General features: G+C 34.0%; 10 protein-coding genes and 1 pseudogene across 10 annotated transcripts; 4 read left to right on the forward strand and 7 right to left on the reverse strand.

Moving 5' to 3' along the window:
* Positions 1-282: 282 nt before the first annotated feature.
* LOC130498078 (homeobox-leucine zipper protein ATHB-16-like) lies at positions 283-1,582 on the reverse strand (annotated as a pseudogene).
* A 14,147-nt stretch (positions 1,583-15,729) lies between these two features.
* Positions 15,730-17,193, forward strand: LOC130508321 (putative clathrin assembly protein At4g40080). Its single transcript, XM_057003760.1, has 2 exons — positions 15,730-16,320; positions 16,430-17,193. The coding sequence occupies exons 1-2, from the start codon at positions 15,887-15,889 to the stop codon at positions 17,091-17,093; spliced, it is 1,098 nt and encodes a 365-aa protein (XP_056859740.1). The 5' UTR covers positions 15,730-15,886; the 3' UTR covers positions 17,094-17,193.
* A 368-nt stretch (positions 17,194-17,561) lies between these two features.
* On the reverse strand, positions 17,562-18,485 carry LOC108840773 (classical arabinogalactan protein 3). Its single transcript, XM_018613592.2, has one exon. The coding sequence runs from the start codon at positions 18,250-18,252 to the stop codon at positions 17,821-17,823; it is 432 nt and encodes a 143-aa protein (XP_018469094.1). The 5' UTR covers positions 18,253-18,485; the 3' UTR covers positions 17,562-17,820.
* Positions 18,486-22,018: 3,533 nt separating this feature from the next.
* Positions 22,019-23,741, forward strand: LOC108842886 (uncharacterized). Its single transcript, XM_057003763.1, has 3 exons — positions 22,019-22,731; positions 22,929-22,982; positions 23,203-23,741. The coding sequence occupies exons 1-2, from the start codon at positions 22,386-22,388 to the stop codon at positions 22,976-22,978; spliced, it is 396 nt and encodes a 131-aa protein (XP_056859743.1). The 5' UTR covers positions 22,019-22,385; the 3' UTR covers positions 22,979-22,982; positions 23,203-23,741.
* Positions 23,742-24,170: 429 nt separating this feature from the next.
* LOC108842882 (nucleobase-ascorbate transporter 11) lies at positions 24,171-27,309 on the forward strand. The gene is made up of 10 exons (XM_018615928.2): positions 24,171-24,871; positions 24,949-25,046; positions 25,129-25,299; positions 25,383-25,483; positions 25,582-25,717; positions 25,792-25,842; positions 25,941-26,228; positions 26,312-26,546; positions 26,621-26,901; positions 26,988-27,309. Exons 1-10 carry the CDS (start codon positions 24,304-24,306, stop codon positions 27,198-27,200), a joined length of 2,142 nt encoding a protein of 713 aa, XP_018471430.1. The 5' UTR covers positions 24,171-24,303; the 3' UTR covers positions 27,201-27,309.
* A 34-nt stretch (positions 27,310-27,343) lies between these two features.
* LOC108836138 (probable glycosyltransferase At5g03795) lies at positions 27,344-29,099 on the reverse strand. The gene is made up of 5 exons (XM_057003762.1): positions 28,588-29,099; positions 28,229-28,515; positions 27,920-28,152; positions 27,685-27,836; positions 27,344-27,597 (listed from the first exon to the last, which is right to left on the reverse strand). Exons 1-5 carry the CDS (start codon positions 29,038-29,040, stop codon positions 27,496-27,498), a joined length of 1,227 nt encoding a protein of 408 aa, XP_056859742.1. The 5' UTR covers positions 29,041-29,099; the 3' UTR covers positions 27,344-27,495.
* Positions 29,100-32,475: 3,376 nt separating this feature from the next.
* LOC108839595 (uncharacterized) lies at positions 32,476-36,127 on the forward strand. Its single transcript, XM_057003764.1, has 13 exons — positions 32,476-32,576; positions 32,955-33,018; positions 33,086-33,201; positions 33,297-33,344; positions 33,529-33,762; positions 33,867-34,014; positions 34,186-34,356; positions 34,460-34,618; positions 34,720-34,826; positions 34,897-34,975; positions 35,068-35,366; positions 35,446-35,562; positions 35,637-36,127. The coding sequence occupies exons 1-13, from the start codon at positions 32,491-32,493 to the stop codon at positions 35,998-36,000; spliced, it is 1,992 nt and encodes a 663-aa protein (XP_056859744.1). The 5' UTR covers positions 32,476-32,490; the 3' UTR covers positions 36,001-36,127.
* A 43-nt stretch (positions 36,128-36,170) lies between these two features.
* LOC130508322 (uncharacterized) lies at positions 36,171-37,516 on the reverse strand. Its single transcript, XM_057003765.1, has 4 exons — positions 37,158-37,516; positions 36,773-37,082; positions 36,655-36,705; positions 36,171-36,570 (listed from the first exon to the last, which is right to left on the reverse strand). Exons 1-4 carry the CDS (start codon positions 37,448-37,450, stop codon positions 36,190-36,192), a joined length of 1,035 nt encoding a protein of 344 aa, XP_056859745.1. The 5' UTR covers positions 37,451-37,516; the 3' UTR covers positions 36,171-36,189.
* A 596-nt stretch (positions 37,517-38,112) lies between these two features.
* Positions 38,113-38,985, reverse strand: LOC130499192 (dof zinc finger protein DOF4.7-like). The gene has a single exon (XM_056993188.1). It carries the CDS (start codon positions 38,935-38,937, stop codon positions 38,215-38,217), a length of 723 nt encoding a protein of 240 aa, XP_056849168.1. The 5' UTR covers positions 38,938-38,985; the 3' UTR covers positions 38,113-38,214.
* A 3,609-nt stretch (positions 38,986-42,594) lies between these two features.
* On the reverse strand, positions 42,595-49,045 carry LOC108826456 (cinnamyl alcohol dehydrogenase 7-like). Its single transcript, XM_057003766.1, has 6 exons — positions 48,957-49,045; positions 48,640-48,822; positions 48,422-48,535; positions 47,356-48,023; positions 47,063-47,275; positions 42,595-42,753 (listed from the first exon to the last, which is right to left on the reverse strand). The coding sequence occupies exons 2-5, from the start codon at positions 48,723-48,725 to the stop codon at positions 47,070-47,072; spliced, it is 1,074 nt and encodes a 357-aa protein (XP_056859746.1). The 5' UTR covers positions 48,726-48,822; positions 48,957-49,045; the 3' UTR covers positions 42,595-42,753; positions 47,063-47,069.
* Positions 49,046-50,624: 1,579 nt separating this feature from the next.
* On the reverse strand, positions 50,625-53,623 carry LOC108830312 (probable cinnamyl alcohol dehydrogenase 6). Its single transcript, XM_018603916.2, has 6 exons — positions 53,473-53,623; positions 53,265-53,378; positions 51,730-52,019; positions 51,251-51,474; positions 51,023-51,176; positions 50,625-50,932 (listed from the first exon to the last, which is right to left on the reverse strand). Exons 1-6 carry the CDS (start codon positions 53,568-53,570, stop codon positions 50,724-50,726), a joined length of 1,089 nt encoding a protein of 362 aa, XP_018459418.1. The 5' UTR covers positions 53,571-53,623; the 3' UTR covers positions 50,625-50,723.
* Between the last annotated feature and the right edge of the window lie 1,635 nt (positions 53,624-55,258).

Below are 55,258 nucleotides of genomic sequence, written 5' to 3' on the forward strand. Positions count from 1 at the left end.
TAATCTTCTCATCTACTACCATCTAATTCTTGTTTGGAGGTTAAATTATACGAAGTGAAATCTTTTAAGGGTAAACTTTGGAATACAATTGGACAAGAGGAGTAAACTTTTATCTGAATTTTCTCCGATGACTTTCATATTCGTGAAAAACCCCTCCCCGACATCGTTAATTAACATTTAAGTCCCTTATTTTTTTCATTATTTCCATTTTATCCCTCATCCAAAGAGTGATAACAGAGCACAGTAAACCCATCGTTCTTTCTCCTCCGATCAACGAATTTTTCATGTCCAGTGATCCGACGGCGGAAGTACCAATTAAGAGACGGCGGCTGTTCGTCGGAGAGAAACCACACGCTCTTCGCCGCTGAAAAACTCGTCGTGATCTCTGTTTGCTCTGTTTTCACGAACTGCAAGAAACTCCCGCCGGTAACCGCGGCCGCCGGCGGCGTCAATCTTCCGTTCTCCGAGCTGGTCTCTTCGTTATAGGACAGCGCTTGAGTCGCAGCTGTCGGAAGATCCAGCTTCGACGACGGGGTTCGGTAGAAGATCACGGAGATCGGTGAAGCTTCGCCGGTAGTTAAAACCGGTTGAGTGTTCGAGAAACTGAGGAGGAGACGAAGGAATCTGATCTTCTTCTTCCTTCACGGCGGAGATATCACTCTCCGTCGTAGGCTTGTTATCTTCTTCTCCGTTGATCTTTCCTTTCATTTTACTAATCTGCAATTAAAAAAAAAATTCAAATTAAAAAAAGTTTCGATTTTTATTATTTGATTAATTAATAATCTCTGAATTTGAATTGTCACTCTTGGAGAAGAGAATCGTTGTCGCAGGCGGAGTGAATCGAAGTTGTGGCGGAGAGAGTCGTATTGGCTCTTGAGAAGTCCGTAGTCTTTTTCGAGCTGTTTTGTCTTCCACCGTGCGCGGCGGTTTTGGAACCAGACCGCTACTTGACGAGGTTGGAGACCAAGCTCTTGTGCTAGTTTGTTTTCCCTCTCGGGTTCGAGTTTGTTCTCGAGCTCGAAATTCTTCTCGAGAGCTTTGACTTGGTCCACACGTAGCCTCTCTTCTTCTCCGACAGACCCATGTGTTGGTTGCCGAATATTCCTCTACTATTGTTGCCGTCTTCTTCGTATCCATCAAGCATAGACTGGAAATTACCTCCGTACCCTCGTGGACTCTGCTCATCTGTGGGCAAAAGTAACCAATGAGTTTGTCAGTTTAAAAGCAAAAGGTAAAACATCTAAACTAAGTTGTCTTAAAAAAAAAGGAGAAAGAGCACACACAAAAATGGTAAGCACCTGGAGAATTGGAGACGAGACCACACATTGAATCTGAGCTGCTTAGTCTTTTCATCATGACACCAAAAAGGGTTTTAATGTCTTCTAGAGTTTTCTAATTTTTATGCTTCTAAATTTTCATTACAATAATGTTCTAGAACATAGCTCAGCTTCTTCACTTAGACACACAATCAAAAGAAAAGACTTTAGAGGAACAGAATTTATAAAATGGTAGAGAAGCTCTTGAATTGGGCTATTTAGAAGCAGAGGAGGAGGGGGAGAGAGAGAGAGAGCGAGTGTTCTTCGTTTTTTCAGTATGAACAAGTTGGTTTCACACTTTCTTTTCTTTAAATAAACCAAGCTTGGGTTAAAATGTAACTAGGGTTGAGTTTGTAATGAAACGGCAGCGGAGTTACATAGCTCGGCTCGGCTTAAATGGAATCTGTGATACGTCACGCTATGGGTTTTATAATTTGATAACACAGCTTAATCCTACGACTGTTTTTAGGTGTTTCTAATTTCTAAACTTATCAATTCAGATAGATATATTAAACAGCGAAAACTAGATACGTAAGATTCATTTAATAGGTTTAATATACCAAACAATCCTCTGAAAAACGTCAGAAGGTACGTCAGAAGATTTGATGACAAAATGATAAAATGAAATTTGTATTTATTTTTTTCTCATTCCTGAACAAAGTTTAAACTGGATAGGTAGTATATAAATTAAAAGGATTAGTATATTTAGTCCCCTATATTATTCGATCTGAGTTCTAAATATTAAAACATTGGTATTAATTTTGTTGGATGTATGTTAATATTGGCAACGCAAAAGTGTGGGAAAAGGCTGTGGGCAGGGAACAAAGACTGACAACATGGGTTTGGTTCTTTGAATCTGTCCAAACCTATGGACTCAAACGATGCCACCGTCAAAAAGACAAGTGAATTACAGATATATACATTAACCCACTTTCTTATTTTATGATTACGACTAAAATAAAACATAGTTTTGGCCAAGCCAGATGAAACTTCTCTAGAATAAATTCTGTTTTTGTTTAATGTTTACTGAAAACTATACCATTTGCTGACTAAAGGAAGGGTTAAGTCGCAAAGAAGGTCGAATTTACATTTTACATAAGATTTTCAAGTCGTCCTCCTCCGGAGAATCATGTTCAACGTGAGAGATGAGACCTTTTACTTGTTTGTACTTTGTAGTTTGTACCAAGCAAACAATGTCCTAACTTTTACTCCCTCTGTTTCTTAAAGAGTGTCGTTGTGACATTTTTCACACAGATTAAGAAAGTTGTTGAAATATATGTAAGTTGTAATTATTATACCTCTTTGACCAATACTCCCTTTGTTTCTTAAAGAGTGTCATTTTAGTTTTTTTTTATTTTGTTTTAAAATAAGTGTCACTTTGTATTTCCAATGCACATTTTATCATTAAATCTCTTTCTTACCCTTTTTATAACCAATAGATATTTAGTTAAATCATTTTCATTTAATTAATTGTACAATAAATAAGGGTAGATTAGTATATTTTCCAATTTTATTAATCCGTGTGAAATATGTCTGAGTGACACTCTTTATGAAACGGAGGGAGTAGTATTTTAGATAAATAAAATTATTTATAAAATTAATGCAGTTTGCAATTAATTTTCAGCTGAAAGTTAGTATAATTTACTTTGAAATTGTAAAGTGACACTCTTTGTGTAACAAGAAAATGAGCTTAGAGTGATACTTATTATGAAACAGAGGGAGTAGTTAACTTAGAATTGCGTGCTTAGCTATGGGCTTGGAGCATTATCTTTTTCATTGAAGCCCAATTCTGTTGCACATTATACTCCCTCTGTTTTATAATAAGTGTCATTCTAAGCTCATTTTCTTGTTACACAAAGAATGTCACTTTACAATTCCAATGTAATTATACTAACTTTCAGCTGAAAATTAGTTGTAAACTGCATTGATTTTATAAATAATTTTATTTATCTAAAATACTATTGGTTAAAGATGTATAGTTAATTACAACTTACATATATTTCAACAACTTTCTTAATCTGTATGAAAATGTCACAACGACACTCTTTAAGAAACGGAGGGAGTATTTTATACTACTACTAATTCTCCATTTCCTACAATGATTGAAGGAGAATAAAAATTTCCTGGGAATACGAGATTGGTTTTGTAGGCTATAGGTCCAACAGATATTCAGTTTCAACTTTCAAGGAAGCTTAATTAGATTTAGACGTAACTGTGCGTATTCTTGTCGACCCACGTTTAGATGGGAGACAACGAAACATGTTAAGAGTTTTTAAATCACGAGATAACAGGCCTGTACATTTATAACCCAGACTAATATAATGGACCTATAGAAAACTATACTCATTTGTTACTATAGGCCTAATCCGTATATTGTATTTTCTAGAAATATAAGAAATGAAAAATGAAAATGATTTCTAAATCCCGTCAGATTCTGCAATCATCTTTGATCCTTATTAACTGTGTGTATATCTTACTTGTAATCCATTAATGTATAACAAGAGTATAACTGATCCAACACTGTAAATTATTTTCTTTTGATAGTTCTTCTTCTAACTGCATACAATTAATTGAACCATTTGATTACCACGGTAAACTATAGTAGCAATAGCTCCACTAACCGAACTTATGTGCCTCCTATTCTATTGTTACGGTAACTAGGATTGTTGGTGAGGACATTAATATCAAACTTCTTTTCGTTTTGGTTAAGTCTATACACACCACTTATCAACTTGTGTTGGTTTTGTGTGTTTGTTTGTAATTATTGTCTGAAATCAAGGAAAAAGCGATTTGTACGATGATACATTCTGATCTTAAACATTCGTTAATTCGAAATTTCGAACCCTATCTAAGAGACAAACAATTCGTGTATAAGCATTGAACATGTGGACTGATATAGGCGAAGCGCAAATCTAGTGGATTAAACTATTTTAAAATGGAAATTAGGCAAATAGTTGAAATATGCCTTGAATCTGCGAGCTGAATTATATCGGACGATCCAGACGTCATGGATCGGGCGATATATGAAAGGGGAGTATCGATCGATAGACGTGTTGTTGTAACGGTCGATAGTACCCAAATCCGAGAAATATGGAAAATTTCATTAAAGACTTTCTTATATATACATCTAGGGTTTTACCCTATTGTGTAGCACGAACAGTACTCTAAAAATCTAGCCTCCATCAATAAAGTACTATCTTTGCCCGTGGACTAAACCTAAGGGTTAACCACGTTAAATCTCTGTGTCAATCCTTCTTATTCATTCATCTGTTAATCTATATCTTCTCACATCCGTCACAACAGACTGGTATCAGAGCTTCAGGTTGAATTGGTGAGAAGATGTCAGAGATGAACTTAAAGATTGACAAGTTTACTGGAAGAAACAGTTTCAGTCTCTGGCAAATCAAGATGAAGGCGTTGCTGAAGCAACAAGGTCTTTGGGCACTGTTGTCAGGGAAGAAGGTTGAATCTGTTACAGCTGAGATGGAGAATATTGAAGAAAAGACGTTTTCAACTATTTTGTTGTGTCTGGCAGATGAGATCATCATCGAAGTTTCTGGTGTTGATGCTGCAGCTGGTTTGTGGTCGAAGTTAGAGAGTCTATATATGACAAAGTCTCTGACTAAGAAGTTACTTCTGAAACAACGTCTCTTCGCTTTGAGGATGCATGAAGGTACACAGCTTCAGGATCACCTTGACAGTCTAAATTCCATTATGTTGGATCTGAGGAATATTGATGTTAAGGTGGAGGATGAGGATGCGACGCTGATTTTGTTGGTTTCACTACCAAACTCCTATGAGAATTTTGTTCAGTCATTCATAGGGAGTAAGGATACAGTGAGTTTGGAGGAAGTCAGGTCGGCACTTCACAATAGGGAGTTGCGTCACAAGGCATCTGGTTCTGGTACAGACGATCAAGCTTCTGGGTTGTTTGTAGGTGGTGGAAAGGACTATGGGAAAGACAGGAGGTCGAAAGATAAAATGTCATTCTCAAAGGGTCCTAAACCAACTGATATTTGCAATTATTGCAATGAAAAAGGACATTGGAAATCTGATTGTCCTAAGAAGAAACAAGCTGATTCCGCTGCTGTAGCAGAGAATGAAGCTAAGTCTGATGATGATATTGCTCTAGTTGCTCATGGAAATACACATTCTAGGGATGTGTGGGTTCTAGACACATGAGCATCTTATCATATGTGTCCAAGGAGAGAATGGTTCTCAGAGTATGAGGCAGTGACTGATGGCAAGATCAAGATGGCAAATGACTTTGCTTGCGATGTTGCAGGAATCGGTTCTATAAAGCTCAGAGCACATGGTGGTAAAGTTTGCACATTAACCAGAGTTAGACATGTTCCAGCTATGTCCAAGAACTTGATCTCAGTTAGTCTTTTGGATAGCAGAGGTTTCAAGTATTCAGGTGGAGATGGGGTTCTGAGTGTCTACAGGGTTCAGATGTGATTCTGAGAGGTTTCATTCATGGTACTCTGTATTTGTTGGAAGGTTCTACAGTTTCAGCAAATGGTCTGGAATTCTGTTCATCAGAGTTCAGTCAGTTTTGTAAGGATGCAAGAGCTACTAAGCATCTTACAATCAGGGATACACCAAAGAAGAATGGTGTAGCAAAGAGAATTAACCAAACTTTGTATGAGAGAGTGAGGTGCACACTTTCAAATAATGGTTCGGAGAAGATGTTATGGGCTACAGAGGGTTTTGACAAGCAGGTGGAGCTGCAGGAAGTGCAGTCGGATCAACAATGTCGGTCGACGACAAATTATCTGTGTCTATCGACTTCAGATGATCAGTGTCGATCGACGACAGATCAACAATGTCGATCGATGTCGGATGGTCAGTGTCGATCGACGTCAGACGAACAGTATCGATCGATGTCCGACAGCACAAGATCAATCAATCTGCAAGAAGAGATCGAGCGATCGTTGACTGATGAGGAGCAAAAGTCTTCTTATTCTGGAAATCAACATGTTGGGTCTGAAAAACGCAGTATTGCTAAAGACAGACCAAAGAGAGTTGATGTCAGGCCACCAACGAGATATCGATTTGAAGATATGGTGGGTTATGCACTACAGGTTGCAGAGGAAGTGGATACTTACGAGCCATCCACTTACAGAGAAGTTATTTCGAGTTATGCGTCTGAGAGATGGTTTGCTGCAATGGAAGCTGAAATGGAATCTTACGAGAAGAATCACACATGGAATCTGGTTACAATATTACTTGGAGAAAGGTTGTGACTTGCAAGTGGTATAAGAGGTTGGATAGCTATAGGGTCAGTTTGGGCTACGACATGAATCCTTATGACTGTTGTATTTACATGAGCAAGATGGAGGATGTTTCGCATATCTATCCGGTGTTGTATATAGATATCAAGATGATAGTTGTCAATAAAATGTGTGATGTTCAGAAGTTGAAAGAGCTACTGAATTCTGAATGTAAGACTTTCTGGTACCTCAAGGGTACATCTGAGATTGGTTTTGTCTATAGAGACAAGACAAAGGGAAATCGATCGACACCAGCACTTATGCATCGATCGATACGACAGTTTCAGAGACGCAAGATGATTGGTCAAAAGAGGTCAATCTGGTACCTTAAAGGTACATCTGATGTTGATCTTGTCTATGAAGACAAGGATCTGAGCCTGGTTATAGGCTATTCTGATTGGTATTATGCAGAAGATGTGGACAGTAGGAGATCTATGATTGGTTATGTATTTACTCTGGGTAGTTCTGTTGTGAGCTGGAAGGCGACTTTGCAGTCGACAGTGACTTTGTATACTACTGAGGCAGAGTACATGGCATTGACAGAAGCTGCTAAGGAGGCGATATGGTTAAGAGGGCTGGTCAGTGATCTTGGTCTTCATCATGATCAGGCTATTGTATTCTGTGATAGCTTGAGTGCTATCTATTTAGCCAAGGATCAGGTTCATCATGAGAGAACCAAACATATTGATGTAAGATACCGTTTTCTGAGAGAAGAAAAGAGGATTGAAGTGAAGAAGGTAGGAACACCTGATAATCCTGCAGATATGTTCACTAAGGTGGTTCCTCACAGCAAGTTCAAGCATTGTCTTGATTTGCTGAACATCTCAAGCTGTTAATCTGGCCCTGATGGGCATCTAGCCCTAAGGGGCATCTGGCTCTGAGGAGCATCTGAGTCCGACGGGACATCTGACGTCTGAGTTCGACGGAACATCTGAGGCAAAGAGGGAGTCTGGTACATCTGTATTCTGAGCACAGAGAAGTGCATTCTGGTACATCTGATTATGGAGGATTCAAGTCAAGGTGGAGATTTGTTGAAATATGCCTTGAATCTGCGAGCTGAGTTGTATCGGGCGATCCAGACGTCATGGATCGACGATATATGAAAGGAGAGTATCGATCGATAGACGTGTTGTCTCATCGGTCGATAATACCCAAATCCGAGAAATATGGAAAGTTTCATTAAAAACTTTCTTATATATACATCTAGTGTTTTACCCTATTGTGTAGCACGAATTGTACTCTGAAAATCTAGCCTCTATTAATAAAGTACTCTTTTTGCCCGTGGACTAAACCCTAAGGATTAACCACGTTAAATCTCTGTGTCAATCCTTCTTATTCATTCATTTGTTAATCTATATCTTCTCACATTCGTCACAACACAAATTATTGTCTCTTTTTGTAGTACTTTTTTTGTCACCACTTGTTTAGTATAAAAATGGTGACAAAAACATTTTTCCAAGTTCATAAAAAGTCAAATTATTATAATTGTTACCCTTTTGAAGCTTCGAGAAAATTTTCTCCATTTGCGTTTCCTCTTTCAAGTATAAAAATAAATAGTGTTCGTGTTTTATATGTATAATCTTCATGATAACAAAACTGATTAAGTTGTTTAAAAATAAAAAAATTGATTACATTCTGCATTTCAATGTAGACTTAAAGAAAGAAAAAAATCTTGAACGCCTCTACAGATACCTTCTGCGATCAGATCTCTCTCACTCAAGCACATAGGCGATCAGATCTCTCTCACTCTCATTTGGCGCATGAATTCTGTTTTTCGATCAATTTCGCGAATTTTCCTTTTAAAACTTTTCTGAGTTCTGACTATTTCTAACAAATTTTTTTTCAATTCTTGGCAAGATATGAAAATTCTGTACAGAACATAAATATTTGGCTAAAATTAAAGATTCAACTTTGCGTGTGATATTTTATCTTAGTTTCCTTAATTATAATAATCATAATTATTTGTTGCTTTTATGTACATAAGCTTAAACCATTGCCAAGTTTGGTAAGGTACGAAATTTTCAATTTCAAAATGCATTTTTATTTGCATTTTAGTTGATGTGAGTTTTAATGATTTTATAGTTTTTTTATTTCAACAATGATATTATTCAGTAGTTGCATAGAGAGAACTTCAATTCACTAATACAAAAATTAAAAATCCAGAAACTAAAAAAGAACTGATTAAAAAAATTAGTGTGTGAATACATTGATGAAATTTAATAAAATTATGTCTTAAAACACAATTAATTCTATGATAATATTTATAAATCTCAGACAATAAAATAAAAATATAAACGTCAAATTTTAAAAATGCATATGCACTAAAATTAAATGAGTTTTTTTTATTTTAGAAAAATATATCTTAAAATAAAAATCCATAAGGTTTTTTGTAAATTAATAACTAATAAATTAATAAAAAAATAAAATCTCAATATTATTAATTTATCGAGTTTTTACTATACCATAAGTCTATGTGTCTGTTATGACTAAATATCTTTATAGAAATAAAAGGAAGATAATATTTTAATTTGACTAAGAAAATACTTCTCAAAATGTATGTTTGTGCTATTATATATACTCAGAATGTTAGGAGAAAAATCATAAAAAGTTAAAGAGAATATCTTATATTTGATATTAAAAATGGCTATCACAGTGAAGACTTTAGTCACATTTGTTTTTACTATTTTTTTCATTGTATCTTCTGTTCATTGTGGTGCTACAGATAACGCTGTTACTCCGGGTAAAGGTTTTTATCATTATACCACCTCTTAAAAATCTTTTTATCAATTAATATGTATTGATCTAAATGATTTTTTCTATAAACAGGTTATGAAGAAATAAAGTATGTAGTATGCTACGATTTCTCGAAGCCGTGTGATTATGGAGGAGAAAGAGGTTGTGATCAGTTTTGTCTTGATTGGGGTTGGATAAGTGGCCACTGTGTTCCAAGAAAATGTTGTTGTACTAAATAAGGGTGTCTCAGATTTTTTTTCCAATAAGTATGTATCCAAGATGAAACCACTTAATCAAATATCTATTGGTATTGTTTGAAAAATAACATCACTACTTTTCATTTGTTTTAAATATCTATACAAAAATCTTGAATGAAATAAAAACAATTTACCAATTGAAATCGGTTTTGTTTAAATTCGAGTAATATTTTTTTTAATCGAAGAAAAATATATGGAAAATAAATTATAATATCTTTGAGTACATTGTAAATCCAAAGATATTTGATCTCTCCTAAAAAGTTTTGAAAACCAGACCGATTGGTTTACTAACTTTTACCATGAACCGATCATATAACCAGGTTGGATTTTAATGTTGTTGAACAAGATAAAAACCATTAAAACTATCAAAAACTACGAATACTTAATTAGTTTTAGTTTGTGTATAAATCAAGTCAGATTTGGTTTTTTGGATCCAGATATTTTGCCTAAACTTAAATTCTTCTACTGTTATTAAGAAAAATAAAATAAATGTAAAACAAATATTTTGGGTTTATATTACATACATAATTATTGGACCATACTTTAAAAATATCAATAAAATAGTTGGGTGTCGTGTCAATATTGTTGGAATACATTGATGAAATTTAATAAAGTTATGTCTTAAAACACATTTAAATTCTATGATAAAAATTTTATAAATCTCAGACAATAAAATAAAAATATAAACGTCAAATTTAAAAATGCATATGCACTAAAATTAAATGAGTTTTTTTTTATTTTAGAAAAATATATCTTAAAATAAAAATCCATAAGGGTTTTTTTGTAAATTAATAACTAATAAATTAATAAAAAATAAAATCTCAATATTATTAATTTATCGAGTTTTTACTATACCATAAGTCTATGTGTCTGTTATGACTAAATATCTTTATAGAAATAAAAGGAAAGATAATATTTTAATTTGACTAAGAAAATACTTCTCAAAATGTATGTTTGTGCTATATATATACTCAGAATGTTAGGAGAAAAATCATAAAAAGTTAAAGAGAATATCTTATATTTGATATTAAAAATGGCTATCAGAGTGAAGACTTTAGTCACATTTGTTTTTACTATTTTTTTCATTGTATCTTTCTGTTAATTGTGGTGCTACAGATAACGCTGTTACTCCGGGTAAAGGTTTTTATCATTATACCACCTCTTAAAATCTTTTTATCAATTAATATGTATTGATCTAAATGATTTTTTCCTATAAACAGGTTATGAAGAAATAAAGTATGTAGTATGCTACGATTTCTCGAAGCCGTGTGATTATGGAGGAGAAAGAGGTTGTGATCAGTTTTGTCTTGATTGGGGTTGGATAAGTGGCCACTGTGTTCCAAGAAAATGTTGTTGTACTAAATAAGGGTGTCTCAGATTTTTTTTCCAATAAGTATGTATCCAAGATGAAACCACTTAATCAAATATCTATTGGTATTGTTTGAAAAATAACATCACTACTTTTCATTTGTTTTAAATATCTATACAAAAATCTTGAATGAAATAAAAACAATTTACCAATTGAAATCGGTTTTGTTTAAATTCGAGTAATATTTTTTTTAATCGAAGAAAAATATATGGAAAATAAATTATAATATCTTTGAGTACATTGTAAATCCAAAGATATTTGATCTCTCCTAAAAAGTTTTGAAAACCAGACCGATTGGTTTACTAACTTTTACCATGAACCGATCATATAACCAGGTTGGATTTTAATATTGTTGAACAAGATAAAAACCATTAAACTATCAAAAACTACGAATACTTAATTAGTTTTAGTTTGTGTATAAATCAAGTCAGATTTGGTTTTTTGGATCCAGATATTTTGCCTAAACTTAAATTCTTCTACTGTTATTAAGAAAAATAAAATAAATGTAAAACAAATATTTTGGGTTTATATTAAATACATAATTATTGGACCATACTTTAAAATATCAATAAAATAGTTGGGTGTCGTGTCAATATTGTTGGAATACATTGATGAAATTTAATAAAATTATGTCTTAAAACACATTTAAATTCTATGATAAAAAATTTATAATTCTCAGACAATAAAATAAAAACTAATATAAACGTCAAATTTTAAAAAATGCATATGCACTAAAATTAAATGAGTTTTTTTTTTATTTTAGAAAAATATATCTTAAAATAAAAATCCATAAGGTTTTTTTGTAAATTAATAACTAATAAATTAATAAAAAGAATTAAAATCTCAATACTATTAATTTATCGAGTTTTTACTATACCGTAATTCTATGTGTCTGTTATGACTAAATATCTTTATAGAAATAAAAGGAAAGAGAATATTTTAATTTGACTAAGAAAATACTTCTCAAAATGTATGTTTGTGCTATTATATATATACTCAGAATGTTAGGAGAAAAATCATAAAAAGTTAAAGAGAATATCTTATATTTGATATTAAAAATGGCTATCACAATGAAGACTTTAGTCACATTTGTTTTTACTATTTTTCTTATTGTATCTTCTGTTCATTGTGGTGCTACAGATAACGCTGTTAGTCCGGGTAAAGGTTTTTATCATTATACCACCTCTTAAAAATCTTTTTATCAATGAATATGTATTGATCTAAATGATTTTTTCTTATAAATAGGTTATGAAGAAATAAAGTATGTAGTATGCTACGACTTCTCGAAGCCGTGTGATTATGGAGGGGAAAGAGGTTGTGATCAGTTTTGTCTTGATTGGGGTTGGATAAGTGGCCACTGTGTTCCAAGAAAATGTTGTTGTACTAAATAAGGGTGTCTCAGATTTTTTTTTTCCAATAAGTATGTATCCAAGATGAAACCACATAATCAAATATGTATTGGTATTGTTTGAAAAATAACATCACTAATTTTCATTTTTTTAAAATATCTATACAAAAATCTTGAATGAAATAAAAAAAATTTACCGATTGAAATCGATTTTGTTTAAATTCGAGTAATTTTTTTTTTAATCGAAGAAAAATATATGGAAAACAAATTATAATATCTTTGAGTACATTGTAAATCCAAAGATATTTGATCTCTCCTAAAATTTTTTGAAAACCAGACCGATTGGTTTACTAATTTTTACCATGAACCGATCATATAACCAGGTTGGATTTTGATGTTGTTGAACGAGATAAAAACCATTAAAACTATCAAAAACTATGAATACTTAATTAGTTTTAGTTTGTGTATAAATCAAGTCTGATTTGGTTTTTTGGATCGAGATATTTTGCCTAGACTTAAATTCTTCTAATATTATTAAGCAAAATAAAATAAAGGTAAAACAAATATTTTGGGTTTATATTACATACATAATTATTAGACCATACTTTAAAAATATCAATAAAATAGTTGGTGTCGTGTCAATATTGTTGGGCATGTTGCAAAATTGATGTAGTATATATGTAACCAATAACATATATATTTTTTATAAAAATATTTCTTGGTAAATATAAAAAAACATGATACAGTCGAGCGAAAGAGGGTTAGGGTCGCGTCAAAAATAATGAGATCTCTTCACTCGGCGTCTGAATTTTGTTTCCAATCGATTTTGTAAATTTTCTTTTTCTGATTTCTGATTTTTGATTTTTCTAATTTATTATGATTTTAAGTTTTGATCTCACATGAAATTCTGTAAAAAAGAACAATTCTTAGCTAAACTAAAGATCCGACTTTGTGTGTGATATTTTCATCTCAGTTTCCTTAATTCATAACCCTCACAATTATTTGTTGCCTTCGTCTACAGAAACCTCAATCACGGCCAAGTTCAACAAGATACGAACTTTCAATTTCTAAAACATTCTCATTCTAGCATTTTAGTTGATGCAAATCTTAATGATTTTGTAGTATCTTTTATTTCAACAATGATATTATTCGGTAGTTACACGGAAAACTTGAATTCACTAATATAAAAGTTTAAAATGCAGAAATTTAAAATTAGCTAGTTAAAAAGTGTAGTGTCTGAATCAGTGTTCTAAAACGCGTGGTACTCTCTCTATGCGGTGATTTAGCGCTAGGCGTTTAACTGTATACGCGGGCGACTAGACGGAAACTAAACGGATATGAAATTATATTAAACATATATAAATATACTAGTTACTACCATCAAAATAATGTTAATACTAGATAATATAAGGGTTTCAATACTCTATAATATATGTATGCTTAAAATTATAAATACCAACAACATATTCCTCTTTCTTCATTATTAGAAATAAAATGCATAGTAAAAATGAAGAGGATTACGTATATAATTTGGTCTACATAAAGCTTATCTCTTGTTTCTATGCGTGATAATAAGTGGATTTCTATCAGAAACAAATTTCAAAGTTGACCACAGAATAACATGAGTCAGATAATTGGTTAAACTCAACAAGACCGCATAATCAAACGAACTAGGTGTAATCTGTACGGAGAGACACCATACAGCGCATAGCTCGCCGAATATGCGGCCGTATAAGGCGTATTTTAGAACTGTGGTCTGAACACATTGACGAGATTTAGTAAAATTTTATCTTAAACCACACTCATATTCTACGAAACATATTTTATATATCTCAGACAATAAGATAAAACTAATATAAACGTCAAATTTCAAAAGTTTAATTAATTTATTATATACACTAAATTCATCTCCCACTAACCCTTCATAAAATTTTAGTAAATATAATAAAAACTCGATGCAGTCGAGTGAAAAAGGATTAGGATTGCGTCGAAAATAATGAAATCTCTTCCCTTGACTCATAAATTCTATTTTCCGATCGATTTTGCAGAATTTTTTTCTTTTTAAAGCTTTTCTCATTTCTTATTTTTTTAACAATTTTTTTATGTTTTTAATTCTTGGTCTGACATGAAAGCTCTGTAAAAAAAGTAATTTTTGGTTAAACTAAAAATCCGGCTTTGTGTGGGATGTTTTTTACCTCACTTTCCTTTAATCTAAATCCCGTCAGATTCTGCAATTATCTTTGATGCTTATTAGGTGTGTATATTTTACTTGTAATCCGTTAATGTCTTACAAGATATAACTGATCAACACTGTAAATAGTTTTCTTTCTGATAGCTCTTCTAACAACTAGGGGGCATACAATTAAGTTAACCATTTGATTACCGCGCTAAACTTCAGTAGCAATAGCTCCATTAACCGAACTTATGTGCCTCGTATTCTATTGTTACGGTAACTAGGATTGTTGGTGAGGGCATTAATATCAAACTTCTTTTCGTTTTGGTTAAGTCTATACACACCACTTATCAACTTGTGTTGGTTTTGTGTGTGTTGTTTGTATTATTTTCTTGTCTGAAATCAAGGAAAAGGCAATTTGTACGATGATACATCTCGACCTGAAAGCATTCATTAATTCGAACCCTATCGAAGGGACAAACAATTCGTGTATGAGCATTGAACATGTGGGCTGATATAGGCGAAGCGCAGATCTGGTGGATTAGACTATTTCATTAAACAAGTGGTGACAAAAAAATATACTAATAGTTATTAGCCCAATTGACAATAATTTGCCTAGTTTCCATTTTACAAACCTTTTTCAAGTTTATCTAAAAGTCAAGTTATTATAATTGTTAGCCTTTGAAGCTTATTCGAGATAACTTTTTCTTTTTGCGTTTCCTCTTTCAAGTATATGAAAAATAATGCACTGTTCGTATTTTATATATGTAAGTTTGTAACCTTCATGATAACAAAACTGATCACATTCTGCATTATTTTCTACGTGGACTTAAGAGCATCATTATTGGAGTGACTTGGGGAAGTCCCTCCGTTAAGGGACTTAAGTTTTTTTTTTTTGGTCGGGAATTGGTTAAGGTGTCCTTTAATTAAAAGATTTTCCTTTTTCTTTCTTCCTCGGTCCCTGCGTTTCGTGGTCTTCCTCTTCCTAAAGGACTCTCCAAATCCCACCAATAAAGATGGTCTAACAACACATTGACCATAATAAACACTTCGAATTTTTCTTTTTTGCCCTTTTCAAGGAATAGTTTGATTTTGTACAAACGTACGTTACCCTTTTAAGAATGGGTGAATAAAGAGAAGATTCCATTTTAGAATTGTTTGAATATGGAAAGTAGTTTGGTAAGAACTAGAACAAAAAAAAAGGATGGTTGAGGAGAGATTCTTCATTGATATATATTGCTTATTTTGACCCATGTTGTTGGTACATCTAATCAAATAAAAACAGTTTCCATTCTTGACCCAAAAATAAACAAATATTATATTTATGTTATCTCTCTTTACTAATCAGCAAAAAGGAAGTCATAATATATCTTTGTAGTTCATCATCGTCCAACACAAAGGCTAAAAGCTCTAATCGATGGGAAGAATCACAGCTCTAATCGGAATGATCAAAGACAAAGCTTCTCAAGGCAAAGCTGCCCTCGTCTCGTCAAACCCAGCAAGCAAATCCCTCTCTTTCCATCTCTCCGTCCTCCGTGCCACCACTCACGACCCTTCGACTCCCCCGGGAAATCGTCACCTCGAAGTCCTCCTCTCCGCCGGTACTGGCTCCCGAGCCACCGCAGCTTCCGCCGTCGAAGCCGTCATGGACCGTCTCCACACGACCGGAGACGCCTGCGTCGCTCTCAAGTCACTGATCATCGTCCATCACATCGTCAAGCACGGTCGCTTCATCCTCCAAGATCAGCTCTCTGTTTTTCCAGCTTCCGGTGGTCGGAACTATCTGAAGCTTTCTGGGTTTAGAGACGAGAAGTCCCCTTTGATGTGGGAGCTTTCTTCTTGGGTCAGATGGTTAGTTAATAAAGTTTCAGTTTTTATTTTAAAGTTTGAATTTTTATATGTTTGATCTCTGTTCTGTTCTGTTCTTTTTTTTTTGAACTAATCTCTGTTCTGTTCTTAGGTACGCTTTGTATCTTGAGCATCTATTATCAACTTCAAGAATCATGGGCTTCTTCGTTTCTTCAACATCGAGCACGATCCACAAAGACGAATACGAAGAAATGGTTTCGTCTCTTACCAACGCTGATCTGCTCCGTGAAATCGACGCGCTCGTCGGGTTACTACAAGAAGTGTGTAAGATTCCGGATGTACCCTTCTGTGGAGGCAAATCTCTCGTGGACATGATCATCCGTTTGGTCGGGGAAGACTACGTGTCTTCGGTCAACGAGCTTTACACGAGACTCAGCGAGTTTAAAGACCGGTCCAACATTTTGAGCTTTGGAGATACGATCGAGCTTGTGTGCGCTTTGAAGAGGCTCGAGAGTTGTAAAGAAAGATTGTCTGTGATGTTCCGTGGGATTGGGAAGAGGGCTTGGATTGATGGGTTCTGGAGTTTGGTTCGTGAGGTCAAGGGCACGATTGGCGGTTTAGAAGATGGTTATGAGAAAATTGAGAAATCAATTATTGGTGTTGGGAGGAGAGGGAAAGGTTATGAATCGGCTCGGTTTACTGATCGGTTAGTCATTGGTTATGGTGATGCTGTTCGGTTTTCTTCCGGTAGATTTTCTAATGTTGACCGGTTTAATTATCCAGTTTCTAGTCAAACGACTTTGAACGTCTTGTGATTTTTGCTTTTTGGTCAGATCAGATGTTTTGTGAATTTTGTAAGACAGATTTCAGTGACAGAAAGCTAAAGTTTTTTTTAAAAGAAAATTCACAGTAATGATTTATACGTTTCTGATGATCTCGGAAAAGATAATTGTTTCGATCACTATTTCGGATATATTTCTAATGCATCCACTAGAAAGTCAAGGCGTAGACAGTGATTACATTTATTTGTGGGATGTTGATGTAATAAGAACGGTTGGAGTTTTGAAATTAGACTAACACCTAAGCTTTGCTTTTTCATTTATTGAAAAAGTTAATGGACTATACATTACTAATTTACTATGTTTCTATAAGGAAACTAATGAACAAACACCTGACTTTCGGCAAAAACTATCTGGTTATGAATATGTGCCTAATCTAAATGCTTACTAACCAACGATTTATAGTAAGATTGTGTTGTTGTTTTTTTTTTTGTGTGAATGACATGAAAACAATTCTGAGTAAAAATACTATTCACGTGATATCAGAATAAAAATCAGAATCTCCTCCTCAGGTTATTCCCATGGTCCATCAGAGTTATAAAGAATAAAAAGAAAACATAAACCACCAACAAAGAGGAAGAAACACAGAATGTATTAGAGAGAATATAAAGATTCTTCAAACAAATCATGACAAGTTCAAAAAAAAAGAAAACAAACCAAAAAGCAAAGGATAGAGAAAGAGGGTAATGTACACAAGGCTCTCCTAAGCCAAGACGATGGCGTACAAGGCTCCGGCAATGACGGTGCTCACAAGGAAAGCCTTGTTAGTCAATGCTGAGTCAGCAATTGGTCCTTCAGCAGCCGGAGATGGTGATGGTGTTGGTCCTGATGGGCCTGGAGCCATGGCTTCTGGTTTCGGGGGAGAAGCGACAGGGGAAGTTTTTGGAGACTTGGTCGGTGATGAGACGGTGGGAGGAGTCGCCGGAGCTGGAGTTGGCTCGGTAACCATAACCGGTGGTGAAGCAACCGGTACTGGAGAAGGTGGCTCAGCGGTTGGTGTAATAGCAGGAGGAGGAGAGGGAGACTCTACCGGTGGGAGAACCATGATGGGTGCAGGAGCCGGAGCTTGAGCCATACAGGACGTGGCCAATAGACCAAGAAAGATCAGAGCTTGCATTGTCTTAAGAGCTGCCATCGATCTCTGTTTCAAACGTCTTTCGTTTGTCTGTAGAGATGGAGAAACTGAGAAAGCTCTTGTCCTCGTTGGTGGTGGAGACAAGAGGACAAGCTTTCGTATATATAGCTTAAGAAGATTATATTTAATTCTAAAAGTAAATATGATTTTAGAATGATTATTTAATATCTGGACAGTTTAATCATGCAAGCACATACATTGTCACATAGATATACACTTCTTATAAGTTTTTGTTTATTGATTTGGAATATCAAAACCAGTAGTGCTTACCAAGTCTCTTGATTTGGGAAGTTTTCTTGAGGAACCATCTACATGGAGGAGCACCAAACGGAAGCATATAATATAATATATTAAGAGTTGTAGATAACCATGTGTTATTTTAAAAACTGGTAATTAGCTATTGTTGACAGGTTGTAGGTAACTTCACTTTCTGGTTTACCGTATCAATGCAGCCTGATCTATAACGACCTTGGCTTTTCTTAAGCTTATATGTACCATGTATCGTGACGTTTGGCGGCTTAAAACATGTGAGAAATTTTACAATTTCATCTTGCAATGTAATAAGTAATAACTCGTCAGTTTTGTAGAAATATATATTACTATCAGACGAGATTACACCGAATTAAGAAAATTGACATATTTCGTGCCAACCTATATGTTTGGAATAACTTTTTTTTGTTTATGTTAAGCGTCAAGTCCACGCGCAATTACTTGGTTCCCACTAAGGTTGAGACGAGGCAGACAAGCAACTTATTATCTGTGTATGATGATGACACATTTATATTATTAAATGAAAAAAAACTAAACCGAAATTCTAAAACCAACAAAAGTAAACAAAAAGCAAACCAAATTCCAGATGAATCTTAATAAAATTACATTGCTCTAAATATGGTTAGGCCGTAGCAAACAGAAATTTGCAGAGGTGAAGCTGCAAAACTCATATATATATGCTAGGATGTTTGATACGGGCACAATATGGAATTCTCAAACTGGTTGATGAACTGATGATGGAAATGAAATGAGACTTGAGATGGTGATGGGATCCGGGTTTGTGATGCTTGAAAGAGAATTGTGGAGGATGGGATGGGACACAACAAATGGTCGTGTTAACCAACTTGCTATCTCAGTGGATGAATGATGGCGTGATAATGGAGGATGGGTTCAATCCGTTTGTTCGTATAAACAACCCGGAAAGAACAATCCGTTTGTTCGTATAAACACTTCAAACAGATCATTACCTTGGAGGTCCGGCCCTGAGATAAAGCCCGTAAAGCAAGGACTTTAAGCATTAAAATTGAGATATAATTTTGGAGAGCTAAACAAAGACTATATAATTAACTTTAGCTTGGTGATTTATGTACTTGTCCTTTAATTTAAAGGTTAGGAGTTTGATTCTTCCTCTTTTCTTTTTGTTTTTGTTTTTTATTATAGAATAAATAACGATTTAAAGTTTTCATTCCTTTAAAGATTTAAACGATTTATATACAATTTCTAATAGATTTAGTTTCTTTTATCATAAATGTTATACTAAATAATATGCAAAATAAACCTTTTAATTAAGCAAAACATTAGGCACGTTCTTCTTGCCATTTTTTCTGTTTTTAAGTTATCTATTAAATATATGTGTAAATAAAAGATATCGTAACAATGGACTTAAATTATATGTTGCTTATATTCTACATCTCATTTTTACTTTTAGGAATTTATGAAATCTAAACAAACAAGTTATCATAAATTAAATTTGTGAGTATTTCATAAAGGAAACTTGATGTTGATGTTAAAATATTTTTTTTATATTGAAATCTTAACATAGTTTTATCATATGTATTTCCATATCATACATTTATTTTTACTTATAGAAAATGCCACCAAAAATATAAAATTAGTAATCAACAAAATGGACCATCAATGCTATTTGAACTGAATTGGCTTAAAATTTTTGGTTATTGGAAATTTATCAGTAAATAAAATATATTTTTAATTAAAACAAATATATCACATTGTTTATTTACATAATCATCAAAATACAATAAAAGTTTAACTGAAATTAAGGGCATTATAGTACGTTTTAAGCGGCAAATAAGTCTAGACCGGTACTGTTACCTTGGCCAAGCATGTTGCTCCTCTCTGGCCAAGGTGTTAGCAAAAAGGACATGGGAGAAAATCAGCGGTAAACTTTAGAGTTTTAGTTTTCACAAATTTAACTCTGATTTTAACTCTGATTTTCAATCTTTTGGTGTTTATCACAGTTTGGTTGAAAGGAAACGCAAAAGAGGCGATCTTCTATGAGAAAGACGTTCTGACAAGCATCTACAAGAAATGGTTCAATGGGAAGGGGAAGAAGAAGTTACCCAAGAAGAAGGAGGTGGAGCAGTAATAAACTTAAACCGCATTTTCCAGCAATGTTTCTAGAAGATTCAAATTAGAGTCTTATCTCTTTAAAATCATAAGAGTTCCTCGTAATTAATCATAAGAGTTTCCTCGTAACTAATCACCCACGATTCAAAGTAATTTCTTTCTTGTTCAAGAATCAAGATGGTGATGTTAACTGCAACTTTCACGTTATCATTGACAAACTTGTCAAGGATCATCACATTTACGTGCACATGTATTTTTTTCGTACATACACATACGTCAACTTCATGTGTGAGAGAAATGTCCTACACAAACAAAAACTATTTTTATCTACTTTTTTTCTTTTTTAGCTTTATTGTGTAATATTTTATACAGAACTGAATTATCCAACGATAACAATAGGATTTCGCTTTCTACTATATATGATTCGTGTAGTTAACAAGGAACAAATACAGACGTTATATATATTCGCAAATTGAGGGAACCGATAGAGGTTTGACATTAGAAGATATTGAAGTTAATTAAAAGCTTACTCTTCAGAAGGCAGAACTATATTCTTTTAACTTTTAAAAATATGAAACTCTATTTTTCTTTTTTCGTTTATTCTAGTTAACGGATCATCATTCATCAGTGATAGTTGTTTCGGCTTGTCTTTCTGTTGCTATTATTCCCCCTCACAAAGTCATCTCTATCATAACTGACAAACAAATAAATCAGCCAATTAAAAAACCAAGAGTTATTTTTATTTTAGGTTTGTTGAGTAACATGCTTCGAATACAAGACGCAATTTGAAATGGTAATATTAACTAAAAAGAACTATTCTTAATTCAACATTTAGGAAAATGTATAGGTGGCGAATGAAATGTTTTTTGATGTGTGATAGCAAATTCACAAATTATGAGTTAAATAATTTATACTATCATTTCTCATACGTGTGTGTGGGCTCATTCATTAGTTGGTGTCTTTCATTTCTTGACAACACAACAACACCAGCAAGGCTGTTGAAAAGATGTGGTGGTCAACGCAAAATTTGATTACCGAAAGGGAAACTACGTACAAACTTAAACCGGTATTTGCCAGTAATGTTTCTAGAAGATTCACTGAAAGTATATTAAAGAGGTCTTATCTCTTAAAATCATAGAGTTTCGCACTTTCCTGGTAATTAATCACCCACAGCCACGAGTTAAGAAAATTATAACTATAGGCAGATGAGTTTGACACGTGTCCGTAACTTGAGCCTCAAACACACGCAAAACATTGGATAAAATACGACACATCATCAAAAAATTTGGACGGTTGTAGGGAAACACTTGTCCCTGAATCAACGGTAGATAGGAACTCTTACCCTTATTTCTTACTATTATCAATCAAATTTAATAAATAATAATAGTAGTTTTTGTTTTTGGATCATATCATAAAATCGTAGTTTAATGATTGGATAACGAGATTTGTGGCCGTTGGATCTTGACTAAAACCAAAAGATTGGAGAAAATCGAATTTTATAAATTGCAGAAGAAGACGACGACTAGCTCCTTGTGTAGAAGAGACAAATCTGGTTCGGAAGGAGGAGGAGGAGGAAGACGATAGATAGTTTGGTCTTAAAACTTTTGTTGTCTGATCGATTTAATCTTTTTTCCTGGAAAATCGAGCTCGAAAGTTTTGTCCTTTTTCTTTCGTTTTAGACATTTCTTTCAATTAATTGGGCTGTCAATTTTGACATTTTATTGAATTTAAGAAAACTGGGTTCGACTTCAACGAAAACAATCTGATTCTTGAAAATGATCAAGAAAAAGACTTGGCCTTGGTGGTTATTAGGTGGTAAAAAGGAGAAAGAGACCGAAGCTCGAGCCAAAGGAAAGATTATCAAGAGGAAGGAGCTGGAACTTGAGAGCTTTGGTTCCTCTGGCTCAGATTCTGTAGCTGTTGCTTCTGCTGCTGCTGCTGCTGCTGTTGAGTGGTCTGTTGGATGGACTGAACCACTTGGACCTGGTTTCCAAACCGATGAAGGAGGAGATGATGGTGGATTCTTAGTTCTGGTTCCTTGTTACAGAGCTGTCGCTGAAGGCTCTGGTAATAAACAGGTCTTGACTGCTGTCAAGAATCTCCCCAGCGGTCTGTCTCCTGGTATGAACTGTTATCTCTCTTTGGGTTGATTTTAAAAGGCTCATGCTTGTTGTGTAGTACTTGCTTATGAATATTTGGTTTGCTTAGTATCATGCATGAGAATGCTATATGTGTAACTTGGCTGTTGATGTTGATGTTTCGGTGTGCAAACTTTTCTGATTCAGTTTGTTTTTTTTTTGTTCCAATTAAATGTGTAGATGGGAAGCATTACATGGATCAATGGCTTTCATCTCTGGAGAACCTTTGACCAGGTCTCTTCCTTTTGTAGTTAGTTAGTAGTTTTTAGGTATCTAACAACGCTCTGAAGAATCATTTTGGTTACTACATAAATCCTGAAAACCAAAAAAAAGGAGAAAAAGAGAAGAAGAAGCACAAGTAGCTAGTTTTACGGTTTAGATTAAGGTGATGGGTATTGTTTATATTGATCTCGGATTCAGATGATGAGTATTGTTTATATTGAACTTGTAAAAGGATTAAGCTTGAAAAGGAAGAAGAAGAAGCACAAGTAGTAGTTAAGATGATAGGGTATTGTTTATATTGATCCTGGAAAAGGGTTAAGCCCAAAAAGGAAGAAAAAGAGTTGAGAACAAAAAAAACAATGCATGCGTGGGTTACATTTGATCATTGAAAGAGGGTGGAGAACAGTTAACATTGATCCTAGGAAAGGATTTGAAACTGAAAGTAAGGAATAGGGGATTGGGTTGGAGGAGGAGGAAGAAGAATCAGTAGGGTTTAACATCAACATTTGATGGAACTGATGGTATGGTGGATTTATGGAAGGGATTCATGGTAAAAAGTCTTCAATGTTAAATACACAAAAAGAGTGATGTATATACTCTTATGTCGTCCTGTATCATATAAACTCCTATTTATTTCGTCAAGAGTGAGTTTGAAAGTTATTGCAGATTGTATGTAGTTTATTGACTACCACTGATCTCTTTGTATATAGTAAAAGGTAATCCACTGTAATTATTGATGTAAAAAGGAATAAAAATATGTTTATATTGTAATTGGTGAAGCAGGAATTGTTTTCCCCAGATTCTCTCTGTCTTGGATGGATTCTTTGGATCTAGTTTTTGAATTTGAGATTTCAAGACTACATCAAAAGTATTTTAGTAAGAAAAAGTGCATCAAGAGTAGATTAATACTTTTCTTTCAAAAGAAAAAAAAGAGACTAATATACTTCTTCTTTTTTTAATTCTTCTGTATATCATCTCTTGCTTAAAGCATCCACCGTCATTAAGTAGTAAACTATTATTAAGGAGCTAATGTGTTTGAAAACTTAGTCTTAAAGAAAACTTTATATTGCAACTTTAATCATTTTGGTAAATGTGAACGCATTTACATATTAAGGGTAGCATAGTAATTTAGCTAGCGTAAAGACAAACCGCTGATAGGTTTTGATGTCGACATGAGTGAGAATGATAACTTACGTAACGCTCTGTTTCCTCTCACTTTTCAAACCCAAAAAAAAAGGAAGAAGAAGAAGCTAGAACTGAACTTAAAGAGCTCAGTTCACAGCTCTTTAAGTAAAGCTTCTACCTTCTCTTATTACTTGAGTGCTTGGGAACAATGGAGTCCGGGTCGGGTTTGGATCCGAGTAATAAGAGCAAAGGAAGCGGTAACGGTGGAGAGGGAAAGTTCGGTGCATTCTTGAAGAGAGTAGAACCCTTCTTACCGAGAAAGGACTTGAACCCGTTAGAGCTAAGATCCTGGGCCAAGAAAACCGGTTTTGTCTCGGACTACACCGGCGAAACCAGCAGCACGAGTACTGGTGACAAGCTCGGTGAGAGCAGCAGCTCTGGTTATGATTTGCCGAAAGGCAGAGGAGATGATGGTCAAACAGATCAAGTGTCGTCTCGCCAAACCGACCGGGAACCGATTCTTGGGCGAAGTAGACGATCCGATATCGGATCTGATTCCAGCAGGTCAAAACCGGGTTCTATAGTGGAAGAGAGAGGATCAAACCGGAACGAGGATAGAAACGCCGATGAGACACCGTTGGAGAATGAAGGAGGCGGGAAAAGAAGTAGAGATTTGGAAAATGGGTGTTACTATCCAGGCGGTGGAGAAGATGGAGGAGGTTGGGCTAAACCCATTGTAATGAAGTATGGTCTCAGAGACAATCCTCCTACCTTCGGTTAGTTTCTTCAAATATTGTAAGAAAACATGTTGCGGAAGATTCTTTTGATAGATTCTGTATTTTTCTTTATGCAGTTCCGCTTATCTATTACGGTTTGCAACACTATCTATCACTTGCTGGTTCACTTGTCTTTATACCTCTCGTCATCGTCCCAGCCATGGATGGTTCCGATGTAAGTTTCTTCTTAATTCTATGAAAGCTTCTTTGTTTTGGTTCTTGACTAACTCTTTGAACTTAATGATGATGATGATCAGAAAGATACAGCCGCAGTGATTTCAACGATGCTGCTTCTTACTGGCATCACAACTATACTTCACTGTTATTTCGGTACTCGGCTTCCTTTGGTCCAAGGAAGCTCGTTTGCTTACTTAGCCCCGGCTTTGGTTGTCATCAACTCTGAGGAGTTTAGGAACCTCACTGACCATGTAAGCTTTTGCTAAAACAAAAAGGATTTGCTTTTTTTTTCTTTGGGAAACTTTTGGGACAAAACTTGTGTGTGTTTGTGCAGAAATTTAGAGAGATAATGAGAGAGCTACAAGGAGCTATAATCGTTGGTTCATTGTTCCAGTGCATACTGGGATCCACTGGTCTCATGTCTCTCCTTCTTAGGTTGATTCTAGATTCCAGAAAAGAAAAGAAGAAAACAGCAGTTTCTTTTAGATTATTATTATTATTGTTCTTTTTTAATTATGTTTCCTTTTTTTCAGATTTATTAATCCTGTTGTAGTAGCACCAACCGTAGCTGCGGTAGGATTAGCATTCTTTAGCTACGGCTTTCCTCAAGCCGGCACTTGTGTTGAGATCAGCGTCCCTGTAATAGTTCTCCTTCTCATTTGCACATTGGTAAGGTTCTGCTCCCTCATAACTTGAATAAACAACATGAGAGTATGCTTAGAAAATAATCTAACTCCGTTCAGTATCTCCGTGGAGTTTCAATCTTTGGTCATCGCATATTCCGAATTTATGCGGTAATGTTTATTCATTCATCTTTTTTGTTGTAAAAGTCTCAATCTTCTTCTACAGCTAAAGATTTTTTTTTTGTTGTTGTTGCTTATCATGTTGCCAGGTGCCGCTTAGTGCTCTGATCGTCTGGACATATGCATTGTTTCTAACAGTTGGCGGTGCGTATGACTATAAAGGTTGCAACGCCGACATACCAAGCTCTAACATATTGATAAACGAATGTAAGAAACACGCGTATACTATGAAGCATTGCAGAACAGATGCTTCTAACGCTTGGACAACTTCTCCTTGGGTCAGAATCCCTTATCCATTTCAATGGGGGTTTCCTAATTTCAACATGAGGACTTGTATCATTATGATCTTTGTTTCTTTGGTCGCATCAGTAGACTCGGTAAGTGTATGTTCGTGTTCGTCTTTTGTTAATGCTTTGCTTGCTGCTAAATATGTATGTGCTACACACACTTGTGTTTGTAGGTTGGGACATATTATGCCACGTCAATGTTGGTGAATGCTAAGCGCCCTACACGTGGTGTTGTGAGTAGAGGTGTTGCGTTAGAAGGCTTTTGCAGTTTGTTAGCTGGAATATGGGGTTCCGGTACCGGTTCAACCACGTTAACCGAGAATATTCATACAATCAATATCACCAAGGTGGCTAGCCGAAAAGCTTTGGCAATAGGAGCTATCTTCTTAATATTTTTCTCATTTGTGGGTAAGCAAGCATCATCTAATGAAGTGTAAATCTTTTAAACATTCCTCTCTAAATTTCCTTAAAAATTTTGTCAGGAAAATTAGGTGCAATTCTAGCTTCAATACCACAGGCTTTGGCTGCTTCAGTGTTATGCTTTATATGGGCACTTACAGTGGCTTTAGGTCTATCGAATCTCCGGTACACACAAACAGCGAGTTTTAGGAACATAACCATAGTTGGAGTCTCGCTGTTTCTTGGACTATCCATCCCTGCTTATTTCCAGCAGTATCAACCACTATCTACTCTGATACTACCGAGCTATTACTTGTCCTTTGGTGCCGCTTCAAGTGGGCCATTCCAAACGGGCATTATGCAAGTAAAGCCACTTTCTCTTTGCCTTTGATTAGCATTTTTTAATGGACAATGACAAGAGTGTGTCTCTTCTTCTTATGCTAACTGCAGTTGGATTTTGCGATGAACGCTGTGATGTCTCTGAATATGGTTGTAACGTTTCTACTGGCGTTCGTGTTGGACAACACTGTGCCGGGTAGTAAGGAAGAGAGGGGAGTGTATGTGTGGTCACGAGCGGAGGACATGGAAATGGACTCTGCAATGCAAGCTGATTACTCGTTGCCAAGAAGAGTTGCTCAGTTTTTCGGTTGCAGATGTTGCTAGTACATGTTTTAAGATCCAGTTTCATTGTTTTTCTTTTCAGTAGTTTACAGAGATTGAAACCCACATGTTCTACTTAATATATGAAAGAAAAGTAGCAGGTTGTTAGAAACTGACAAATCCACAGATGGAACAGAGTACACAAATACACAAGAATAATGAATTTTCCTCAAAGATTGTTGTTGTTTGTGTGTTACTGTTATAAGCAGTATGATATTAAAAAAAAAAAAAAACTTACAAGAGGTGTGTACATACTATTATCTACGGGGTAGGGGAAAAAGAAGGAAAGAGTATTTGATCAGTACTTGATGACATGGTGGCGTAACCATAACTCATACATGATCATGTGGAAGGCATCGAATTTAACTGGTGGTGAGTTCCATTGAAAATGCTTCTGAACCTGCAAAAGAAACAAGACCAATCATCAGCTTCTTGTTAACACAACATTTGAAGAAAAGGGTGAAAGCATTTTTTTTGATCTTTTTACCTTGACTAAGTTGTTATGCAACGAAACAAATTGTGGTATGTTCTTGAGGATCTGCTTCAGGTCATAGACATCTCGCTCTCTAAGTACAACCGCAAATTTTCTCCAATCCAGAATGTCGTTGAAAGGAAGATCATAGTAGTCTGACAATATAACTGCCCCCAAAACAACAAGATTCATCAGTTTTTTAGTCAGCCTCTCTTTGAGTGGATGATCAAATAAGAGTATTAAAACTTACCAGGAACACAACCGTAATGAATGGAGTCAGTAATACGAGCACTGTTGACTTGAGAACCACCAGGGCATATACAGAACTTAGTCCTGTAGAATCTCTTCTGATACACCAAATGCCCCGTTGCCCTGTTAATCCTGTTGTTCGAAATATCGAGCTCTGTGTCGTTCTCCCACACACGTGCAAGTATCACCCGTATCTTTGAGTTTCTATGACCAGCCCAAAACCCAAGCGTCGTCCTGTGTAACCACCACCAAACACTATTAGTAACATTCTGACTATGCAAAACTACTAAACCATTCCTAAGGCTATTACCGGTTCTCAACATCGTTGCCACCGGCAGGGAGTGCAAAAGGCTGAAGCACTTGAGGCAAGGCAACATCTTTATGAGGAATGAAACCAACATTGTAGCTGGGCGAGCACACAACTCTAATCGTGTTTTTGATCAGAAGAGGAGTTCCTTCGAACGCTCTAACACCAACGTCGTGGCAAGTGACAAAGAAGTGATCAGCTCCCAATGTTCTGTTCCAAAAAGGATACTTTGCGATCAACCCATCAACGTAGTCCTGAACAATCACAGTCATGTTCTCATACGTTGTCCCCTGCCAAAAACAAACAAAAAAGCATCAACCTTTATCGCAATTTAAAGTGAATCAAGCAGTAAAGAGTCTTACTTTGCCGCGCATCTTGTGAGCAGAGACAGGGACGAAGAAGAGATCCGCCTCGTCTGGATCCAACGTGCGGAACCGACTCTCTCTGATGTTCTTGAAGAAGTAACCCTCGCTGGCGTATTTGCCGGTGACTTTCCTCGGCGTCTGGAAAAAGGTGTCGGGATCTCCGTCGGGGTAAATGTAGACCTTGAACTTCTTCTCCATCTCCGCGTAATTCGACCGGAACGACTCGGGAGAGTGATACACATCCGAGTAGTCTTCTTCCTCCTTTGCGGAGAAGGTGTGTGGGAGCTGATTGGAGCCTACGAGGATGGGAGACGGCGGGGAAGTGCGGAGGGAATTGAGAGAGAGGTAGAAGAGGGAGAGGAAAGTGAGGACGGCGAGTGTGAGGAGTGATCCTTTCAGCGAACATAACGGCGAGGAGGAGGAGAGCTGCGACGGTTTGACGATCGTCATTTCGGACCGGACTGGATCTGTAACCAAAAAGCTGTCCTCTTTGTCTCCACGAAAGCTCTCACATGTGCATTACATATATCAAGGAAGAATATGATGCTTTATTAACATGGGTTTATTTGATTAAATAACTCAAAAAATATATTTTATTGTTATTTGTATGTTTATCATTATCGTTTTAATTCGTTACACAGAATTTTAATCCTAGATCTTGTATCAGAGAAAGCAAAATCCTCTATGGGATATTATTAATGTATGTCAGCCGTGGGAGTATGTCTTTGTGGTTTAGATGTATATATCTATCTTATTAAAACAGAAGTACACATATAAAAATACCCTTAGTTTTCAAATTTAATTACACTTCTATGCCACTGAGAATTAAATTGAGTTTCCTATTTTAATGCTTGTCTTTTTTAGTTATATTAATGTGTTTCTTTTTCTTTCCTATTTTAATGTTTGTCTTTTTCAGTTAGATTAATGTGTTTTTTCTTTCCTATTTTAATGTTTGTCTTTTTAGTTAGATTAATGTATTTTGTTTTTTTATTCTTCAACAATTAATGATATTTTAAAGTTGTTATTTTTTGTCAACTTAAAGTTGTCTAAACTATTTAAAAATATAAAAAATAGTCAAAAGTAAACATATAAAGTAGATAAACAATAATCAAACACCAAAAATATCTTACATATATATTTATTCTTCATCCAAATATTGAAGTTCAACCTGTTTTTTAATTTTTAATTTAGATATTTTGGTTTACATTACTCAAATTTATATGTTTTGAGAAATTTAAAGTATATATAAATTTTGAAAATTTTAAAATAATTCAAACGGGTTATTTGTATTCGAACCGAACCCGGAAATATCCGAATCAAACCGAAACCAAAATTTATAAATATTTGAATGTTGCTGAAATCTTTAAACTCTGGAATCTCAAACTCAAATGAATTTTAACGGAATCAATGGGTATCCAAATACACATCCCTAACGTAGTCAATGTAAAACGATCAAGTATTACAAATACATCATTTAGTATAAATAAATAAAAACTAAAACAAAAAATTAATATCTGTGCGGTCGCACGGGTCAAGATCTAGTGTTACTGTTAATACTTGTACTTTTATATGTGTTTAATTGTTCTAAGATTTTTCTCCTTTTTTTGTCGGCAAGTTGTTCTAAGCTCATAAAAAAGGACATGATAACAAAATCAAACGCTCGAAAATGCAAGCAAACAAACACTTAAAACAATCAAACAAGCAAATGAAGACGTTAAACCGGAGCTCGTGGTCTGGTGGTAAAGGAACTTCGACTGAGGTGTCTGTCATCATGAATTTGAGCTTTGGCCATAGCGAATTTAACATGGTTTCCGTTTAGCCTCCAGGACCTTCCTCGCTAGTTTTGGTTGGACGCGGTGGAATAGTCAAACTAAGTGAGAGGTCCGGATATATAGACTATAAAAAAAAATGAAGACTTTATGTTTTAAAAAATAAGAGAACTTCCCAAGAACAAATACCCAGAACGTCCAGCCTTAGAGATTGCTTATTCAAAGTATAAAATTTTAATTTTTGTTTTCGTTATTAACTTTTCCAAACTTTTTAATAAATGGGGAGAGATTCTATATAAAATCTTGATTGATTAGGAGGAACATAGTAATTATAAGTGTCAAATAAATGAAACAGGTTGTCTCTAACAATTTTAAAGCAGGAAACTATGTTCTATTTGTTGTCACAAATTTTACTTATTTTTCTTCCATAATCAATCGAGTCTTATACAGTAAAATTTATCCCACTTTATTAAAAAGTTTGAAAAGTTAATAATGAAAACAAAAATTGAAAAATCTTATATTTTGAAAAAGTAATCACTAAGGATGTTCAGATATTTACTCGGATTTGTGTTATATTTCAAGTTTCGGGTATTTTAGTATAGATGTGTATATTTCAATATTATAAGAGTTTCTATTTTTTATTTTCATTATTTAACTTTTTCAAACTTTTTAATAAAGGAAGAAAGATCAATATAAAAACTTGATTGATTAGGAGGAAAATAGTAATCATAAATGTCAACAAAATGAACCAGGTTATCTTTAACGATTTTTTTTTTTTTTTGTAACTGGGATCTTTAACGATCTTAATGACAGAAAACCATGCTCTATTTGTTTTTTTTTTTGACAAAGTGCCATGCTCTATTTGTTGTCACAAATTTTACGCATGTTTCCTCCATAATCAATCAAGCCTTTTATAGAATCAAATGCTGCTGATTGTGGCAGAGGTTGAATTTTCATCATTATATAGAGATTGATTTCAACTGATCCTCTGAAATTCCATTCATCTTTGAAAAGATACAGGGGAGGGGGATGCAGATCACGACTGAAAAGCCTCTGAACAAGAGGAGGTTTAAAATCAAGACTGAAGAAATGAAAAGATTTAAAAGCAAGTCGATTGTTAAAAGATTTCATACTGAGCTTCAAAGCAAACCAAACGCCTTGAGAATGAGAAGCATTAATAGAGACTAGAGAGTCACCAAATTTCAAACGGATCTATTTCAACGGATTTATGCATTTACAAGGTCAAGATTTATCGGCAAAATACGACACCCTTTCGTTCTAATACTCTTCCGTCTAACGCTAGACTGCATCTCAACTGTCCATCTGAACCAAACCAAAAAATAATATTCTAATTAACAAAGAAAGTTCCTTGTTAATGAATAATAGTCGTAAAAGGTCCAAAATTAATTTATTAAATAATATTTTGATGGAGGAGAAAAGGAAATCAGGTTGAATTAATATTTCAAATTATTATGAAATACTTCATAAAACATAATTAGAACTTTTTTTAGTGAATAATTGTTACTTTCATTATAATATTCATACGTCCACATGAGAACGCTATTAATATAAAATAAATTATTTTGACTAAATATATAGAATTTGTCCTCCTTTATTAAAAAGTTTGAAAAAGTTAATAATCAAAAAAATTGAAAAATCTTATATTTTTAAAAAATCTTATATCTGATAAAATACATTATTTTGACTAAATATAAAATACATTTTCAGATTGCTTTGTCACCACAAAATTTACACCATGCAATCAAATCCAACGTTACAACTTGTTCATTGTGAATGAAATATAAACACTCCAAAGATATCAGAAACTGATAAAAAAAATTATTGCGAAATCTTAAAATATCTATTATGAGGAAAGGAAGTTCTTGGGAAATCAGAAGCCCAACATAATTTTTTTTTTAAAAAAAGAAAGACGATCAGGAAACTCAAATATTCTTCTTTAAAACCGAGTCCTATTAAAACTCTAATGTCAGAAGTCAAAGTAACTCATAGTTAGGTTTTGGTATACCTATTACCGTTTACTCTTGGAATTTGCTTAACGAAAAATTAAACCACACGCATATATAAATACAGATGTCTCCGCAGATATCTTATTCTTACATTAGAGTCGATCATGAGATTTGGTAAAGAGAAGATGATTTTGCAGAATATAGCTTCTTCGTCGATGATCTGTTTCCTTCTGTTGCTTCTTCTTCCAAGGTGAGTTTATTTTTATCTTCATGATATTTACGTTACGGTCAAACCTACACATTCACATATATAAACATCTATGTATGTGCACAAAGCTCACAAGTTTCTCTAATCTCATGCATATTTTCGTTTGTTTGTTTGGCAACAACTGTGATTTTTGTTTGTCGTTTTAAAAGATCATAGATTTTGACATAGAAAATTTGATTAACCAAAAAGTCTTTGAAGGTAATACAATTATTTGTTTTGTGTCTAATTAACACTAGAACTAAACCCTAATCTCTATCATCCGTCATAATTAACTCCGTTAGCTGTATATATGCAACTGCACCGAGCGTTTTCAATTCAATGCATTGACGTTATTTAGTTGTGATTATTGAACTCTTACAGGAATGGAATAAGTGCAAGAGCTCCAACAGTGCAGCAGATAAGAAGCAGACATGGAACTAGAGAGGTATATACAACATGTCTTTTGATCAATGATTATATATATGCTAAATAAATTATATAACCTTTTTCAGGTGGTAGTGGACAATGGGATTATCAGAGTCAGTTTCTCTAGTCCTCAAGGACTTATAACTAGCATCAAATACAAAGGAATCGATAATGTTCTTAACCCACGTGTCCGAACTCGAGGGTGATTATTTAGTATTCCATAAACTTTTTTTTTCACTTATATTGATTTTAGTATATAAAAGTAAGCCTGCTTAATTAATTCTGGTGTACTGTTAGGTATTGGGACATAACATGGCAAGGAGAAAACATTCGGGGCTTGGATGGGTAAGTAAATACTTAGTTTAAAATTTTGTCTGAAATTGTCAGTTGGACAAGTATTTAATAAAGCTAAACACATGTTTACAATCACAGAGCATGTATCTACTTTGCTCGGTTTAACAGTTTGTTTTTTTCAAAAAGAATATTTAATCTTCATAATTTATTAACTCTGTTTTTCATTGTTTATCAGAATTGAAGGAACCAACTTTAGAATTATAACTCAAAACGAAGAACAAGTGGAGATTTCATTCTCAAGAACATGGAATGGTGGTTCTAAACATATTCCACTAAATATAGATAAAAGGTATATTATACGAACAAATACGTCAGGAATCTACGCATACGGAGTCTTCGAGAGACTTTCCGAATGGCCAGAAGTCGAGATGGGTCAAGTTCGAATAGTATTCAAACTCAACACTGATAGGTATTTAATACGTTTTCATTATAAGAAAAATCAACGATGTTCATGTTATTTGTTTGATATACACAATTTTGTTTATATTTGGTGTTGTTTTTATATATTTGTAGATTCCGTTACATGGTGGTGGCAGATAATCGGCAAAGACAAATGCCAACTGACAATGACCGTGACATCCACCGTGGCCATGCCAAGGCTCTTGCTTACAAAGAGGCTGTACAATTGACTCGTCCTAATGACATTAGGTTCAAAAACCAGGTAACTATTTATATATGGAATTTTATTTTAAATATAATATAGGATGGATACGGGATAGAATTTTTTTTTAAAAAAGAAGTTATATGGTTCAGCAAATCGGATTGCTAATCTTAATTTGTTATTCCATACAAAATCTCTAATATTTGAATGTTTGAATTGAATGGTATATAGGTGGATGATAAATACCAGTACTCATGTGAGGTCAAGGACAACAAGGTGCATGGTTGGATCTCGACCAAGTCCCATGTCGGTTTCTGGCTCATCTCCCCGAGTGGCGAATACCGCTCGGGTGGACCTAGCAAGCAGGAGCTCACGTCTCACGTCGGTCCCACGGCCATCACCGTAAGGATTGATCCAGAACTACTTACTCTTAGATTTCAAAACTAATTAGAAAAACACGATTATAGTTTTTCTAAAATTTAATCAATCAATCTTAATAATGCAGAGCTTTACAAGCGGACATTATGTTGGTCGAGACATGGAGACAAGGTACAAAACTGATGAAGCGTGGAAAAAGGTCATGGGACCTGTTTTCATTTACTTAAACTCTGATTCTACTGGCAATAATCCACGACATTCATTATGGGAAGATGCTAAACGACAGGTTACTAATTTTGTTATAAGATATTGTTTTCTTATATTTGTATCTAATTTATTTACGTAACGTAAAGGAATGGACGTTAATTTCGTTATAATAATCTCCAGACTGAAGAGGAAGTTCAAGCCTGGCCGTATGATTTTGTAGCATCCTCTGACTTTCCTTCTCGTCAAGAAAGAGGAACTGTTACCGGTCGGCTCTTAGTCAACGACAGGTACATTACTTTTGAACAGTTATTTACTTTGACCTTTTACTAATATTTTTCTTTTGGTAAACGTTTTCAGATTCTTGACTCCGGCACAATCTGCATACATCGGTTTAGCACCGCCCGGAGAAGCTGGTTCATGGCAGACAAATACTAAGGTATATTATTACTACTCTTTGATGCATTTTCTTTAAATTCGATTTCACTTATTAAATTACACATATTGATCGTTATTATTATTTTTTTCCAGGGATATCAATTTTGGACACATACGAACGAAACCGGATATTTCACGATTGACAACGTTAGACCGGGAACTTACAATCTGTACGGATGGGTTCCCGGTTTTATCGAAGATTTTCAATACCAAAACCGTGTTGACATAGCTGCGGGTTCACAGATAAGTCTCGACAGAGTCGTGTTCAAGCCTCCGAGGAATGGTCCAACGCTGTGGGAGATTGGTGTACCGGATAGAACCGCTAGAGAATACTTTGTACCGGAACCATACAAGGATACAATGAATCCCTTATACCTAAACCACACTGATAAGTAAGCCTTCAATCCTCATGATCCCGGTTCCAACACCGGGTTTGGTTCTAACGATTCCGGTTTGCTTTTTGTTCCACAGGTTTAGGCAGTATGGGTTATGGCAACGATACACAGAGTTATATCCAAATCATGATCTCGTCTACACAGTTGGAGTTAGTAACTACAGTCAAGACTGGTTCTACGCTCATGTCACAAGGTAAAGATATTATATAATCAAAAAAGGTTTTCTAATCAGTCTTTTAACATTTGAATTCGATTCCTTTTATGCAGGAACATAGATAAGTCGACCTATGTACCAACGACATGGCAGATTGTGTTTCAACTTCCATACGTGAACTGGCGAGGTAGCTACACATTGCAACTAGCTTTAGCCTCGGCGGCACGAGCTAACTTACAAGTCCGGTTCAACAACGAATACTCAAGACCATTACTCTCAACGGGTAACATCGGAAGAGATAATGCTATAGCTAGACATGGAATCCATGGAGTCTATAGGCTCTACACCATCAATGTTCCTGGAAGGTTACTAAGAACCGGGACCAACACTATTTATCTACGTCAAGCTAAAGCGACGGGACCTTTCGAAGGTCTTATGTATGACTACATTCGTCTTGAAGCGCCTTCCAGAGCTTAGATTCACACACTAGTTCATATTTAGTTTTTATTTAATTATTTCTTTTACAAAATTGTTAGGAGAATAAATTTTGTACATACTTTTGAGATTTACTGATTATGATATTCTTTTTTTTTCTTTCTAAATAATGAAATTTTCATGGTTTATTATAGCATTATGAGATTTATAAGTGGTCAACTTTTTATATATTCATTGAAGCATGAATAAGAAAATGCCACCAGCAACCGATACATTAAGAGATTCAAACTCACCTTCCATGGGAATGCTCACAAGCTCACACACTTGTCTTGATTGCTCAGACAAACCGTGCCCTTCACTACCTAAGATCAAGCATAAAGGCTTGTCTGCTAAAGATTGAGCAAACTCTAAGGAAAGTTTGGAGACTGGTTTCTGAGTAGTAGTACTCGCTGGATGACCAGCCAATAGCTTCATCTGAAACTCACGTTGTAGAAGCTGAAGGTGGTTCCAGTTACCAGAAACTAATGGGAGTTGAAAGGAAGCACCTCGGCTTGCTCGCAGAGCTTTGTCGTTGAATGGATCACAACAACCAGGAAGCAGAAATGCTCCATCCTATTCAAAAAAACATTAACACAAAGATATAATGATGATTCTCATTAGCAGACTTGAGAAGATAAGGCTGATCATTTTTGGTACCCAATTAAAAGCCATAGCTGATCTGATTAACGTGCCAAGGTTCCCAGGGTCCTGCAAATGATCATTATTACACTCTAGAGGTATCAGAACAATCTAAGCAAGAGGAGATAGCTAAAACCTGTATGTTGTCAAGAACAAGAACCCGGTGAGCAGAAGGGAACCACTTCTCACAATCTCTTGTTATGATCATGTCTTCATCATCATCTTCCAGATCGATGAAGCTGCTAGGGATTCTCATCAAGGCAACGGCTTCAACAGATTCAGCAGACTGCACTCCGGAGAGTTTCTTCATCACTAAAGAACTAACTCGAACAATGCGTATACTTAGACTCTCTAACCCTAGTGGAATCTGAGCTTCCTCGTGGAGAAGAAGACAGTCAATCTCAGTGGCGACTCCTTGCTTGTTCGTTTGGAACAAACATACTTCCCTGTCATCAAAGTCATCTCCTTTAATTTCAATCAAACATTAAACAAAAAAAAAGGAGATTACTTTCTTCAACTACCTGATTGGGATAGCTCCGACGACGAGAACAGAGCCGTGAGCGTGGCGGTAAGAGGCGATTTGGCGGAGCTTCGAGCAGTGTTTGACAAAAGGGTTTGAAGTGCTGGTGATGGAATCCACGTGAGACGGTAACGAAACCATCTTCGCCGGAGATTTGTCTGTGAGATCATCGGGATGGTTAATCTGGATATGGGTTCGGGCTGATGAAGCTCGGAGCTTCGGAAGTGAGGTTTTGATTTCGAATGGAAGACGTGGGGACAGAGCTGGTGTAGCGAAAGCACATCCGCAATGCATTTTTTGTTGTCTTCTCCGGTGGTGAAGTCAGCGGAGAAGATGACTGTTCCTCCGGGGAAGCTACAGATAATCCATATTATGAATAAAAAGCCCATTATATTAAGGTCTTGGCCCAATAAGGGCCTTTATTTCTCGGCCTTCTTAAAACGATGCCAGTTGAACCGGACGTTAATGGAGCTTCATAAAGAGAGACTGGATTAAAAAATTTCCGTTTGACTTAATATTAGATATGGAGAAGATACTGGCGTTTATGTGTTAATGTTTAACATTCTTTTGTTAATAATAGTCTTAATAGAAGATGGAATGATAATATTTTGCTAAGATTAGGAGATTGATGAAGGTAAAAGCCATCTCAAAAGGTTCCAGGATCAAGTGATATAATACGTTTTTAGTTGGCATAGGGCAGTGATGATGGATGTATGATCGATGAGAATGTCTTTTACATACATAAGAGAGTTCATGAGTTTCTCGCTTTTCTCTGCCTAAAGCTGAACTTGTCCTCTTCTACTTCACGTTCCTCTTGCTTCTTCATCTTATTATATGTATATATAATATCATAAATTATAAATAAAAATATATATATGCTGTCATGTTAAGCAGTTACATGCATATGAATATTATCAGTTATCAAGCAAATTGTTATGTTGAAAATGACTACAAGAGGGGAAACTTAATATTACTAATTTGTAATTCATCCATAGCTTCTGAAAGCTAGCTACAATATTAGAGACTAGCAATGGTAATGACATTGAGAATTGAATGAGTTAGGGCATAGAATTATTAGGATTATGGTACCAACTTCCCAAATTAACCTCACGATCATCATTGTTTTCATTGATGCCACAAGCTGCTGCTCCTCCCATGGCGGATCTATCGAAAGCCCACTCCGTTGTCGCCGTCGAAGGAGTAAGTAGCTCAGCGTTATGAAACATAACCGGTGGAGAATCTTGTTGAAACATGGAAGCGATGAGCCTCTGTTGCTGAAGCTTCTGGTGCAAGTCTTGGTTTAAAGAACTCAAAGACTCGATAGAAGAAGATGCAAGATTGTAGTTAGGATCTAACGGAAACATGTAGCCGGAGAATCCACCTGAAAACGCCATTGCAGGAGGGTCTATATGTGCTCTGTTCATACGAAACCCATCAGCAAGCTCGTGATACGACAATGGCGCCGCAATCGGAGGAGGAGAAGACATGACTTGGAGGCTAGAAGGCTTGTTCTTGTTTCTGGTTGAGCCACCGATGGGGACGTTACGTAGGGCTCCGCCACGTGTCCAGTAACGGCGACAGTTTTTGCAGTAGTGACGTGGCTGAGATAAGCTGTAGTTGTTGTAGTAACAGAACTTGGTGTTGACGGAATCACACCTCGGACACTTAAGTACCGGCTGCGCCGCCGGAGATGGTCCCATGCGACTGATCTGATGTGGTGGCTTCTTGATCCTCAGTGGTTTGAAGCTGGTGGTGTGGCTCTGATGGGATGAAGGCATCATGAATTCTTAAGGAGAGATGATGCAATATAGGGGCAAGAGTGAGAGAGAGACTCGGGTCTTGTGATTTTTATGAATCTTCATGTGTATATATATACATGAACACACAGATGTATATAAAATTGTTGTGACATGCATGCCTATTACATCATATTATTTAAATATTCTTTTCTAAAGTTTCCAATACAAACATGTAAAACCAAGTGTATAGTCTATTCAAAAATGGTTACAACTTACAAGTGTGTAGTCTATTTAAATTTGGTTACAACTTAAGTGTATACTTAAAACCAAGTTCACGTAACTAAGTAAAATTACATAGATGAGTCTCTGCTGAATGTTATACTATTCGTTTTTTCTCATCAAACGGTTGATCTTAATGTTATACCATTCAAAGACGAATAGCATTCGTTATTATTAATTAATAATACACTAGATCATGACCCGCTCGACCGAGCGGGAGTCAATTTTCTTTTTTATCTTTGTTCTTACTAAATGTTATATATGATCGCAATGTGTATTAATATAAAATTTTGATAAATAACAATGTGTACTAATGTGTTTAAATAAGCAATGTGTTTAATTACTAAATCTGATTTTTAAAATTTATGATAACGTAAAGTAGATTTTTTATATTATTTAAAATTTATAGTGCTATATATTTTGTATTTTCAACATTTATCATACAAAACTTACATTGGGGTATTATTTATATGAAAATATGTGTAACATAATATATTTATATATTATATAAACATATGCACATCCGCACGGGTTTTATTTTTAAAATATATTCTATATTGTTTAGTTTTATGTAGTATCGAGTTTGTATAATTCAATTTTTTGTTTAAAGAACAATATCAAAACTTTCTTTCGTATGTAAAAATAACACTTTGCAAGCGCGAGTTGTGTTTTTTATTGTAACACAAAATTTTATATAAAACTTATGTTTTTTGTACATTACGAAATTTAATTTTTTAAAATAATTATTACGTAATTTCAAAGTGAATTTTATCTCTAAAGTCTAATATATTTTGTGTGTAATGGTTCAAAGCGTTTTCAATATATATTATATTTCAGTTTGGTTTGTTTTTAGTATTATTGTATAAGTATAATACTATACAATATTACTATTTTCTATACAATATATGAAGCTATGTGTTATTTGTTTTAGAAAGTAGATTAGGCCCAACGTAGTTATAAGAATAGTCATAAAGAATCTTTATGTATATGTCTATGACTTATCTACCTAATGTTATTAGTACTAATAAAATTAATATGGCCAATGAAAGTATACTGATCAATTTAAAATGAATTGTATAGGGTAATTATAGTACAATTAATATTTTTAATATTCTTAGTATATATCTTATCTAAATCGACATGTAATAAATGTAAAAATCATATATGGAATATAGACAAAAAGAAGAACTGTATTTAAAGAAATACATCAATGCAAAATTAGACTATGGTACGTATTATATATAAAGAATGTGACATTTAATTTAAATATATGAGGTACACTTTTAAAAATCCACCTAGAAAAAGTTGTAATGTTCCTGTTTTAATAAGATAGATAGTTTTAAATATTAGACATAAGCGGTGATAGCGATTGATGCGGTTTAACAGCAAGGACCTCTCAATTCATATGTGTCACCGTTCACTTGTTTGTACCACACGATCAGATTTGTCTTTTCTTTATTTCAATAAAGCATATATACAAACGACAATTGTGAAGTTACTTGTATCCACCTCATTGGTTAACTTCTCTACCACGATTAGACTTGTTATGTGAATCTATTTGTCAAAGAGATACTGAGGCTGATCTTCGGTTGATAAATTCACCATTCCCAGTTATCTAATAACATCATTCTAAGAGTTTACACAAATACATGTATACCTATGGTTACATATACACATTGTTCAATGTGGGATAACTCATTCCGTCGAGGATAGTTTACCTTGAAGGGGGTTGAATCATTTGTATGTATCACTCATGATTATGAAAATATCTCTTATAGTAGTATACTATGAAGGACAAGATAATGTCAATCTAGGGAAGAGAGAAGTGAGGTAAAAGGTACGAGGTAAAAGAAAGAGAAGCCATATCAAGGAGTGGAGTGCTTCGCATTGGGAACAAACTCGAACTTCACTGTCTCCTCTCTTGCTGGAAGCAAACAATACACAAGTCGTACACTTCATTTATTATCCTCTTTGACTTTTCACTTACATTGTTCCTCCATCCAATATGATTATATATTGATTTTCTTATATGTATAACTATTAGACTAGATGGTTTCCAATCTAAAAATTTACGACAACCATATCAATCGCAAACTAATAGCGCCACATATGTATCTTCAACTAATAGAACAAATGATTTTTTTTATGTTACCCATTCAGTTTCAGTTTAATTGTCATTGTACAATAATTTTTTTTATTTTAAAATAAATATCGTTTTACAATTTCAATTAAAAAATTATCAATAATATTTTCCAGTTTATTTTTATATTGGTTAAAATATGATTACATACATAGATAACAATGTTTTTGTTTTAAAAATATGCAAAATATAATATTTTCATAATCTATGTGTAGAAACTTATATAACAATTAATATAAAAAGTATGAAATATAAAATAGGCAATAAATTCCAGAACAAATATGTAAGTAGCTAATATTATTAATCTATTATACATGTCTCGATCAGTACAAAAAAAATGTTTCGAACGAAAAAGAAAAAAATATACTCTATTTTGACTGGTGACCATTCTGGAATCAAGAGGAACAAATAAAAAAGAAATATAAAGAAATGAAATTATAAAAATAAAAAGAAATTGTTGTTTCATTTTAAATTTTATAAGAAATAATTTTATTTTTCTACAAAAAAAAGAATGACAGAAAAAAAATATTCACATATTTTCTTCCTCGTCCTTTTTTTGGTCACCATTTAAATGCCCAGTGACAACTTTCAGACGAGATGTTACTTGTTATAAGGATAAAAGGCCTTTCGACTGAAGGTGTAGTAATGGGCCCTTAATTGGGCTAAACCTTTTTCTTCTTAATTAATCTTGGGTCCTTCGTTAAAAAAGACTGAAGGTATATTTAAAACGTGTTTTTCTTTCCAATATGTCGTTCTTCGAGAATTCGAGTCTATATAAATTTCAAATTCAGAGCGTAACTAAAAATCCATAAAAGATTATGGACCTCGTTAAACCACGTATTAATTATTCTTTTCCCACTCTCACGTGGTTCCCATCTTCTACACCGACAAGTCTGTACGCCAGAGCAGCTACGAGCGTTTAGGAAGGCCTATTTTCCCATTTTATTCGTATAAATTAAACTGAATAAGTTTAAAAGAACAAACCTCATTAGTTACTTCAATATGATTTTATCGTTGTCTTGTATTGCGTGCCGGTTCTTGTTGTCTATATCAAATAGTTGAGCTATGTCTTCCAATCGTATTTGCTTTGCTCCCATATAGTTCGTTCACATAACATACTCCTAACTAAAACGGTTTACACTGTTCAGATACATGCACTTGAATAGTACTCCAAAATTGTTTTCTTTCCCAGCCTAAACCTATAGTTCGAATTTAACTTTCCCAAAAAATCTTACTAATATAGCTAGCACATAATAAAATTCAAGTTGTTTCAGTTGAAAATCACAGTAGTAGATACAGACTAAGCCTTCACCAAACAAACTCGGAACTTATTAGACAAACTAAACAAGGAAAAAAAAACGTTTTCAGGGAATTAATTAAGTTTTTATGCTTTATAATTAAGGAATAGGATTCAATGTGTTGGCAACCTCAATCACAAATCCCCACAATAATAAGGCTAGGTTCTCTCAAGTTGTTGACACATCAGACTTTTAGAGTGTTGAGAAATGGACATGTCATTAACTGAAAAAAACATTGAAAACCAGTTATAACATTTAGTTTGTCCATGTCATTGCCACTGTGTTCAACTCTTCTTCTTCATTCATTACGGTCTTCGACTTTTCCGAGGTTTACGAAAAAAAAAGTAAAATCAAATGAGTTTCTTCTCTCTCTCTCTCTATGTTTCACAGCTACTGCAACAGATCAGTCTTCATTGCTGCAAAGTCTCCTCCTCACGCCATAACAAAAACAAATAAAGAAATGTTGTTGGGTTCGGTCATGCCTTTTGTCAAGTATCATGCTTATTGTCACCGATACCTTCTTCTTCTTCTTCTTCCACCTCGCCACAATTTCATTTCCTTAGATGTAGAAACGGACACCTCTTCTTCCTCCTCCTCCTCTTCCAATGTGTTTGAACCCATTGAGAAACCCATCTTTGAGCTCATAAGCGACGCGATTGATTCAATATAGAAAGAGACCGACTTGGTTGTGATTACGGACACAGATTCAACCGATTCGGGTCGGGTCCGGGTTGACCCGGTTCATGAAACCGAAGAATCCACCGTGAGCGATGCAGTAGTATCTCCACCACCGAAGAAAAAGCTAATCGAACAGATGGGTCTCCGTCTCTCCTTGGTCCACTGCTCAAAGCAATCGGCTTTCAATTCAATTTGATGACCAGCCTCGTAAAGTCTCCTCCTTTCGATCCCTTCACCACGTTCAAGCTCGCCAGACGATTCTTACTGACGCAAGTTTCCGTCTTTAGTGAAATTTTATTTCCAACTCTTAAGCTGAGTGGGTTTAAAGATACCAAACGTACGGTGAACGTTGCGTGCAAGTTCGGATGGGGTTTGTTTAGGGCCTTTTATGTTGGCGTTTTGCTGTATGGTCTCCCTCAATCTAGACCGGCTCTCTCAAACCGCTGGGGTTTTTCTGTCAAAGCAGATCGACTTGTACTTGGGAGATGGATACATCCGCCTTTCTCACCATGAACGGAGATCTAATGGAGTAAAGAGTTGAATTGTGATATGGATTGTATTTTGGTCTCTCCTCCAAACGATAAGGGAAGAAGAAAGTGATAATGATAGATACGCTCTTGTCAGAAACTTGAAAGCACATGATTTTTTATTGTTAAGTGATATCATGTAGTGGATCATTGTGTAAAATGGTATGAAGGTTTAAGGGTGAAGATGTTGGAGTTGCGCTCATCTCTTAAAATGGGTACATTATCGTGTAAAATGGTACGAAGGATTACCGGCATTTGTTTTTTTCTTTTGTTATGTTACAGCACTTTCATGGATAGTCTTAGAAAGAAGTTATCTGCTCTGGTTTCGTATCTTCTTTCCCTCTATGGTGATGCTTCAAGATAGATTTGAAAGCGGGCAAAAATCGTTTTCAGTTTCTCATCCAGTCAGAATTTGTTGGCACCAGTGTGAAAGAAGCTGTAGCGACTGTGAGAAACGGCACGAGTTATGTGAAGTGTAGAAATTTCTGATACTAGATTCTTTTATTATGAGTGATTAGTTGGTTAAAATCTCCGTGAAGTAGATCTTGTATAACAAAAACATGGAAAAAAAAATATATATATAACACCAATATGTATTAAGTGGCGATAGAGCATGTAGATAACACAAGTTCTTTATTTAGTCTCTTTCTAGAGAGTTGATATTGATAGAAAAATAAAGTTAGTAGAAAGGCACATATACTTGATAAATGAATGTTTTGTTCTTATTAAGATTTTACCATCGTTTATTGGTTTGTTGAGCCAATAGCATGTAGTATTATAAAGTCCAACAATTATTTAGCTAATTAGAAATAGACGAAGATGGTGGAGGTGTATAGATTTGCGAAGATATGTGTTTGGGGGAAAGGAAGTGAAAGGAAGCATCATGGTTAATAAAGTACTTCACAGACTACAAATGTTAAATCCTATTTCGGGTTTAAATATTCACCCTTTCTAACATTTATTTGTGTGTTGCATATTCACAGAATCTCTCAACCATTAAAATTACAAAGAAAAAGACAATATGAGAGGACACAAATGTAGAACAAATAAGTTTTAAAAGGTTATAAGAAGTAACACTTTAGAAAATTTGCATAGGCCATGAAAGACTCATCATAATCGGATAAAGTAGAGGAATTTTAGTTTTTTTTTAAATAGAGCAATTTAATTGTCGGGATCTAATTCGGTATTCAAACAATAAAAACTTAAAAAAAACTTGGAGAAAGAAACAGCATAAGTATATCGTTTGGAATGATTTAGTTTAAGTTCATCCTAAAACATGTTCAAGTAAAAGACATGGAGGATTTTATGAATTAAAGTTACATATTCATGTTGCATAACTTGGAAGAAACAAACATACACAAAAGTCAGTGATATTCTTTTATTTTGAAGGTTTAACAATTTAAATGAAAATTTTTTTTTTAAGAAAACAATTTAGAAGCAAATACAATAAAGCATATACAGGAAAAATTCTATAAACTAATATCTGATTAATTAATAAATACATATTAATAAATTTATCGATTCTTAATTGGTTTTGTTAAAATATGACATATATCAATAAACTATTAAGATAATAATTGTTAGAAAACTCTATGTAAATATAGAGTCATATTAAAATAATAATTTTTATATATAATGCTAATAATAAATTTTATTACTTCTTTATATTGATAAGGGGTATATTTTTGTTTTTTTAAGGTTTCATATTATTTAATAAAATTAAAACTAAAATACATTTAAATTGTATGATGCATATTTCATATCTCTATAATATTATTTGAGAAGTCAGTTTCCTATGTGTCGCACTCACATTAGTTCTCACGATGGTTGATTACAATGATATCCTTAATGAATCAAATATGTCTAATTACCTTATTAAAAATATTTATGTTTTCCTTTTTATTGTTGTTTCCTTTTCTTTATATAATAAAGAGAATTTAAAATATCTTAAAACGAAAAATATATATTAATATAATATGATTCATTAAAAGTAAAGTTTACAAAATAATCTTTTGTTTCAAAGTAAAGAAATAATCTTCCATTAAAAGAAGATAATCTTGAACAAATAATATATTTTTAAAGTAATAGGCATTTTATTTTAAATCAATCTATTTTTATAGTTATTAGAAAAATAATTTAAATAACAGAAATAAGATATTTAATAAATAATCAATATTATTCTTTTTAGTTTAACTTAAGTTTCTTTTTTTCTATTTTTGATATAATTTCTATAACAATATACATCATAAAATTTGAAACGAAAATATTTTTATATATAATGTGATTTCATAAAAGAGTTTACGAAAATAAACTTGGCATTAAAGTAAAATAAATCTCTTTTAAAATTTATCAGTTATGTTCTTATACTACTTTGTACTGATCATCACTTTATTTTTTTCTGGTTTTAGTTGCAAATTAACATATAACCATTTCTTTTTCAAAATCAAAAGTGTACTTACACATTCTAAGATGAATATCCAGACTAATACAATGAATACAATTAGTTCAATTTTGTTGAATTCGATTAAAAATAGTTGTACTTTACTCTGAAGAAATATATGTAACACAATATATCCACAAAATAAGTAATTAGACCAATCCAATTTTATTTAAATCTAAAATCAAAATTTAGCAAAAACTAATATATTATAATTTATAGTAATATTTTCTTATTTTATACATATAAATTATAAAATGTCCGTACATAGATAAATCAATACAAAATTCTCAATAATAATATACATTTATTACCAAAAAAATTCAATTAAGCTTGATTTTGTATTATTTATATATATGCATGATGTTTGAAAAGATTATTGTTGCTATTTTCATTGATGTAACTTTGAATCAATTAATAGTTAATTTTTACTATTTGATTCTCAAAACAACATTGATTAAATTATAGATATCTTAATTAAATATATATATATACAAATCTAAGACAAGAATGAATTAAATGAAATGAAAAATAAATCAAAACTGTAAAATGTAGAACAAAAATATTACTATTGAATTAGAAAAGTACATGTTATCCAATACATCCGAATAATAACCAAATAGATAAGATATTATATATTCAAAAGCATACAGATATTTTGTAAAATATTTATATTAGAGTTAGCTATAATTTGAAATATTATGTTACAGTTTCACAGTATAAAGTAAATTAACTAAATTAACAAAATTAAATTATTTGATTAAAAAGTAAAATAAAATCCCGCTGCGTAGCGCGGGCAATTACCTAGTAATTAATTAAGGAGTAGGCCTCAATGTGTTGGCAACATCAATCACAAAACGGTATCTAACGTTCCCCTTCTCGAGGCGTTCCATGGCAGTGTTGACATAATCCGCAGAGATAAGCTCAATATCTGCCGTTATGTTGTGTTTACCGGCAAAATCAACCATCTCTTGAGATTCCTTTATCCCTCCTGTCATACTTCCCACCACCGTCTTCTTCCCTGTATGTGAAACGGAAGCGTTTGTCTAAAAAATAGTAATGATGGGAGATAATGGTCAAAGACGAAATATAGGCTCTTACCTAAGATGAGAGGCAGAACCGGAAGCTCAAGTGGTTTGTCGGGTGCACCAACCATAATAAGTTTTCCCTTATATTTTAGCAAACCAAGAAGCGGAAGAATCGGATGAGTTGCAGATACGGTATCAATAATACCATCCATAGTCCCCATTGAATCCTTCATCTGTTCCGGGTCACGGCTCACCAGGAACAGATCCGCACCAAGCCGGTTAATCGCATCGTCTCTCTTACTATCTGACGTACTAATAACGGTAACCTTAGTACCCATAGCCTTGGCAAATTTCACTGCTATATGACCTAAACCGCCTAGTCCCACCACACCAATGTGGATTCCTGGCTTGTCTAGTCTGTGATACTTCATCGGTGAATAAACTGAGACCCCAGCACAGAGAAGTGGTGCGGCAGCGTCTAACGGGAGATTTTCAGGAATGCGGATGATGTAATCCTCTTCACAAACCATGTGGTCAGAGTAACCACCATGGGTCATGGTGTCATCGTAGTACTTGCCTCCGGACGTTATGATCATTTTTGGACAGAAGTTCTCTTGGTCATCGGTGCAGATATCACATGACCGGCACGAGCTGAGCATATAACCAACTCCGACTTTGTCTCCGGCTTTGAATTTAGTCACTTTGGCTCCGACTTCAATAACCACGCCAACAATCTCATGCCTGAAACAATTTAATTCTAATTTAATGATCATTACATATTTTCTTTTTCCTGGTTCAAACCGAGATTTTCTTATTAATTATGGAATTTTGTTCTTATTAATTAACATCTTTAATGGATAAGCTAATAACACTATTTTCTGTTCACCATAAGACAACTATACAAAACAAGATCGAGTAGTGTCTGGAAAAGTTTGTGTCCAGGCATCAAAATTTATAACTAAAGTTAACATGTCTCATCTCATCCGGTGCAATATACAAAAGTACTCAAATCGTCCAAAACCCAGCATTAGGTTTGCTGGGTTTACTAATTTTATTTCAATAAAATCTGGTATTAGTTCAAAAATAAAATCTGATATTAGTCGACGATTACATTTGAGTATGAAAGTGGTGTTTCTTACCCGGGGACGAGAGGGTAAGTAGTAAATCCCCACTCGTTTTTGGCCATACATACATCAGTGTGGCAAATTCCACAGAACAACACTCTGAACCTCACATCTTTCTCTCCCGTCTCCCTATACATTAATTCCACCAAAACTTATTCTTATTCACATAAGAAAATAATTAGGTTAATACTTTTTATAGAAATTACGTAATCCATTAAGAAGAAAACTGGAACCTTCTTGAGAAACGGAAAGGCGAGAGAACTCCGGATTCGTCTTTCGCGGCCAACCCGAACGCCTCCCTCTCAAAAACCTTCCCCATGATTGATAAACAACAAGAGAATAGAACTTGGTTTTTTTGTACTAACTGAGAAGTGTAGAGATAATGAGGCGAGACACAGGTTTAATATAGGAGAAGCCTGCAGAACCAATGCTAAGAGGAGTGAGGACCATTGCCGGTATGTCATTATTTATACCGGCCATATATATACACGAAAAACCAATAATTTTCAAAAAACTATTAATGTTATCATATTGAACAAAATATGCTTACCGAGAGTTATACTTCTACACCCCATAGTGAAAATTTCATAATAAAGAAGTTCTACTATATGATTTTTTTTTTGTATTCGAGTAGATTCGCAAGAATCGCAACATAGTTGAAAATTTTCAACTGAACATGATGTGTTTTTTATATATAAAAGGCTTGTAAGAAACAAATATATTAGTCATAAAACTCATATTTTTGGCGGTAAGAAAAGCTTAGATTTTTAAATTTTTGGGTTTTGTCGTACAAAGGCAAAGATAAAAAGTCTTTAAAACAATTGAAGCCTAACTCATTTAACTACATTACTAATGTCACAAGACGCGACATGGAAAATTTAAGGTCAGTATGGTTGCCCGTATCAACTGTCAACAATTAGTCCAAAAAAAACTTTGAAAGTTATATTCATAACTAACTTAATCCATACGTGGGAAATGTTCAACCACATATATTATAGGCAATTTTCATGCAGGATCAGTTCACTCTGACAAGTCATGTGGTGGACCATTCCGAGTTAGGAGTCCACATGATATATGATATATCAATATACAATGCGAAGACTACGAGACAAATTGTTCTTTTCTATATTTTCATATAAATTTAATTAACAAGAAGTCAAATAAAAGTGAGAAAAACAGGATAGAAGATAGACACTAAACCCATCACTTCAGTAAAAATGATATTGTCTCATGTTGCTAAAAAATGATCTTGTCTCAGCAAGAAGTCAAAATACAGAAGACAAAAAACAACAGGGTATAATAGATATGAAACCCACTAGTTAAATAATGATAGTTGTGTGATATGAAACCCACTACTTCAATAACAAAGGGATTGTGGAATATATGGGAATCATGATCATATCTCTAACCATGTTGTTCATATACAGATCACATCTAAAGTTTTAAAATAAAAATAATAATATATAATAATATATAACTAGATCTTGACCCGCGCTTTGGAAGCGCGGAATATTTTACGATGAAAATTCACTAATAACTTAACAAATATTTTGGTAATTTTTAAAGAGTGTGTATTTCAAATATTTTTGTATTTAAATCAGTGTTTTTAAATTCAACCCGATTGTGATTATACCGGTTAATTCGGCGATCTGACAATTCAATTTAAGTTTTTAAAAAATTCATATTAAAAAATCACTAAAACCTGAGACTAACCGATTAAACTGATGGATGACCGATATATAATCTAAGTTGATTTAAATTGTAATATTTTCATAATTTGTAATCTTATAATCCAAAATTTAAAGCTCATTATTTTGCAATTTATGAAATTATGACGTTTCTAGAAAATTTTAAAGAGAAAATGATAGATATAAAATAACTAAAATTAATTATTGTATTGTTTGGAAACATTGATAGTAGTATAAAAATATATTGTTTGGAAACATTAATAGTAGTATAAAGAAATAAGTATATTATTTGAAAACATGGATAGTAGTATAAAAGTATAAAGAAAGGAACATTAGTGATTTAATGTATGTTTAACTATAAAGTATAAAAGTGTATTTAATTTAAAAACTTACAAAATAAATGTTAGGTCCAACAGAATGTTTCTGTTTTAATAAGATAAGATAACTAACCAAATTATTTGAAACATCCTAGCTTATGAAAATCAAACCTTTCGTTTTCGTCCTAGTGACAATCACTTGAATTACATTCATTTGATTAAATTCAGTTTATTTGGAAAACAAATGCTCCCATTTTGAGACTGTGATTACAATCCAAACTAATGACATGGAGTAAACATAAAAGATCGAGTTTAAGATCGAGTAACAGCCAAAGTGTTCGCAATGTCAATGACAAAACGATATCTAACATCTCCCTTTGCAAGTCTATCCATGGCGGTGTTCACATACTCCATGGATATGGTCTCAATCTCTGCTTTTATTCCATGCTCAGCGGCAAAATTAATCATCTCTTGCGTCTCTTTGATTCCTCCAATAGCACTTCCCGCAATTGATTTCCGTCCTGTTAAATCACGGCTTTTTTTATTTTAATGTTCTAAAGGCTGAATAAACATATGAATATAGTGGCTACTCGTTAGGGTTATACGCATACCCAGGATTAAGGAAAATGCATGTAGATCAAATGGCTTCTCCATTGCACCGAGTAGAACAAGTTTACCGTTGGGTTTGAGTAGTCCAACTAATGGTAAAATCGGATGTGATGCAGAAACCGTATCGATTATACCATCCATAGTTCCCATTGCACCCTGACATAATATAAACTCACTAATTAAAGCTCGATATAAGTATTACATTAAAACTAATAGTTTTTATGTTTTACCTGCATTTGGTCTTCATCAGTACTGACCAAGAACCCATCAGCTCCAAAATTTTCAAGAGCATCCTTAGATTTCCCAGCTGTCGAACTAACCACCGTGACTTTACTCCCAAATGCTTTAGCAAACCTCACCCCAATGTGTCCGAGACCCCCTAGCCCCACGATTCCGACATGTTTCCCCGGTCCGGCCAGTCCAAAGTACTTCATAGGACTATACATCGAGATGCCTATATATAATAGATAAACAACATTTACGTATCACCTTACAAAGATTACACAAATTTAGAAACAGTTTAGATCAATAAAATGTGTGTACTTTGAATATAGAAATGAAAATATCATTATATATTTTTGGTATCTGAAATAAGTATATCGAATTCATACGGACCAATAAGTCTACAAGATGTACATAATGCGGATCAATAATATAATGATTTAGTGATCTTCCAAATGAAACGTAACTATTTTGAACTGATATATACCTGCACAAAGCAAAGGTGCGGCCGAAGCGAGAGGCAACGGGTGCGGGATTTTGACGGCGTAACGTTCGTCGACAACGATGTGATCAGAGTATCCACCATAGTTAACCGTTCCGTCGTAGTGAACTCCGTTATAGGTTGCGACTGCTTTAGTGCAGTAGTTTTCTTGATCTTCACGGCAGCTCTCGCACGTGCGACATGAATCTACAATGCATCCCACACCGATTTTGTCTCCAATATTGAATTTACTCACTTTCCTCCCTATCTCAGTCACTTCTCCGACGATCTCGTGACTACAATATACAATCACACGTTTGTGTATATCTTACAATGATATGAAACATTGCATGTTATTTTAGGCAAAAAAAACATTGCATGTTATTGAAAGAGCATTTATTTTGTTACGAGAATTAAAATAATACTCAAAAGATCACAAACAGTAATACAGTATGATCTTTATAAATAAGACTGTAGTCATTCTTTTTTTTAAAGTTTGGTCAGATCAGTTTTACCATGATATGACGAATTTCTCGTTTAGTGAATTTTTTTTTGGGTCAAGTTTTCATACTTTTTTTATTTCTTCTTCCCAAACGAAATACCATTACTTTTTTTTTTGAAATACCATTACTTGTTTAGTTCTATCATCTTATTTGAATTATTATTATTATATATATATATACACACTTTCAAACTAAAATGCTGAAAAAGTTGACAATAAGAAAAGTGATAGAATTTCATTTTGATCGTTTTTGTTGAAGTTCCATATCGACAATATTCATATTCATTTATAATAGTCACTATATCTTAATCGTTTATCAGAACAAAAATAGAGAGAGAGAGTGTGTAAGCTTATAAGTCAACTTGACAAAAGAAGAAAGGCTAGTACTAATAGTCAACTCGAAGTAATGGTGGTAGTAATGGAGGTGAGTGCTCATTTTGGCAAAACTCATGTGAGAGTGATAATTGATTTACCTAACTAATAATTTTTAATTTAGCCAAATGAAAAAAGCTAGGTAAGTGCTCCACTATAAAAAGTGGGCAAACAGAAAATCGCCACATTTAATTCCACTCAATTATTATTTGTTCTCTAATAAGTAATTTTACCAGCCAAATCGACTATTTTAGTATTTTCTGAAACACATGGCAAAATAGTATATCACCAATACCCAATACACTTTTGATTAGTAAACTATAATCCAGGTTAAACTAAGCAATTCATAAAGATAAACCTACAAAAGTAAAGTTTACCTGTATATTTTCAACATTATGAACCAAACAAGAGGCTCTTGGTATAATCATAAACTATTGAAACTACTATAAACCAAACTTTGGCTTTCTTGACAAGTGTTTCTCGATCAAATTATTTATTGCTAAATGTCCAAAATTCAAATATGTGGATTTACTGGGAAATTAATCTTGAAAAAAAAACACTACTGGACTATATAGACGCTTGATTTTAACGCAGTGATAATTTGTTATATCTAAAGAATCTATAAATAATTAGATTTTGAGAAGAAGAAAGACAAGAAATTGCGTACCCAGGAACTAAAGGGTAAATAGAGGAATGCCATTCGTTCTTGAGACAATGGAGATCACTATGACATACTCCACAGTATAACACCTTCACTCTCACGTCTTCTTCTCCTGTTTCTCTGCGCATATATCATCATGTAACAACTTCACCATCAAAGTTACATTAATCATTTATCATGTAACATCATCATCATCAGTACTCATTCATCTTACCTTCTAGAAAAGACAAAGGGAGAGAGATGGCCTGAGGAGTCCCTTGCGGCCCAACCCAACGCCTCTACGCTCTGATATTTCTTTCCTAATCTCTCCATCTCACTCTTTTTCTCTCTCTAATTTCGAGCAATTAACAAGGGACCAGATAACCTACCTATCTTAATTATATATATGGGAATAAATAGGATCTAAACGTTGTCGTTTATTCGAGAACTATTGTTTTGACTTTCGGTATGACACATGATCAAAGCATGTACTAAATTTTTTGACCCAAAAAAAAAGCATGTACTAAATTTTAATAGAATTCTACATGAGTCATTCATTTTTTTACCTTTCATTTCTTTGAACAACTTTTCTTACTTTTCATTTTTTTGAAGTACTTTTTTTTACATTTCATATATGTACTTCTTCCCAGATATATCTAAGAATATAAAATTATTATACATTTAGATATACTACCATGATTATTAGTGTTGTACTCTCTCCATTTCATAAAATTACATATTCTAGAGAAAAACTTTGTTTCAAAAAGATCTATTTTTTTTTTTACATTTTCAATGTATATTTTATTTATTAATTGTAAACTTCGAAAAATTTAATTGCACTTATTTGATTTTTATTGGTTTAAAATTATAGGAAAAAAATAATCACAAAAAATTATACATATATAAAAGAAATTTAATATGTTTTATTAATATGTGCGAAAAATCTAAAATATGTAACATTTTGAAATGGAGGGAGTACTATTTATCTGTTAAAAGATCGCATATATAGTGTTACTTGAGGGACACACACGATTGTTCGAATTTGAATAAGTTATCACTAGCCCTTAGCAATTTTACATGAGCATTGATAATGTGCGTTAGTATGTATAACGCTTGAATTCCATGTTTACCGATCGCAATATCACAACCTATTAACCCGATCATGAAAATAGGATTGGGTTTAGCTTCCTTACTGAAACAAATCCAGTCTGTGTTATATTGAATACGCTTTCCCACGTCGTTGCTTTATATGTCTCATTTCCACTCACTGTCACTAGGAAGTGGGCTCGCAAGTAGTATGTCATAATGTGGGCTCGCAAGTGTATATTATTGGACTTTTCTGTTGTGGACTTGTGGGCTCCCAACTAGTAGTATGTCATAAGATCATTCTTCGTTAAAAATTGAAATATATCATTTACGTGTAAATATTTTTAAACGTTTCCATCCGAAGTAAACAGACGAAGTTATCTAGGTTACATTGATTGGAGACTTGGGTAGAAGCACAGAGAACACTATCGAGGGATTACTAAGTTTAGGCTTCAGGGTTTCTGGGCCTTAAGACTAATAAGGGAAGTTCGTACGTTGCATCGAGTCTTGGCACTAGTCCATAGAGATTATGCAAATAATCGGTAAATATTACATAGATATAGTATATATAACCTATGTGTGTGTGTGTGTGTGTGTCTGTAAATGAACACTTCGTATATATATTTTATGGTCTGCCTCGTTGGATTTAATCATATATGTAATTTTATAGCCTGTTTTCATGTAAATACAAGAATGGTCGTTATACCACAACCAAAATTTAAATTCGTTGTAATCAACATAGTTAGAAAATAGTTAATACTTCAGCTAGTCTTATAATCTTATTCATACATTCGAAACTGGACATACTTAAAATTTCTGAACACAAATAATAATCTAAGATCTTAGTCTATAAATGTATTAAATAAGAAGGCAATTACAAAACTAATCCAGAAATAAATATAATAATAAATAAAATTTATAAATTAATTATCTAT

The sequence above is a fragment of the Raphanus sativus genome, chromosome 2 (genome assembly GCF_000801105.2).
Source record: "Raphanus sativus cultivar WK10039 chromosome 2, ASM80110v3, whole genome shotgun sequence".
In the NCBI taxonomy this organism is placed as follows: domain Eukaryota; kingdom Viridiplantae; phylum Streptophyta; class Magnoliopsida; order Brassicales; family Brassicaceae; genus Raphanus; species Raphanus sativus.

Excerpts from the sequence above, each read along its gene's own strand:
- LOC108836138 (XM_057003762.1), bottom strand. The coding sequence starts at position 29,040 with ATGACGATCGTCAAACCGTCGCAGCTCTCCTCCTCCTCGCCGTTATGT. Across the intron at positions 28,516-28,587 it reads CTCACAAGATGCGCGGCAAA|GGGACAACGTATGAGAACAT; the intron begins GTAAGACTCTTT and ends TGTTTTTGGCAG. Across the intron at positions 27,598-27,684 it reads TGCATAACAACTTAGTCAAG|GTTCAGAAGCATTTTCAATG; the intron begins GTAAAAAGATCA and ends TTTCTTTTGCAG.
- LOC108839595 (XM_057003764.1), top strand. The coding sequence starts at position 32,491 with ATGAGATTTGGTAAAGAGAAGATGATTTTGCAGAATATAGCTTCTTCG. Across the intron at positions 33,019-33,085 it reads GCAGACATGGAACTAGAGAG|GTGGTAGTGGACAATGGGAT; the intron begins GTATATACAACA and ends AACCTTTTTCAG. Across the intron at positions 35,367-35,445 it reads TACCTAAACCACACTGATAA|GTTTAGGCAGTATGGGTTAT; the intron begins GTAAGCCTTCAA and ends TTTGTTCCACAG.
- LOC108840773 (XM_018613592.2), bottom strand. The coding sequence starts at position 18,252 with ATGGCAGCTCTTAAGACAATGCAAGCTCTGATCTTTCTTGGTCTATTG.
- LOC108826456 (XM_057003766.1), bottom strand. The coding sequence starts at position 48,725 with ATGGGGAAGGTTTTTGAGAGGGAGGCGTTCGGGTTGGCCGCGAAAGAC. Across the intron at positions 48,536-48,639 it reads CCTTTCCGTTTCTCAAGAAG|GGAGACGGGAGAGAAAGATG; the intron begins GTTCCAGTTTTC and ends ATTAATGTATAG. Across the intron at positions 48,024-48,421 it reads ACTTACCCTCTCGTCCCCGG|GCATGAGATTGTTGGCGTGG; the intron begins GTAAGAAACACC and ends AAATTGTTTCAG.
- LOC108842882 (XM_018615928.2), top strand. The coding sequence starts at position 24,304 with ATGGAGTCCGGGTCGGGTTTGGATCCGAGTAATAAGAGCAAAGGAAGC. Across the intron at positions 25,300-25,382 it reads TTAGGAACCTCACTGACCAT|AAATTTAGAGAGATAATGAG; the intron begins GTAAGCTTTTGC and ends GTGTTTGTGCAG. Across the intron at positions 26,229-26,311 it reads TGGTCGCATCAGTAGACTCG|GTTGGGACATATTATGCCAC; the intron begins GTAAGTGTATGT and ends TTGTGTTTGTAG.
- LOC130508322 (XM_057003765.1), bottom strand. The coding sequence starts at position 37,450 with ATGCATTGCGGATGTGCTTTCGCTACACCAGCTCTGTCCCCACGTCTT. Across the intron at positions 36,706-36,772 it reads TTGTTCTTGACAACATACAG|GACCCTGGGAACCTTGGCAC; the intron begins GTTTTAGCTATC and ends GATCATTTGCAG. Across the intron at positions 36,571-36,654 it reads CAGCTATGGCTTTTAATTGG|GATGGAGCATTTCTGCTTCC; the intron begins GTACCAAAAATG and ends TTTTTTGAATAG.
- LOC130499192 (XM_056993188.1), bottom strand. The coding sequence starts at position 38,937 with ATGATGCCTTCATCCCATCAGAGCCACACCACCAGCTTCAAACCACTG.
- LOC108842886 (XM_057003763.1), top strand. The coding sequence starts at position 22,386 with ATGATCAAGAAAAAGACTTGGCCTTGGTGGTTATTAGGTGGTAAAAAG. Across the intron at positions 22,732-22,928 it reads CCCCAGCGGTCTGTCTCCTG|ATGGGAAGCATTACATGGAT; the intron begins GTATGAACTGTT and ends TTAAATGTGTAG.
- LOC130508321 (XM_057003760.1), top strand. The coding sequence starts at position 15,887 with ATGGGAAGAATCACAGCTCTAATCGGAATGATCAAAGACAAAGCTTCT. Across the intron at positions 16,321-16,429 it reads CTTTCTTCTTGGGTCAGATG|GTACGCTTTGTATCTTGAGC; the intron begins GTTAGTTAATAA and ends TTCTGTTCTTAG.
- LOC108830312 (XM_018603916.2), bottom strand. The coding sequence starts at position 53,570 with ATGGAGAGATTAGGAAAGAAATATCAGAGCGTAGAGGCGTTGGGTTGG. Across the intron at positions 51,177-51,250 it reads CTGATGAAGACCAAATGCAG|GGTGCAATGGGAACTATGGA; the intron begins GTAAAACATAAA and ends ATATTATGTCAG. Across the intron at positions 50,933-51,022 it reads TGCATTTTCCTTAATCCTGG|GACGGAAATCAATTGCGGGA; the intron begins GTATGCGTATAA and ends GTGATTTAACAG.